This window comes from Lissotriton vulgaris, chromosome 9 (assembly GCF_964263255.1).
Source record: "Lissotriton vulgaris chromosome 9, aLisVul1.2, whole genome shotgun sequence".
NCBI classification, from domain to species: Eukaryota; Metazoa; Chordata; class Amphibia; order Caudata; family Salamandridae; genus Lissotriton; species Lissotriton vulgaris.
This window is the reverse complement of record NC_141697.1, coordinates 1190755820-1190827908: the sequence shown is the minus strand read 5'-3', so window position 1 is coordinate 1190827908 and position 72089 is coordinate 1190755820.

Genomic DNA, 72089 nt, shown 5'->3' with positions numbered 1-72089 from the left:
ATGCTGAGATGCTCATGTCCTACAAGGGGACCAGGGAAATAAAAAGGACACACTGGAAAACCGCAAACTTCCCAGATGAGTTCTGTTTATCAATGTTATTGCTAGAAATAAAGCAGGTAAAAAGTAGTGGTAAAACTGTGTGAGACTCTTGACAATAAAGTCAAGTGTAAAGAATATCACGATAACATCAGGTGTAAGCAAAATCATGATAACATCAGGTGTATAAGAAAATCATGACAGAGAACCCATTTATGATTAAATCTGACCCCCTGTTTGACCTGGCGTCTTTTTGGCGTGTTTTCGCTGACTTTTTGCTTTCTCACCTCCCGGTTTGTACTCTATTTTTGCTGGTTTAGTGTCTGTGCGCACTTTGTTACTGCTGATCAGTGTTAAAGTGCAAAGCTCCTGTTGTAAATTGTGTTATGGATTGGTGTTTCCATGATTGGCATATTTGATTTACTTGTCAGTCCCTAGTAAGTGCACTGAGTGTGCCAGGGCCTTTAAGTCAAATGCTGCTAGTGGGCTGCAGCACTGGATTGTGCCACCCACACAAGCATCCTGTAAATGTAACTCTGGCCTGCCATTTCAGAGCCTGTGTGCAGTCTGGGACTGCCATGCCTACTTGTAGAGTGCACCCACTTGCCAGTCCATAGCCATCCCTTTTCTTACATGTTAGTCACCCCTATGGTAGGCCCAAGGAACCCATCTGGGCAGGTTGCATTGTATGCGAAAGGTAGGACATGCCCTAATGTATGTGACATGTCCTGATGGTGAAATACTGCCAATTTCGTTTTTCACTATTGCAAGGCTACCTGCTCACATAGGAAAGAACAGGGAATTTGTTGATAACATCTTATAAACATAACTAACCCTGGGAACTAAGCATGGGCGAATTTTGCGAATCTCGCGTTCGCGAATTTTGCGGATTTGCGAACTCGCAATCCGCAAAATCCGCGAATTCTCGCGAATTTGCGGATATTTTTTTTTGTGTGTTCGCGCGGGTTTCTGCCAGTTCGCGAGGGTTTTGTACAATTTCGCAAACGCGAACTTACCTGTCGGGTCGCAAGTTTTGCGAACTTGTTGTTTCTACGTGTCCAGCCTGTTTGGGACACTCTTCTTCATCACTGCCACTCTCTGTCACCACTGCCACTCTCTGACTACTCATGCCACCCTCTGGCCCACCCATGCCACCCTCTGTTTCATCACCGCACCCTCTGGTTGTCCAGTGTACATTATTTTCGGCAAAGCAAAGCACACCTTCCCTGCCTCAAGTGACCTGAATTAATTTGGGGCTGATTAATGTGTCACAGAATATTTTTTTAGCTGGCACCTGCTTCCTTAGTGCTTCCTGATTAGTAATCTTTTGCACTTGCTAAGTGCTTTCATTGTTGCAAAATTAGTTACAACACCTGCCCTGCCCCAACTGACAATAATGAATTAGGGGCTGATTAATGTGTCACTGGATTTGAACTTCCAGCCTGGCTCCTGCTTGTCTGCCTTAGCTGTAATTCAGGACCTTTGTGTAACTATTCTGAGGGTCAGAGCAGGGTCACATAATAGTTGCAAGTAGGCAACTGAACTCTGGAGGGGCCCCTCAGGAAGCACTACAAGAAATGGCTACTAATGATGAGCTTGAACTTTTGAACCTGGTAAGTAGTTTCAGTTTTGCTAAAATCGTATTTCTGCAATTTAGCGCTTATTCGCGGGGCGCGAGGTTGAACTGGGAAGCCGCGAACTCACGCGAACAGTGCGAGCAAATCCGCTGCTCGCGGATTTGCGGATTTTGCGGGAAATTCGCGAATCTCGCGGATTGCGAATTTACCGAAAATCTGCAAAATCCGCGAGCGAAACGGATTTTACGCCCATGCTTACTGGGAACAAAGAAAGAAAATAACGTTTGACATGCCTGAACTCAGAATGTCACAATGCATATTTTAGTGAGGGTGATTTTTAAATGCTGTGTTTGAAAATACCACTTTTAGAAAGTAGGTGTTTTCTTGCTTAGCAATCCAGTGTGCCTCTGCTAGGTTTGTGTATTGCATGTCCGGCTTTGGATGACAGGGGCTGGAGAGGGGCAGTGGTTCCAGAGAGCCTGATGAGTCAGGCCTGAGCTGAATAGGCATGGTCTGCATTTGGAGTGGTGAGAGGACTAGCACCTGCACCTCAATAGGGCTGTGCCTGCATTCCACACTGATGGCTCCGCCCCCCCTTGGTGTGTCTGGAGCCATGGCTCACACTGACAATGGAGGTTGTTGTGCACTTGCAAAGTGCCCCACATAACTTGTTTTGGCTGGGTACAGACACTCTCTGCATTCAGAGAACAAAAGATTTGTGGGTAAAAAAAAGGGGGTCGCCATACCCCGGACTTTTATAACTCACTGAAATCAAGGAACCTGCCAAAAAGAGCTGGAAGAGCTGCCAGGGGAGTACTGCCCCTTTGCTTTTTTTTTGCTTTGTTTGGTTGGCCTTTAGTTGCTGCTTCTGCCTTGGGATGTGAAATGACTGGACTGAACTTACTTTACTTGTGCTGAGTATCTCCAAGGGCCTGAAATAGAGCTTGCCTCCTGTTCTGAGGTCTCAGGGACTGCAAAGACTCCACCAACCTCTGGGTTTGGCTTTTGGAGCCGTTATTTCAGTTGCCACAGAGAAGGGAACCGCAACTGACTCCGTTTCTGGCTCTATGTCCTGATGGCACCACAGACAGCACTGTCCGCATCTCGCACTGCAACCCTGGTCCCACCGACAACAATGACCGCTGTGACTTGTGGGCACCGCAGTCTGCACTGCCTCGCTTCACTTGGTTCGCCTGGTCGGACTGACGCAGCTGCTGACTGGACACCCGTGAATGCATCGTGGTTGGGGGCACCGCTTGTAAAGTTTCACAATGCACTGCCTCATCCCACACAGCTGCCTGGGCAGACAGATGCCAGCTCCCGCAAACCGGCTCTGTCACCTGCACCGCAACGTGCCAGCACTGCATCGAGCACCGTCTCGCCCTACACCATAAGCCTTGGTCTCACTGACGCCGTCTGGACGATCCTCACCAAGCCGCTGCCTGCACCCCATTGAGAGGACACCACACCCTGCACCGCTTCCATTTTGCAACGCAACCGCGGCGGTTGCCACAACCGGCTCGCACCTCCATGTAAGCCGCAACGAGAAAGGTACTGTTACTGAGTCTGTTCACACTTTTGATGGACCGTATCGACGCGGTCGGCACAAATTGATAGACTCTATGCTTTTCAGCATCGCGTTAGCTCCGGACGGAGCTACCGACTCAAACAAACTGTGTGTTTTTTAGGTATTTCTGCAGTTTAGAAGACACCTTGCAAATTATCTATTTTTCAAGTACTGTATTGTGGATGCTTTATCATTTTGGTCTTGTTTTGAGTATATAAAATATTGGATATTTTTCTAAACTGGTGTGGAGTCCTTTTGTAGTGCTTTCATTGTGATACTGTTGGTTATGTGCAAATGCTTTACACACTGCCTCTAAGATAAGCCTGACTGCTAGTGCCAAGCTACGAAGGGGGTGAGCAGGGGTTATTTTAGGAGTGTAACTCCCTTATCCTGACTAGAAGGAAGAATCCCTACTTGGACACAGTAGCAAACCCTTGCCAACTAGAGACCTCAATTTCGAACACTCCTTATCAAACAAAGCTGCAAAATACAATACAAAATGGTGACTGACCATGACATGTAATTAGCTCCCTTTGAGTCACTTTAGATTTTACCTTCTTTTTGATATATTTTTTGTTTTATAGGGTTGAGAACTCCAGCTCCCTGCTTTCCCTTGGTGCACACATGCCCCGCTGACCACAAGCCCTTATCTACAGTTTTGTGGCTCCAACAGCATCCTGAACATCCCCTCCTCTTGTTCTTTGGTGCATAATCCTCAATAAACCCTCCGTCTTATCCTATCAAATAACAATGACAGCATTTTTTTTTTGCATTGCATTAAGACATTTCATTTTTTTTTGGATTATAATTTTGTATGCTATTTTTGAGTTACCTTTGTGGCAGAGGACCATGAAGTGGAAGAATGGCCTTAACTCTGGACACCACTTCCTGTGCCCAAAGATGAACAGCAAGTGGAGGATGCAAAGGGTTCTTCAAAGTGGAACAAGATATGGCATGCTGGCTTGAAGAGAGGCTCCTCGGGGACAATGAGAAGCAGTATTATAGAGGGTCTTTTAAGTTTAAATTCACACACGATTATTTTAGGCACTTTCGGCCGCATGCATCATCGGGACATTTTGCGATTCCTTATTTGCGAAAAATAGGGAATCGCAAATAAGGAATCGCAAAATGGGATGCATTAATTTATTCGCATAATTTTTGCAATTCGGTGAAAATCGCAATTTTTATCGAATAGCAAGGATTATGCGAATTCTAAATTGCGATTTCGCAATTCCCATTGATTCCTATGGGCCAAAAGGCACATAGGAATTAATGGGAAGGCATTGACATTTTGCGAATTTCTATTTGCGATTCGCAAAATGTTAATGCATTACATGGGTGCAGGGGGGGGGTCCAAATGACCCCCCCCCCCTGCACCCCTGAAATGCATTTTTAAGTGCATGTTTCACACACACATGTCCTAAGGACATGTGTGTCTGTAACATTACAGTGTTTAAAATGCAATTTTGAGCATTTTTCTACTTTTTCGCAAATTACCACGAGGTTCAACCTCGTGGTAATTTGCACCCTCTAATTGCGAATTTGCAATTTAAAATGCAATCATGCATTGCTTTTAAGGAATCGCAAATTTGCGATTCCTTAAAAGCAATCGCATTTTTGGAATTAGCTAAAAATAGCGATTTTCCAAAAAATGTTTGATGCATCCAAAAAAGATATTTAGGAATCGCAAACGACCGACTTTACCGATTCGCACCGTTTGCGACTCCTAAATACCTTGATGCATGTGGGTGTAAATGACCCACAGTACAAACGCCCAGATATATATTTATCAATTTAATTTTTTTCTAACTTTATCTCTGCCGCGTTTCTCCAACATGAAGAGCTACTATTATTCTCTTGACACATTTCAAGCACAAGAATGACTCATGTCACTTTGTTATTTTATGGGTACGTTTGTGTTTTTTATTCTGGCATGCTTGCTCTGCATAAAATTACAGAACAACACGTGCATCCCTTTTCATTTTTCCCTTTAAATGCACAAAGAGTAGCAAGCAGGGAGTAAGACAGCAGTGGCCAAGTGTTAATTTTCAGCGATTCAGGTGAGTAGTAGCAAGTTTTGTGAAGTAGATAAAATCTGCACTCCACAAAGAGAGTAAACACTTTGGCTTGTCCAATCGTCTCCTGTGGTCAGAATTGTCACAAAAAACATATACAAAAATAAAGTCTGTAAAACATTTTTTGCAAATAAATTCTTAACTACTTGACGTTTTTTTGTTAGGAATTCTTCACACATCCTACTTTTGTACATTTTTTGTTGCAGTTTTTGTTTAAAACTTAGCAGTCATCCCAAAGGTTGTAGGATTGTCGAAAAAGCTTGACAACATGTGTCCAGCAAACTTCCATGCAGACTTATCACCTCCCTCAATTGGCAGGCAAGAACTGGAGCTTGTTATAGCATACAGTTAAACATATTTAGGGATTTGGTTTCAAAGCATAAGCAGTTTTTCTTACAACAGGCTGAATTAAAATAAAAGGTACCTTCCCTAAAGAGTGCAGGGGAGCAGGGTCAAGACTGATTTGCATATGGCTGGGTCTAAAATGGATTGGCGTGGCATGCAATAAAAGGATGGATTTAACCTAGATCTGTGACTACTCTTTTTTTTAACATTTTTATTACTTGCAAGATTTGCAGTAGCAACATTTGTGACATGACACATCAACATGACAGTTTACCCTTCATTATACATAATGTTCAATTGTAGGCAAACATTATATTGTATATACACCGCAGGCCTGTTAGTGAATGCACAGTATTCCAATTCAGCCATCATCGTCTGAGAATGACTGTAGCTGGTGGGGTACAGATGCCTTCCCTAAATGTATTCCATTTTTCCCATATCTGCTCCCATTTTTTGGGGCACCCTCTGTGAATATACATAGCCTTTCCGACCGCCATGGCCATGTCCATATCCTTACACCATTCTCCCAATAGTGGGATAGTATATGCCCCCCAAAGTCTGGCAATGTTTCGCTTTGCTATTGCCATACCCAGTGTAGTCCAAGCTTGGGCCGTATGGTTTAGGTCTGTTGCTTCCCAGACATTTAGGAGACATCGTTTGGGGTCTGGTGGTACAGGAGCCTCACTACCCTGTGTGATTGTGCTCATAATTGTCACCCAGTATGTTTTAATTTACGGGCATTCCCATATTGTGTGATAAAAGATGCCAATTTCACCACATTGTCTCAGGCAGAGTTGGTCATTGGCCTTTCCTATCTTGCATAATGTCACTCTTGTGAAATAGGTCCTGTGTATTACTTTAAGCTGTATCAGGCGCAACCTTGAGGATATCACCACCTCCCTTGAGGACTCCAGCGCTTCCTGCCAAGTGTCGACTAAGTCGCCGGCCACCTATTCTTTTTGCACTTGTCTCCCTAAGTGGGAAGGGTATGCCCAGACAGGGGTCCCATGCTCGCTATGCCACCAGATTTAAGCTAGCCTGGCTGATGAGAGGGTGATACCCCAAAATCATTCCCAGGTTGCTTGTTTCTGGTCCAGGGAGGACCTGGTCTGGCAGTTCGGGCTGGACTGTTCCCATAGGGAGCAAGGTCAAGACTGATTTGATTATGGCTGGGTCTAAACTGGAATGGCGTAGCATGCAAAAAACCGATGTATTTAACCCAGATCTGTGACTGTGGGTGAATGTTTGATTTGCTGAGCATTTTATCCATTATATGTTCTTTTTGCATTTTTTATATTTAAATTAGGCCGCGAATTGAGCTGCCCGCCAGTCAAACCTCTACTTGACATCAATAGGGCTAAGTATATGTCATTATTGCCCTACAGCTGTGAGGTCATCCCACAACCCTCGAACAGTTAGCTGGACATAACTCAATATCATTTATTCAGTTAAATGTTTGCCATTCCTTTTTCCTCCTCACAGATGCAAATTCAGCTGGGATGCAGCCTGAGCACCCACTCAGCCCTGCCAGCATCACTTATACTAAGTTTCTGGTAACGATGTAAAAGTGCAAGACAGTGCTCCTTAATATCTCATTTATGGCCACAACTTTGGAAAGGGTCAAAAGTTAAGTGCAACTGTAATTCTACTCTTTCCAGCTCATTGCTTCTTCTTCAATTACTTGACCCATGGGAGTCTTCTCTTACTTTTAGCTCATTTTAAAACAATCTCAAAGAGGAAATGATGCACTTCTTTCTTTGTACTTGACTATAAATCATGTCAATCATTATAAATCCCAATATTCTCTTAAATCCTTACACTCCAGGCCCTCTTCATCCACACTTAAGAGAAGATCTTACATTAAATCTTAAGAGAGTTAACACTGGACTTTGTATTGTCCTGTTTGACATTGAAGAAAGAAAACAAAAGTGGAAAGTGTCTCCCCATACTGGCAGATGCAGGCTGTGCCAGAACAAATCTGAGTCTAGCTCTTGTCTTACGCTGTTGGCGTAGCCTGCGTAGAGAAGGAGGGACTTTACTTCTTCCATCCTTCTGGTGAATGAGGCAAGGCAGCCACAGAATGCTTCAGCACCACAGACATGCAGCTAGTCAGCTGTTTTTAAAGTTTATGAAAATAGTCTCAGCTAAATAAAAAGCAGCTCTGGTCTTTTGATCGCCAAAGCTTAAGGTCACAATAAGGTGAGATGGGTGGCAGCATTGTAACTGCAATTGTATATGTGAAATTTACATTCAGGTTGAACTTTGCACAACCTTAGTTTTTCAAAGAAATACCAGTTTCTACACTGCTAGTTTGATATTGTCTTTCTTTTTTTAGCTGATCTCTTTTATTAATGAGTAAATTTTAATAGTTACATATGTGTTTTCATTGGAATTTGCAGTCATTGTAATTACCTACACATCAAAGGACTGACACTTTTTTTGGGGTGAATATTTGATTTGTTTGGCGTTCCATCCATCATCTATTCTTTTTGCGTTTGTCGTCCTAAGTGGGAAGGGTGTAACCAGACGTTGGCCCGTGCTCACTACGCCACCAGATTCAAGCTAGCCTGGCTGATGATGGGTGATACCCCAAAACCGGTCTACGGTTGCTTGTTTCTGGTCCAGGGAGGACCCGGCCTGCTTGTTAAGGCTGGACTGTTATCACAGAGAGCAAGGTCAAGACGGATTTGCATATGGTTGGGTCCAAACTGGATTGGGGTGGCATGCAAAAAAACGATGGATTTAACTCAGATCTGTGACTGAGGGTGAATGTTTGATTTGTTCAGCATTTCGTTCATAATCTGTTCTTTTTGCATTTTTTATATATTTAAATTAGGCCGCAATTTGAGCTGGCCAACAGTCAAAACCCTATTTGACATCCACAGGGCTACGTATATGCCATCATTATCCTATAGCTGTGAGTTCATCCCAGAACCCTTGATCCGTTGGCTGGACATAACTCAATGTAATTTATTCATGAAACTTTTTGCCACTCTTTCTTCCTCCTCACAGACGTAAATTCAGCTGGAATTCAGCCTGAAAACACAGTCAGCCCTGCCAGCATCACTTATACTAAGTTTCTGGTAACGATATAAAAGTGTAAAACAGTGTTTCCTAATCTCTTATTTATGGCCACAACTCTGCAAAGGGTCAAAAGTTAAGTACAAGTGTAATTCTACTCTTTCCAGCTCATTTCATCTTCTTCAATTACTTGACCCATGGGAGTCTTCTCTTCCTTTTAGCCCATTTTACAACACTTTCAATGAGGGAATGATGCACTTCTTTCTTTGTGCTTGACTATAAATCATGCCAATCATTACAACTTCCAAAGATTTTCTTAAAGCATTACACTCCAGGGCCTCTACATCCACACTTAAGAGAAGATCTTGCATTAAATCGTAAGCGAGATTATACTGGACTTTGTATTTTCCTGTTTGACTTTGAAGAAAGAAAAAAAAGTGAGAAGTTACTCAACATACTGGCAGATGCAGCCTGCGCCTGTACCAGTGGTTAATTTGTAAGAAAATAAGTGCTGGGTCTCTCATCAGGGGGCAGCTTGCGACAGCCCATTGCTCCTGTTAGTGCCGCCTAAAACAGAACCAACTACTAACCATGAAAGTTGGGAGTAGGTGTGGTGTAATGGCCAGAGCTGCCGACTTCAGAACCTGGGAACCACATTCGAGTCTCGGCATCGGCTCAGCATCCTAGGACCTGGGCAAATCACTTAATCTCCTCATAAATGAATGTGTCCTAATTCGTGCTCATGAAAAGTGCCAGTGTTGATGATTAAATGCCAATGCTGAGCATTGTAAACCACTGGCTCAAATTAAGCACTGGCCACTACAAATCTGAATCTAGCACGTGTCTTATGCTGTTGTTGCAGCCTGCTTAAAGAAGAAGAGACATTAAGTCTTCAATCCTTCTGGTGACTGTGAAGTAGAACCTGTGTCAAGGCAGCCACAGAATGCGTCAGCGCCACAGACATGCAGATAGTCAGCTGCTTTTAAAGTTATTAAAAATAAGTTTAGCAAAATTAAAAGCCAGCTCTGGTCCCTTCTAACAAAGAGGTCATGAAGGTCAACTTTCCCATTTCCCAAGTCCCTCTCCCACGCTTGTTTGCACATTGGGACAGATTTACAATTACTGGTGCATCCCTGCATATCAGCAGGGATGCGCCAGTAATTGTGCGCCACAGCTCCGCCACCCTGGATGCGCTGCATTTACAATGCGGCGCACCATGGGGCAAAAACGGCACAGATGCATCACGCATCTGTGCCGTAAAAGCGGCGCATTGCTGGAGTTGCGTCGCAAGCGCGACGCAGCTCCAGCAAGGCTTGGGGGGTTGTATCTCCACCATGCTGCGTCAATCCTTACGTCTGCTTCAAGCAGGCGCAGGGTTTTGACACAGCATTGGCCCAAACGTGACTCAGTGAAATCTTGTAGATTTCACTCAGCCACTATTGAGAGGCATTCCTGCGCCGGAACACCCCCCCCCTTGCGGTGGAACGCCTCCTTCTGGCGCAGGGCTTTACAACGTGACGCATCTGGGAGATGTGTCACATTGTAAATACACCGCACCATGGCGCATCTTTTGCGCCGCCGCTGTATCACAAAAGTGACGCAACGGCGGCGTAAAAGAGGTGCAAGGGGCTTGTAAATCTGCCCCATTGTGTATATCTTTACCTTTTCCACAGCTTTATAAAGCTTCTTGGTATTCAATATTTTGAATGGAATATAATGTTTACAGCTCATAAATAAAAACAAAACGTTATCATTATGACTTATCCATTCATTTACTACTTGTTTATTTATTTAAAGTGTTTTTAAAAGTTGAAGAACACCTTGGAGTGTATTGGAATGGCTCACACAAAGCGAAAAAAACAGCGTTGAAAATGTTCACTATAAAAAGAATTATAATGCCTAATCTACGATTAGAAAAATTGTCTGATCAACTCTAATTTTTGACGTCGCACATTCCATAAGTTGAATACGTCCTTTTAGGTTTTTCCTAAAAAAACTAATACCAGTGTAACTTTCTACAGTGCCTAATTTGTAATAAAATCAGTGCCCGGGCCCCGTCAGGAGGCCACTGCAGTTTGCATCAGTCATCGCCCCTGCCAGTGCTGCCAATGACAGTACCAACACAACTGCCAATTACCACACTCCTCCAAGTGTGACAATTCAGCCTATTCCAGGCCCCCAAAGCTATGAGAGTGACTTGGTTGGCAGGTATTCGTCATTTTTAATGTATATGAAATTACGTAAAAACTGTTGTACTCATCTCTAAATAAGACAAACAGTGCCACCATGTGGAAGACTGTCATAAGTGCCAACGTTGACAATTAAGTGGTGGTGTTGATCACCAGAAACCACCTGCTCAAATAAAGTACTGGTAACAAACACATAATTCCCAATACTTAAAAAGAGAACAACTGTCCATGATATACACCTGTGTAATGTACTAACAAACTATAGAAACTTACATACTTCTCTCTCCTTGTTAACGAGGTGAGCTCTTAAAGTACCACCACATACATATGTACATGTGTACTCATTAGTGAGTTGGTAAGACAGCTGTAGTTGTGTGTAACAAAACTAGATGAAAATATAGGTAGATCAGGGCAGAGGCCATGGAAATTCTATTGAAAGTGGTCAGCCCCTTCTCGGTTCCATCCTAGTCATGCTCACACAATGTACATGAATTTCCCCTACTTTTGTTTTGCATATCTAAAAGGTATGATACCAGAATATTGAGTTTTAAATTATCAGTGGCCAAAAAAAGGCAAGGTAGGTATATTTAGGTTACTATATTTTATTGCAGATATTTGCACCTTGACTATATCGTTACGGTATGCAGATGTGGAGTTAGGAGTAATAAATCTATTTTTACCATTAAACACACTTACCTCCATGATGTTTTGGTTTTCAGTAATTTTGCTAGGACATTCTTGTGGCACAATATTTCCGTAGTCAATATTCTGGCAATCCAATTGAATGCAGACGCGGTGCTGTTAGCCCGGACACCGCGGGGGTTACAGAGGCTGATTGACGGATTTGTACGTTTTATGTCCACACTTGATTTATCAGCAAACCTGGACAAATCGTATGTCATGCTCACGGGGGCCAGACCAGATAAGACATTTCTTATAAGATAGGAACCGATAAAATTGGTCTGGTCCAGTCCTTTTCCTATGTGGGTGTACTATTTGACAGGCTTTTAAAGTTTAGACTCCTTGTGGACAAACACTGCTCAAAACTGGTGGCCGCAACTGGGGCAATAATGGGTTATGGGAGAAGGCTGGGAAGATGGTCCCCCGAGCAAGTGATGAATTTGTATAGATCAATATGCTGCGCCAAGGCAGCCCACGGGGCTGAAGTTTGGGGTTTCGCGAACATACATCAGGTTCAGGCAGAGGAAAACAAATTCTTTAGAAGGATACTGAAAGTTCCACATAGTACATCTGCCTATATTACACATGAAGAACTGGGAGAACCCTACATTGAAGATCAAATCAAGGTCAGGCCGCTTTTGGCCTGGGTGAAGATCTGGTCTAACCCCGAGGCAGGCCTTAGTAGACAAATTATCACAGACTGTCTAAATCGAGACAAAGGGAGCTCTATCCCCTGGCTAAAATATGTAAAGTGTACCCTAGAGGTCATTGGCTGTAAGAACCTCTTCACTAAGCCTGAAGCCGTTACTGCCCAGGATAAAACGATAGTCAAGAAAATGTTTGCGGAATGGACAACTGTAAGAAGGGCGGCCACTGAAGAGCACAAATCCACAGTTGTTGCTTACAGATTATTGAAAATTGAGAGTGGAAGGGAACCCTATCTCTCACTGACCCATAATGCACAGGACAGATTTTATATGACCCGTTTTAGGTTTAACCTTTTGCATCACTTATTGTCTGATCCCCCCGGTTTTACCTTAACGGTTGAGCAGAAGGGTACCTGCGGCTGCGACAATAGGTCTCCGCAGGATACCCTTCATTTTGTTTTGTTATGCTTATTTTACACATTACCTAGGCGCAAGTTCCTGGTGGGAATCTTGAAAGGAGCTAAGTTTAAACACGCCAGGGTAGCTTCATTGTTCTTGCAAAAGGCCAATGATGCATATACCCTGTCCTGTATCATGAGTTTTATTAAGATGGCGGTGAGAATAAGGAATTCGAGAGAGATGAGTTGATTGCAATGCCCCGTACATAGAGACTCTGGACAAAATGAAATGAAATGCCATGAATTGAACTATTTTTTAACGTGTTTTTAACTGCTTTTATGTACTTTCATGGTATCTTTTCAAGTGCAGAATAAAGAAATATTTGATTTGATTTGATTTGAATGCAGAATGTGTAAGAAAGTACATAGATTCTTTCTGTTTTCAAAGGAGGTGTGAAAGGAGACCTGTTGGGGACACTGCTTTAAATGGGAATATAAAATGACTTTTACAACAACTAGAGCGGAGTTTAGAGGGTGGGGCTAGTAATGATTAAGGGGTGGCGATAGGAGGCGGTGCTTTTAGTAGAAATCCCATATTTTCTAGAGGTACCAGCTTACACACATGCCTCCTATGCTTGTGGAGTTGTCCCTTTCACCCTGGGTGTAGAAATAGACAATTTTATTATCCCCGCGGTAAGACCTGGCTTTTCACTCAGTAACTGGTTTTTGTCTTCTTTCTTTTTGTGTCTGTTGTGCTATGTTCGCCTATCCCTTATGCTCTTTGCCAAAGCGCCGGGACACTCCTAGGAGTAGCTGTGTGCTATAAAAGAGCATTTTAACATAACATTTAATTTTCCTTTTTCACCTAGATTCCATGCCCAGCATCCCTCATGACTTTGCCACCAACCGTTTATCAGTTGACAGTCTCCTTTGCTCTGCATTTTTCCATCCTTTGCATTTAACACCTTTAGAGACGTTTCTTAACCTGAATTAGCTCATTCATGCACCTATTCTGTGCTTTCTTTTAGTCCTGCATAAACACAAGCCACAAAACTACAGGTACCAGAATGCAAAGTGGAATCCAGAACTAGGTGAGATAGTAACTACTAGGACCTCACATGGAGTGACTTGTGTAGTGAGACAATCACGTAGGATCCCAATGCATTGAACTGAGCCTCTCTTTCCCTTCCTGGCATGATGATGCACTCAAACTTGGTTCAGCCAAAGATTTTATAAATGGTCATAAAAGTCCTACAAACCAGAAGCATAGTTTACCACAGCAAAATCAAAGTATTTTCAGAGTTCCATGTGCCATAAAACTCCTCCAGTCCGGGTCTTATGTTCGCCACTTAGTACTTTGACACATTCATTCGTATTGGGAAAGGCAGGTCTATACGAACTGAAATGCAAAGAATGGAAGATGGACTGGAAAAGAGGCTCACACATGGACCAGAAAAACCTGAAAGGTCTGTATCAACCAGCTGAAGGTGAGGCATTGAGGAGCTGATAAAAGCACAGATTACTCGAGGCCCAATTTGCCGCACCTACCATGAGTTTACACTTGGAAAAGATTAGTTTGGGAGTGCAAAATCCCAATCTTTAACCTCTTAAGTGCTGCTGACGGCCAACGGTCGTCAGCAGCGCTACCTCCCCAGTGCTGTGGACGTCCATTCAGCACTACTTCCAATGGACAGCGCAGCACTGGGGAGGGATATTTACACGCAGCTAAGGTGTTAATGGAACGGGATTGCCAGACGTTAACCCTCAGAAACGGGATCTGAGAATATGGAAAACCCACCAGTGTAGTTGATTACCTTCAATCGTAAATGTAGTGTTTGGGACCCCCTCACAAAAGCAGATTAACTTTGTAATTAAACAAGTCATCATCATTAACTCCATTCTTCACTGGACTGTAAAGCTATTCTCTCACTCTAGTGCCATTTACTCGATTTCCGATTTCCAATAGCTAGAATATCACAAAATGTGTCATTTCTGAACACCAAAGTATCGACTGAGGGCCCGATTCACAGAACTAACTTAAGACAAAATCCTAAGTTTACTACTTTTGGTATTCACAGAAGTTAGGATTTTGTCTTAATTTTGTATTAAGACAGACTTAAGACAAAATCCTAACTTAAGTCTGTCTTACGTCTGTTTTAAGACAAACTTAAGACAAAATCCTAACTTCTGTGAATACCAAAAGTAGTAAGTTTAAGATTTTTTCTTAAGTTAGTTCTGTGAATCAGGCCCTATGTACCGACGTAAGAGGTATTTCACCACGTTGATGTAACTTCAACAACATATATATTTAGTTTGAAAGAGAAGATCCTCCATATTTATTTTTAAACAGGAGACACAGAACTCGTAGGGATTCTATCTGGACAATACATTTTGTCTCAAAGTACTGTATTCATTTTTTACTTTTTTCTCTAATTTGTTACCTTTTTAATCGCTCTTTCACAGTCTGTATTTTCCGTCTCTCGCACCTCTCTCTCTTCTTTGTTTTTCTCTCTTCCTCCCATTTGCTCTTCCCACTGATGCCTAATTACCTTAATCTTCTATTTCTCTCTTGCTTGTTTCTTTCACTCTCTCACCCACATTTTCACCTTACTTCCTCATCTTTCTGTCTGTTTCTCTTTCTTTCTTATTTCCAACGATTGCTCACTCTCAAACACTCCACATTTATTATTTCAGTTTCTCATGCCCTATTTTTTTCTCTCACTCCCTAGCCCTACTACAATTGTTGTCTCTTTCTCTCTCTTTATCCCTACCCGGACCTCTCTCTCTCCTGCTCTGTTTCTCTAAGTCAAACAAACTCTCTCTGCCTCTCCCACAAACCCTCTCTGGCATTATTTCCCCTTATCTCTCCTCCCTCTCTCCTTGGGGCCCTCCTCTCTGACTCTAACGTGGTCCCCCTCTCTCATTCTCTCTCTCTCTCCTTCGCTCTCTCTCTCTTTCTCTCTCTCACCCATTCTTTGTCTTCCTTTCCTTCTCTCCTCATCCCTACACTTTCCTTCATGTCTCTCCTCCACATACCCTCATTCGCTCCCCTCCTTCTCTCACCCTTCTGTTCTGAATCCAGACATCAGGATTTAGCAGGAGGTCATATTTCAGCATTTGCATATGCATGACCCTAATTTATATTCAACAGAGGGAATTTGCATGTTAATGTCTCCGAGCTTGCTTGTCAGTGTCATGGCGCGCTTGGGCGCCGCTATCCTAGAAATCTCAGTCCTCAGAGTACCCAGGACTGTGCAGACTCGGTCAAAGGTGGGATCAGGGCATCCCCACCCTACCATGACAGGGAACTAAGAACTGCTACTCATGAAGAGACACATTAAACATGACGCCTTCGCCGAGACAGCTGCGGGAGCTGGGCCAGCCTGACCACTGTGGGTGCCCCCCTCCATACCCCCACCCCGCCCACCCCTGCCTACACCGACTAATGAGAAACTGTCATGAAGGAAGCAAGGGACATGAGGCAGAGAAAGTTCACAGTGGAGAAGCCAGAGAATAAACAAAGGTGATCTCTGCTGCCGCAGCATTTTCCAAATACTTATAGATTTACCGCACATCACATGAAACACAATCCACCATCTGCTACACAATTTGCAGCTTTCAACAAAGAAGTTGATCACAAGTTAGTAAAAAAAACCTCGACCACAAGTTGCTAAACATATGTCAAAAGTAGTGGTGGAGAGTAGCACACACTTTTCGAAGGCCAACTAGTCACCTTTAGCTGCCGATTGCTGTATTCAGGATTTTTAACTGATACTAAGGAGGAGAAACAGGAGCCCAGACAACATAAATGTGTGTTAAAATGACAAACTATTGATACAGAATGGGCCTTATTACACTGCACAACTTGCCTTGTCCTACCACATAATGTAGTCAACACTGCCACATATGTTGGTCCTAAATTGCCACATTATTCCAGTGTCCCGGGTTATTAGTATGTTTGTGGAGGCAAAAAGAGGCTGGGGAGTAAGCTACACCTCAGAACTGCCCTCTCAATAGTAAGGAGCAGGAGTTTGATTTCAAATTGTAGCTAAAAACAGGAGGATCAGCAAAGACTCACAATTCAAAAAAGTGGCATCACAAACAAAATAAGAGTTGTGGGCAAAACTTCGCAAATATTGAGATCAAGAGGACTGCGTAAATGGCCAGCTGGTGATTTTTGTGATTTTGTGTGAATCCGCTCAGAGGTTTTTGAGAGTTTTTGGTTGAAAAATACTTGTATATTTGGATGGTTGGGTCCACAAGAACCTTGTGGGAGCAGCAGTTTAAAAATAGGACATTTTGACTGGCCGAGGGAGCTTTTTTCCCTTGTGACATCTTGCTCCTCCAGGAGTTAGACTCCAGAGGGAGCAAGCACTCTGATTGGCTGCCAGCAACATTAGAAACATGTTGCTGGCAGACATTCCAGGACTTAGTTTCCTTACCTGAAATGTAAACAAAAATACTATAAGGGGGCAGTGTAGAGGTATCTTGACCTCCTAGGCCCCAAAGGGGGTAACCAGAGGGACCCTCTCGTGCCAAAAAAGAAAAAAGTAAGCGATCTCGCTAGACTCTCACAGAATCGGGAACAGTGCTTAATTTGTAAACAGATAGATGCCAGGGCCCTCGTCAGGAGGCCACTGCATCCGGCGCCAATATTGCTCCTGCCAGCGCTGCCAATGACACTACCAATGCAACTGTGACAGTTCAGACAATTCCAAAGCTATAAGATCAGCATGGGTGGCAGGAATTAGTCATTTTGAATGCATATTAAATAATTAAGCAACTGTTGTTGTGTTCATCTATATATTAGAGAAGGAGAACCACCATGTAGCAGACTGTCATAAGTGCCGGTGTTCACAATTAAGTGCCGGTGCTGAGCACCAGAAACCATCTGCTCAAATTTAGTACTGATCGGGAAAAGGAAAACGGTGATCGGGCCGCATTTAATAATTAAAAGCCCTGGAAGGCTCAACCCCGGGGCTATATTCATAAGGAAACCCCGGGAAGCCCATTCCAGAGGCTGAAATTTAATTATATGGGTAGAGGGCAGTGTGCCCCCCCTGATCCTTCAGAGGGTCCAAGGAGCCCATGCCAAAATGTAATAATATGGGGGGGCATGTGGCCCTATTCACGAGCCTCCAGAGGCCCTGGGAATCCCACACCCAGGACTGAAATGTCTTTTTATGGGGAGGGGGCTACGCGCCCCCCTCCTCGAGCCTCTAAAGGCCCAAGAAAACCCACCCAAGGCTAAAACATCACAACATGGAAGAAGGGCCATGTGGCCCCCCTCTCTCTGACCCTCAGAAAAGACCCTGGGGAGCCCACCCCTGTGGCAAAAATCTGTTTATTTGGGAGGGGAGCCACGCAGCCTACCCTCCCCGAGCCCATATTGGCCCCAGAGACCCCAACCCATGGGGTCAGCTCGCAAGCTATGTCCCAGGGAACCCATCCCTGGACACACCAGTTTCCCTGTCCACACTGCTGTGAGCAGGGAAATCTGTGTTTGCTCTCACTTGGCAGGAAAATTTTGGGAATTTCCTGCCAAGAGGGAGCAAACACCAAGTCTGTTTCCATTGGGCGGGAGCTTAAAAAATGCTCATGCCTCTTGGAAGCGGACATTTGATCAGTTTCCCTGCCCACACTGAAGTGGGAAGGGAAAATAGAACAAAAAAATGTATCCTTTGCGGAGGGAGCAGCATTAGGAGCTGCTCCATGTGGGCAGAAGCTGTGCCAGCTCCCACTGTATGTGGGAAGCCGGCTGGGGCTCTGGGGGCCCTGGCGTCCCCCCAAACCCCAGCGAGAGTATGCTGGGTGTCCTGAGTGGGGACAAGGGAACCCACGTTTAACTGCCGAGGGCCCCGGGGAATGGGATCCTCTGGCCGAAATTGGCTCGCAGAGAGGGGCTGCGTGCCCTCCCTGACATGATGCCGGGCCCTGGTGGATAGGGTTCCCTTGGCTGAAATCAGCCCGGAGAGGGATTTTGTATGCCTCCCTCCCCCAAAGAATTATTTCAGGGCCTGGGGGATGGTGTCTTTGGCCCTGAAATTGGCCCGGGGGCACGTGACCTTCACCCTGAAAATTACACCATGTCCTGGGGTAATCGGGTCCCTGGGCCAAAATGGGCCCAGGGAGGTGGTTTGGGTTCTCCGTCCCCCAATATTTATAAAGGGGGATGGGGTCCCTGGGGATGAAATTATCCATGGAAGGGAGGCCATGTGCCTCCGCACTCCATGAAAATTTCACCGGGCCTTAGAGGACGGGGTCCCCAGGGCTAAACTCTGCCCAGGGAGGGGGGCCACGTGTGTGCTCTCCACTTTATTTCAAATAGTGGCCCTGATGGATTTCGTCCCCTGGGCCGAAAGGACCAGGGAGGGGGGGGTCGTGTGCCCCCACTGCCTATGAAAATTACAGTGGGCCCTAAAGGATAGGGTCCCTGGAATGAACTCTGCCCAGAGAGGGGGCCCACGTGTGTGCTCTTCCCTTTATTTAAAACAGTGGCCCTGAGGGATGGGGTCCCCAGAACCTAACAAGGCTCATGGAGGATTGCCAGATGCCCCCACCTTCTTTTTATTTAAATATGTGGCTCAGGGGGATAGGGTCACTGAGGCCAATACCAGCTCATGGAGGGGGGCTGTGGAAACTTCCTCTCCTTTTTTTTCATTTCAACAAGATTTTATTGAGAGAAATGATCCAAATAATAGCAATCAAAATACAAAGAGGTGATACATTCCAATATGAGTAGAACATGAAAACATGGATAACAATTGATCAGTAACTAAACTCAATGTAAGTAAAATTGGAAAAAAGGCAATCAATATGAAGTTAATTATATGAGCTAATAAAGGATTAAATGTTCAGAACGCAGAACGTATCATTCTCTAAGATGAGGATAGGGGCAGGGGAAGATAATAAGAACAAAAGGAAGAAAGAAGGAAAGAAAGGAAAAGAGCAGCAGAAAGAAAGAACGGGAGGAGAGGACAGGAAAGAGGGAGAAAGGAAGAAGGAATCCCACAGGAATAACCCAATGTAACGCAACTACAGACAAAAAATTAAGTAGACAGAACAACAGGAAATTGAGGAACTACACCTTTCGAGGAGAGTTCCATGTAGTCATCCAGGGTTGCCCAAACCCCATTAGAGATGGAAGGCGACAGGTGTGCTAGATCTACTGAGGTGTGAGCACTGCGTCAGAAGGAAACCCATGCCCACCACGTATGGTAGGAGACAGACGAGAAAGATTTCCATTCCATAAGGATAACTTTGACCGCTACAGATAAAAGAAGGTCTAACAGTTGTAATTGCAACGGATCAAGGGGAAGAGGCGTAGGAGCAGCCCAGGGACCTAATATAACTAAAGGAAAGGAGAGCTGGAGCTCAATATCAAAGATAAGAGACAAATGTTGCTGAATAAGGTCCCAGAAAGGTTTAAGCAAGGAACAGTTATAGAACATATGTGGAAAATCACCCGCCTCCAAGCCACAACTCCAGCAGAGGTCATCCTCTTTAAGGTTGAGGGCATGAAGACGTACAGGTGTCCAGTGGAGTAGATTGATCGAGAAAAACTTGGACTGTATTAAGGAAGGAGCTATTTTATTACGGAGCGCCAATTTGCCAATGGATTGCCAAGCTTCGGATGATATATGATCCGTAATATTGTGATCAAAATGACGCGACCATTTTTGCTGTGCAACCGTCTGATCAGGAAGCGAAGTAGAGGATAGAAACCTATATATGTGGGAAGCAACATGACCCGCTTTGAGCCAAATACAGAACAGCGAGATGGTGGAGGAGGAGGGGTGAAGACGAGTTTTTGAGACCGCAACCTTGATTTTAAGAAAGGTATAGAAGTCTAGATTTGTTAGAGAGTGTTTGAGCGCTAAGGTAGAGAAAGGTAAGGGCTCGCCAGAATCACTATACAAATGTTGGACAAGAGAGACACCCTTCGTAGCCCAGTAAGACATGAGGGTGGGAGTGATATTAAGTTTAATTTTGGAATTACGCCAAATGGAAGACCATCTAGTTTTGTGCAGAGGAAATGCCATCTTCCTGTCCACTTTCTTAATTGCGACAATTGTATCAATAATTATAGAGCGGGAAAACAGAATATGCAGAGTGGAAGTAGTACAAAAAGAGGCAATTGGTAAAGGTGCAGCTAAATCCTGTTCTATGAGTAGCCATAAAGGAATATGCCGGGTTGGGGGAGAAAACCATAAGGCACCTTGAGAGGCCAAAAAAGCAGTCTGGTATTTTTCCCAATCCGGGAAATTACAACCCCCCATATCACAAGGTCTACGTAAATGTTTATATGCTATCCGAGCACGTTTGCCGCTCCATAAAAATTTGGAGGTGATACCATCGATTTCCCGAAAAAAAGAGTCAGATAATTTAATCGGAATCATGGATGAGACAAAATTGATAATCGGCGTGATCATCATTTTAAGGGTTTGTAGGCGACCCCACCATGAGATATGTTTTGGAGACCATGTATCCAGAAGACGACGAACTTTAGTAAGAGTTTGAGATTCATTATAGGCAACCGTGGTATGTAGCGTGGAACAGAAATAGATGCCTAGATATTTGAGATGGGTAGATTGCCACTTAAAGCCAGCCGAACCCATATGAGCAGGAAAACAGTAGGCATTTAAAGGGAACATTTCTGTCTTATCTTTGTTTAGAGTATATCCCGATACCTTAGAAAACAAAGAAATGGTGTCAGAGATAGCAGGAATGGCCAACGCGATATCATCTGAGAAAATGAGAACATCGTCAGCGTAGGCTGCAGTTTTAAGACAGTGAGGGCCAAAGGAAAACCCTTTGATATCAGGGTGTAAATCAATCAGCCGAAGGAGAGGATCAATAGATAACAAAAACAAGAGAGGGGATAAGGGACATCCATGTCTCGTGCCCTGGCACAGATTAAAAAAAGAAGATGTAGTACCATTAACTCTAATATTAGCTTTAGGTTGGGAATATAAAGACATTACCATGTTAATAAAAGACTCCCCAAGGTTATGTGCACATAAGACAGCTCGAAGGAAAGGCCAAGAGACCTTATCGAAGGCCTTCTCCGCATCGAGGGCCAAGGCCGCAGCAGGTAGTTGGGATCGCTTAGCCGCCCCAATAATATGACAAAAAGTGCGAATATTGTCTCTCGCCAGCCTACCCTTAACAAAACCAGTTTGGGAGGGATGAACTAGATTGGGAATAAAAGATTCTAGACGTTTAGCCAGGATTTTAGCAAAAATCTTCGCTTCCATATTGAGAAGCGAAATAGGGCGGAAATTCTTAGGATCCGAATGGTCCTTCCCCTCTTTCGGGATCACTACTATGGTGGCTTCAGCAGCCGTACCAGAAACAGAACCATTACGAACAAAAGCGCCAAAGACAGCTTGTAACTTAGGAACAAGCAACAGGAGAAAGGTTTTATAAAATAATATCGGATATCCATCTGGGCCAGGTGCTTTCCCCGAACGGGTGGCCTTGATAGCAGAAACTATTTCCTCAGGTGAGATAGGTTCATTCAGAGTGGAGCGATCTTCTTCTGATACTGATTGAATCGGAATCGATTTTAAAAAATCTTGGCACTTGTCAAAAGAAGCTTGGTTAGAGGGGGTATACAATTTGTTATAGAAATCGCGAAAAACTTCAAGAATTTCCTCAGTTTGGAATTTTTTAGAGCCCGTATGATCTTTAATAGAAGAGATCTGTGAGGACTTATAGGAAGAATCTTGAAATTTTAAGGTAGCCGCCAAAAGTTTCCCAGCCCGATTCTTTAAAAGTAACTTTTTGGACTTTTGTGCTTGGAAACCAATATGAGCTCTTTTAGTGACAATTGTATTATATTTGTATTTTAGGAGCTTAATTTGTTGCAGGGTAGTCGGATCTTTGGTATGTCTAAAGGAAGTCTCCAGAGTCTTGATTTCAGAAGATAAATCAGTAAGTTCTTTTTTAATCGCTAAATTACGTTTGGACATGCATGCAATAACTTGGCCCCGGAAAGTACACTTAAAAGAGTCCCATAAAGTTATTGGAGAAGATACAGAATCCTCATTTTCACGGAAAAAAGTGTTTATATCCGTTGAAAATTCTTCCACCTGGGAAGAGTCATGTAACACTTCCGTATTAAGTCTCCAGGAGCGACCACGTGGTTTCGGAGCAAAGGACGATAGCGAAAAAGTGACCGCAGCATGATCAGAGATGACAATGGGATGTATAAGCGGAGAAGAAGAAGCTGAGACAAGAGAAGAGTGAACTAGGAGATAATCAATACGAGAGAATGAGGAATGAGGGGAGGAAAAGAAAGAAAAGTCACTGCCAGTGGGATTATGGAGACGCCAAATATCATGCAAGTTAGCAATGGAACACATGTTAAGCATCTGTTTGTGTGCTTTAGGCGGACGAAACTGAAATGCAGAATTCCTGTCCAATAAAGGGTCCATTGGTAGGTTAAAATCGCCACCAACAATGAGATTGCCAGCATGTGGGGTGTCGTGCAATTTTTTAGCAATGGATTTCCAAAAAGCTGGGTTATCAACATTCGGAGCATAGATATTCATAACAAACAAATCATGTTGTCCATCCGACAATTTAGATAAGAGCCAGCGACCCTCAGAATCATGCTCAGAAGAGAGAATTGATAAACCTGAATTCCTCGAAACTAACGTAACCACACCATTGCGTTTACCAGAAGCATCCGAACAAGACACATCCAACACCCATTCTTTCTTTAAGAATAACGCTTCTCTACTAGTGATCTTAGATTCTTGAAATAGGAAACTTCCTCTCCTTAAAAAAAATACACAGCCTTGGAGGTAAGCATGAGCGAATTTTGCGGATCTCGCGTTCGCGAATTTTGCGGATTTGCGGATTCGCAATCCGCAAAATCCGCGAATTCCCGCGAATTTGCGGATTTTTTTTTTTTTGTGTTCGCCCGTGTTTCTGCCAGTTCGCGAGGGTTTTGTACACTTTCGCAAATTGCGAACTTACCTGTCGGGTCGCAAGTTTCGCGAACTTGTTGTTTCTACGTGTCCAGCCTGTTTGGGACACTCTTCTTCATCACTGCCACTCTCTGTCACCACTGCCACTCTCTGACTACTCATGCCACCCTCTGGCCCACCCATGCCACCCTCTGTTTCATCACCACACCCTCTGGCTGTCCAGTGTACATTATTTTCGGCAAAGCAAAGCACACCTTCCCTGCCTCAAGTGACCTGAATTAATTTGGGGCTGATTAATGTGTCACAGAATATTTTTTTAGCTGGCACCTGCTTCCTTAGTGCGCCCTGATTAGTGATCTTTTGCACTTGCTAAGTGCTTTCATTGTTGCATAATTAGTTACAACACCTGCCCTGCCCCAACTGACAATAATGAATTAGGGGCTGATTAATGGATTTTAACTTCCAGCCTGGCTCCTGCTTGTCTCCCTTAGCTGTAATTCAGGACCTTTGTGGCATATGTGTAACTATTCTGAGGTTCAGAGCAGGGTCACATAATAGTTGCAACTGGCAACTGAACTCTGGAGGGGCCCCTCAGGAAGCACTACAGGAAATGGCTACTAATGATGAGCCTGAACTTTTGAACCTGGTAAGTAGTTACTTTCAGTTTTGCTAAGATCGTATTTCTGCAATTTTGCACTTATTCGCGGGGCGCGAACTCACGCGAACTCACGCGAACAGTGCGAGCAGTGCGAGCAAAATCCGCTGCTCGCGGATTTGCGGATTTTGCGGGAGATTCGCAAATCTCGCGGATTGCGGATTTCCCGAAAATCCGCAAAATCCGCGAGCGGAACGGATTTTCCGCCCATGCCTACTTGGAGGATGTGGTGACCGAGGCCTAAAGAGGCTCGTGGAGGGGGCGACATAGCTACCCTCCACTTGATTTGTGGTGGAGGGTCCATGGGGCCTATAAAGGGCACGGCCCCCTCATTGCTTCCTTTATACAAATGGGCCTGGAAATGTGGTCCCTATGGCCTAACACAGCTTGGGAGGTGGAGCCACGCAGCCCTCCCTCCCCTTTATTTAAATAAGTGGACTTAGAGGATGGTGTACCCGGGGCCGATAACAGTTAAAGGAAGAGGGCCTTCTCCCCTTTATCAGATATATGTACGGCTCTGGGAGATGGGGTCCTAAAGTGGCTCAGGGAGGGGGGCAATGCAACTACCCTCCACTTTATTTATACCAGTGGTCCCGGGGGATGGGTCCATGGGGTCAATAATGGTGTGGGCCCCCTCCACTTTATTTTTAGAATGGCTTTGGGGATGCCGTCCCTAGGGCCTAACATGACTTGGCGAAGGGGGCCACATGGCTCTCCCTACCCTATATTTAAATAAGTGGCCCAGATGATATGGTCCCCAGACAGATAACAGCTCAGGGAGGGGAGGGGGCTGCTTAGCCCCCTCCCCTTTATTTTGGAAAATGGCCTGGGGCTAGGGTCCCAAGAGCATAATAAGGCTAGGATGAGCAGGCTGCATAGCCCCCACCCCTTTAATTAAAAAACAAACGATCCTGGGGGATTGGGTCCCCAGATCCTTACAAGTTTGGGGTGGGGACGTGCAGCCCCCCTCTCCTTTAAAATGTTTGTACGGCCCTGGGGTTCGGATTCCCAGGGCCTAAAGAGGCTCAGGGGGCGTATAGTCCCACTCCTGTTTAAACGTATATGTATGACCCTGGGGATGGGGTCCCTAGGGCCAGGCCCTATGGCGAACCACCTGGCGCACACGGTTGAAGGTCATGTGTAGTGTGGGGTTGGCTGCCTTTTGGTGGGGGAGGGGTTGTCCTCCAGGTCTTGTGGCAAACCACACACATTTAAAAATGTCATAAATTATGTCATATAACAAGTCAAAAGTGATGTCACATATGAGGTCATAAGCAGTGCATGGCCATGTGCAAGTTATAGCTTGCTCTACTAACTGAAACTGGCGCATTTCTGTGTTTATTTTAGTTCAAAACATTAATATACGGGGGCGTGGCTTGGCGCCCGGCGAGGACGGCGGCGCTGATGTGAGCGCTCCGGGTCGCTAGGGGTTTTCGCTACTTTCACCACCTCACCTGCGCCTGCAAGGCAGGTTCTCCCCGACCGGAGGCCGCAGTCAACAAAGTGTTTCCAGTTGCGGTCCCAACCGAGCAGCGGAATGGCCGTTTTTGCCGACTTTGCAGCGGACGCGGCTGAGTGATAGTCGCGTCCGCCATTTTGTATCCTGTCAGCGCGAACTGCGGCGCTCCCGCTTCACGACTATGCGAGCCTGCCACAGAGCCCTATGTATCACCAACTCTTCCTGGTGAGGTACCTTCTGCATCTATGCATCACCGCTGCATGCGTCTGGCATAAGCTGCTTCTCAGCGAATTTTAGCGAGTTTAATTCGCGTTTTCATGTCCTTGGCGGCCATTTTGAACAAGTGGACTTCTCTTTCTTCAGGTACCCTGCCTATACATGCAGACTCAGTCAATTCTTTGCTAAAAGCGCTGCTTTTTCTCACGCTCATATATTTAAGACTATCTACAACTTGGGGCAGTTTTGGGCACCGTTTTTGCACGCTCTCCTTTACCTGCTCTCCCTGTATTCATAATGTCCTCTCCCTGACGGACCTCTTCTGCTCCACAACGTGCCACTTATCTATATTTCAGCGCCATGGTGTTTCTTTGTTCTCATCATCAATGTGTTAACTCCTCCATATAGCGAATTGGTCGCTGCTCCACTCATCTTCCTGACTCCCTGGCATTCTTGTATCCTGTGCAGTTTTCCAGTCAAGAGCTCTTACGCATACTCTTAGATGTCTCTGGACACGCAGTGAATCATACTGAACTTTTTTTTTTCTCCTTATCAACAACTCTTTTCTGCTTCATTTTTATGGAAAGAAAGGCATTTCCTGGCACCCCCAAAACTCCACATCGTGTCTTCATTAAAAACTCAAAAGTCTTCTCTGCATTGGCACACCTCGAGGCCTCTCAGGCTCTCGTTACTCAAATATCGCAGTCTAACGCGGAGCGGCCTATCCAGCCTCCAGGGAAAGTCACGACGAAACGCCTTAAAAAAGATCCTCCATCGCCAACAGGGTCCACATCGGCTGTCTCTATGGAGCTGTTATTGGAAGAGATCCGTGCCCTCAGACCCTTCATGGAAGAAACTAATTCTAAGTTGTAGGTTCTTACTGACAACTGGTCTCAGATGGATGCCAGAGTGACTACAGTGGAACATTCTCTAACTTCTCTCCAAGAGTCATCCTCCAAGGTATCACATATGCAGTCTCAAATTTCCTCTCTTCAAAAGCAAGTTGAAGAATTGGAGAACCGAAACAGACGCAACAATCTTCGTCTCTACGGCCTGGCGGAGAATTGTGAGGGGACTGACCCCATTGCCTTCTTCAAATCATTTTTGCCCAAGCTTCTTCCTCTGCCTGAGGGTACTACGCTTAACATCCAGCGTGCAAATAGGCTGGGTCGTCTCCCTTCTACTTCTTCTCCTTCTTCACGACCAAGAGGTGTCATCATGTACTTCTTAGAATATACCGACCTCCTCAAAGTCATCTCAGCGGCTCGTGCCTCACCTCGTCTCCAATGGTCAGGTTCCAATCTCTTCTTTGCGCAGGATTACGCCAAAACTACAGCCAACCATCGCAAAGCCTTTTTGGACATGCGCCCAGAGCTTCGTGCCATTGGAGCCAGATATGGCCTTTTTCATCCTTGCCTATTCAGAGTTACTCATAACAACAAGACAACGACCTACGAGGATCCTGTTCGTCTTCGAAGCTTTTTGAACGCTACACAGACGTCTGATATGGACTCATCTGGTTCCTCATCGGCTTTCCCTCCATGAATCTTGCATGATGTGTTTTTTTTTTGTTCTAATCAATTTGCATGCCTAATGTTTGTTGTTGGCTGCTTAACTGTTTGCCCCTGATGTTTTTTCCAATGTCTTCAGTTTCTATGTTCCTTTTTTGACTCTCTCTCATCTTTCATACATCCCTGTTGGATGGATATGTAATTTTCACTAATGTTTTTTTTTCTTTGTATATTGTTTTGTCACTCACCATTGCTCTGTTTCCTCCTTTTCTTACTCATGTTATCCCTTCCTGTTTTTCGTCCTTGCAGGTTTCAAGATTTGTATTGCGTCTTCCCCTCGACTTGCTGGTTCGCTTACATTGGATGCTCTGCCTCCTCTAGTTGGCGCCCCCCCCCCCACTCCTCTCTCCTCGTCTCCTATTCCCGGTGATCATCCCTCCTCCTTTTTGTCCTCCGTAAGTATGTTTTCCCTTTTCTCCCTGATGTTCGCTTCCCTTTTTATATCTTTTTTTCTCTCATCTTCACTAGTTTTCCCTTTTCTACAGGTGTCTTCCTCTTTCGTTTTTCGACAACTCTTCTGTTGTACATTCTCTCCTATCTATCTTTCTACTCACTGGATTACCTTCTTATGTCTTTTAAGCCAACAGATCTTTGCTATTACTCTCCCACTCTTTCTCCATCTTCCTCATTCTCTTTTTCAACCTCATATTGTAGTGATTTTTACAGACTTTCACACTCTTTTTGATTTTTCTTCCCATCTGGGTTTTTCTCCCATCTTTTTTCTTCATGTTGATATTTCCCTCCTTATTTATATGATATGTCTCTGAAAGTAATTACATGGAATGTCAAGGGCATTAATTCTCCCATCAAACGACAAAGAATTTTATCTCACCTTGCACGTTTAAATGTGGATATTGCTTTTTTACAAGAAACCCATCTATCTGCTGAAGAATCTGTTAAACTAAAAAGGGGTTGGGTGGGTGATGTTTACTACTCTCCTGGGGATGGTAAACGCAATGGTGTGGCCATTCTATGTCATAAAGCTCTTTCTCACTCCTTGCTCACTCAGGAATCGGATGTTGATGGCCGTTGGACGTATGCTAAGCTCTCCATCAAGAATGTTCCAATTTCTCTCCTAAATGTTTATGCCCCTACTACTGGTGATCCCACTTTTTGGCATTCCTTTTCCCAACACATCACCAGATTTATTGATGACAATTTTATTTTAGCAGGTGACTGCAATCAGCCCCTAGACCCCTTTTTGGACAGAAATTCCAAAGCACACTTCATCCCTAATAAGTCACATAAATCCTTCTCTCAAACCATCTCTCAGCATAAACTTACTGACGCCTGGCGTTTATGTAACCCAGAACTTCAGGAATTTACTTTTTACTCTCCATGTCATCATTCCCAATCCCGAATTGATTACATTTTTGTGACCCACAACATTGTTCAAACTCTCACCCATGCCGAAATTGGTCCGATTTTACCTTCTGACCATGCCCCCACTTTAGTTCAATTGGACATTTTACCCAAATCAGTTGGTCCTAAACGTTGGCGTTTTAATAACTCTCTTCTCTTAGACCCTAAATTTACCTCCTCCTTCACTACTTTCTCAGATGAATTTTTCTCCTTGAATGACGATTCCCCCGTCCCCAAGCACATCATTTGGGACGCCTTTAAGGCGGCAGCGAGAGACTTTATAATTGGCTTCGTTGCAAAAAAACGGAAAGCTGCTCGCAACTTCACAAAGGCTATCCTTCTGGATATTAAGAAATTGGAGCATTCTTATTTTACTTCCCATTCGCAGGAGAGTCTAACTGCCTTGATTAATGCTAAAATGAAATTCAACAAAAAATCCACGGATGATGCATCCTTGTATCTATTGAAATCAAGTGCCAAGTTTTATGGGGGCAAAAATAAGGCTGGTAAGATATTAGCTAATTACCTCAAAGTTAAGCAAAATAAGTTGAATATTGAATCAGTCTACGACGCTACCTCCACTCTTAAACACACAGACGCAGATATTCTTACTGAATTTTCCACCTTCTACAAAACCCTATATTCTTCTGAAACCCAGCCCTCTTCCCAATCCCTAGACAATTTTTTCTCTACTATTCAAAAACCAACCAACTTCCCACTTGACCTATCTCACTTAGAGCTTGACATATCCCAACAAGAATTGCTTAAGGCACTTCAAACCCACCAAAAAGATAAGGCTCCTGGACCAGACGGCTTCACGGTAGAATTTTTTCTTCACTTTTCAAAGCTTCTCATCCCAAGGCTCCATTCCCTCATTGGTGCTTTCCTCACCTTGGGTTCCTCCTCAGGCTCTTTTTCAGATGCACATATTTGCCTCATACCCAAGGAGGGGAAAGATCCTCAACATTGTAAAAATTACAGACCAATTTCTTTGGTCAATATTGATTATAAGATATTTGCGAAGTCTCTCGCGGCGTGTCTCGACCTTCTTCTCCCAGATCTTTTGGGTGAGGAACAGTCGGGCTTTGTTAAAAGTCGCTTTATCACTGATAACACTAGACTTCTCTTTAATATTCTCTCTAAATCTCGCCTTTTGACCCATCCTCTTGCGGCCATTGCCCTGGATACTGAAAAGGCGTTTGATAGGGTTGAATGGACCTATCTCTTTCACACCCTTCGTTGGTTTGGTTTTGGTCCTGTTTTCATATCTCTAATTTCACTACTTTATTCCAACCCGCGTGCAGCGGTTTGTGCCAATGGTCAAATATCCTCTTTGTTTAATCTGCAAAGAGGTGTCCGTCAAGGATGCCCCCTATCTCCCTTTCTTTTTAACTTGGCCTTAGAACCTTTCCTTTCTAAACTTCGTCAAAACCCCTCCATTCAAGGCTTTCAATTATCAGACTCCCACATCAAATTAGCCGCATACGCAGATGACATCCTTCTTTTTGTTTCCAATCCCACTGTTTCGATTCCCGCTTTCCCCGCTGAAGTTCACGCCTATTCCCAAATATCTGGATATAAGCTTAATAATGATAAATGTGAGATCCTCCCCTTAACTAAATTTACATTTAAACCTGATTTTGCCGCATCTAACTTTACATGGAAACCCTCTAGTATTAAATATCTTGGCCTGCACATTACTCCCACCATTCCAGAGACTGTTTCCCTTTGTATGTCCAAATGCATTCAAAAATTAGCAGATCTCACGTCCAAGTGGCATCCTCTCTATCTTTCCTGGTGGGGTCGCCTTGACACCGTTAAAATGATGCTGTCTCCCATTATCCTTTACACCCTCTCTAATATTCCAGTCCCCGTCCCTTCAAAATTTTTCAAAAACATCAATTCTATTCTAACGTCCTTTCTTTGGAATAAAAAGAAGCCCCGAATGTCTTTAGCCCGTTTGATCCGTCCTAAGTCAGAGGGTGGGGTTAACTTCCCCGACTTTCCTGCTTACCATAAAGCGTTCCAACTGCGACGAGCTTCCTTTTGGTTACAAGACCCTAGTATTCCCTGTCCTTTATGGGCCAAATTTGAACGTCTTCTTCTTTCCCCCTTTTCCTTTGCTGAATATCTTTCCTTCTCTTGCAAACCCGCTTCCATTTCTACTCCTATTCATAAATTCACTACTAAATTGCTCCTATCTTCTTCTCATCCTCCTCCCACAACCATTGCTGATTTCCTCTCCTCCCCCATTTGGCATAATACCTCCTTACTCATTCGTAATAGACCCTTCTTTTGGAAAACATGGCATAGCAGGGGTTTGCTGTGGATTTCCCAACTCTTTTCTCACTCTTCTTTCTTGCCTTTCCCTACTCTTTGCTCCCTTTATAACTTACCTACCTCTTTCGCTCGCAACTATCAACTGCTTAAGGATACAGTCCTAACAAATTACAACCGCCTTTCCCAGCCTTGTCCCCCTCCTGTTCCATCCACTCTCCCTTCCTCACTTCACTCCTTTTTACGCACTACACCAAAAGCTGCTGCTATCTACAAATACCTTCACATTGGTAAGTCTATCAGACCCAAATCTAAGGTGGAGGAGTGCTGGGAGCACGGCTTGTCTGTGTCCTGGTCAGTTTCATTTTGGGACAAAATTTGGACCAAGATCCGTAAATCTTCGAGAGCGGCAACCCTCACGCAGACCTTGTTTTTCATTTACAACAGACTTCTTTTTACACCCTTTGACCTTCACAAACGTTTTCCAACCACTCCCCACACCTGTTGGTCTTGTTCATCACCATATGCTACTTTATTTCACATGTTATTTTTGTGCACTCATGTTCGTAGTTTTTGGTTGCAGGTTTGGGCTCAAATTAATTTGATTTTTCATACTTGTGTCCCCTTTTCTCACACGCATGTTTTCCTGGGCAGCCTTTCCCCTTGTTGGGACAATGTTGATTTAAAGCCTCAAATTGTTGACTTATTGCTGGCAGCTGCCTTTCAACAAATAACGGTCAATTGGAAAGACTTTTCCAGTATTTCCTTCAAGGCGTGGTTGTTTAACGTCTGCCACAATCATAGACTTGACACTGCTTATGTTTTTCCGGCATGTATGGCTACAAAACGCATGGACTTATGGCTTCCTGTCACGCTTTATTTGGACTCATGTTCTAAACGTTTATTTCACCTACCACCCTCGCAACGGGAAGTTCTCAAACCTCCTTAATTGCTCGATGCATTCCATTTTTTTTTCTCCATTGTACCATTTCTTATTCCTTACAAATGTTTTCATGTTTATTATGCTTACTGATTATCATACCTTTTCTTCACCTTTTACTTTTCCTTTCTTTAATACCCAGATTTATTTTCTTGTCATATTTGCATTTATATGATTGTTTTTTTCTGCTCACAGTCTTTAAGTCAATATTCCAATGTATTTTGCTCTGACACCTGGTTTCTTTCTTGTTATTATCAAATAAAATTTTCTTGAACTTAAAAAAACATTAATATACACATTTTTTTAAACCTAATATCTCATAAACTGCTGAACAGATTTACGCCAAATCATAAAAAGCATGGTTTCTGGACCAAGATCTATCTTCCTGCCAAATTTGGTGTAATTCCATTCAGCAATTTTTGTGATATCACTTTCCCAAAAAGTCAATGGAAAATTAATGGAGACTTTGTGTTCTGGGACTCCTCTTTTTTCATGGCCCCCGCTTCACGAATCACCCCAAAGCTTTCCATGAAATAGTAACGTTTTGTGAAGATTCATCGAATAGCATCAAAATTATTAGTAAAATAGAAAAAGCCTTTCCTATGAAAATGCTGACCTGCTTTGCAAAGAGCAGCACGTTGTATTAATGCGTTGAAAAGTACCACATGGGCATGCGCGAAAACGACTGATACCCCTACTGGCATATTCACATTCATAATTCTCCCCCGTCTCTAGGGGCCATCTTCATAGCCTGCAGCGTAGAACAACTCAGTTCTTTGAGAGTTTCCAGCAGACCCCTTTCTGCAGTGCCCGACTCTACCCTCTGTACCTCTGCGTTCTGTTTAAGGACTAGATTTATTGAGTTGAGAAATAACACCTATTATTTAGGTATGAATAGACGGCACCGTTAGTGATGTGCGCTTTATAAAACGCCAATATAATCACTACTCCTAAACATTGGTAAAATAGGAGAGCTGTGGGAAACATGCATTTTGCTTGAGCAAAATATCTGCTATGTGCCTTTTGCACCTACGTCATAATGGCAATAATTGCCTTTAAGATTTTGTGTCGATTTTTAACGATTGACTTCTTCCTCATACATGTGGTCACTTTGCATTTCTTTGCCTGTGGATAAATAACAGATAACAAAAACATGAAATCGTTAAAACCGCACAAAAGAAAAAGAGTGCCACACAAAATGTTCTTCTCTTTGTTGCAACAAAAAACATCTTTGTTGCGGAAGCCACGGGAACAGGCTCACAGCATGGTGTGTCGATCCATGTTATCAGCTGGGGATTGGACTTGCTGAAACGGGGTAATGAGAAGAAATATGTCTTTTGAATAAAAAAGACTTGTACCTTTGTATTTTCTCTGGGTTGTGAAGAGATCAACAGCCAGACGGTCAATATTCTCAATGACACCTATGCATAGAATCATCCCATCCCCAACAATAGTGAGAAGGTGAGGATACGTGCTGGGTTTTCATTTTTATGTGCTAATGAATTCACAATTCACAGTCCAAGAAGTAAAGAGTTCTTGAGTAGGGTTCTACTTGGACCCTCTTTTGTGTAGTTTTAAAGCCACCAATATTCAGCTTGTGATGTCAAAATGTTATCTACCAGTCTTTTAACCCGTTTACCGCGGCGAACATTCAGCCACAGTGCGGGCGTTCTAAAGAGTGGGCGGGGCTGGGTCGGCCAACGGTCATGCGCAGCACCAGGGAGGGAGTGCCCACGTCGGCCGTTGACCGACGTGAGCACAGAAGGGGTTAAAAAAAACAATGCATTGTGTTTACCTTGAACTATTTTTCTTTTTAGATTGGACTACTGTAATACAACAAATGCTTGGGCACCCACACAAAAGATACATAAAAAATCCAGAGATTACAAAATCAAGCAAACATTTAATTAATCAACATAGAAATGCTGCACATTATCTTAACACTCAAAATGAATATCAGTAGCATAGAAATAAAGTTTAAACTTCTTTTCCTGCTCTTCACAATATGTAAACATCTCAACTCAATTTATCTAAAAAGGTTCGCACTGCTTTACACATGAAACAAAAAACATGAAATAGAGTAGAAAAAATTCATAACACAAACAAGAGTCACTTGGGAAAGTCAAGGAGGCAAAACAAAAATCTATTTTTGGGTGCACAACCCTAAAACTCTAAACCCAGAACAGAATAGCCTTTTCTTTTGACAACCTTCAAAAGAAATATGAAGAGAAGCTTCTTTAGGAAGGCCTTCTCCACCCTTCATGACACAAATTATGCAACCCCTCCTCCCAGGAGGGACTGTGTCCCTCCAAAATGCAGTTTAGCCCTCTATAGGGAACTGCCTCTAAAACGGCGATAATGGGCTTGATAATATGTGTTATAGAATTCCATTGGTAGCCCAGGTTAGATGTGCGGGACATCTAACCTGGGCTTCTATTGGAATTCTTTAACGCATATTAGCAAGCCCATTATGGCCGTTTTAGCGGCAGTTTCCTGCCGCTAAAACTGCGATAATATTAACGATGTTCTTGCTAATATGCCGCATAATTTTTTAGGAGAACTGGATTTCTTGATCTTTCAGCTCTAGGTATTACCTTTAGACAGTTTTAGGTGTCTGTTGACACATTTACATTTTTTAGCAGCATATACTTAGAGCTGCCTTTCTTCCCCATTCTTGTGTTTGTCTTTCCCTACAGCAATTTGGTTTCACAGTGAACTGTAATCTTCAATTGATTTTTTAAATGTTGTATTCAGCACTCCATGGGAGTTTATTGGCTTCCTTGCTCCCCCCTGCTTTTTCCTTTGCCTCCCTGGCACACTTCTTTTCACTTTTAATCTCCCCAACACTCCCTATCCCGCTTGCGAACCCATATCTCATCACAGTTTTTGATTACATTTTTATTTTTTTTATGAGGGCCCTGCTGTGCCAAAGTGCTCTAGGCTGTTAGCTTCCTTCTTTGTCCTTACCTAGTACTTCCGCAGCTAGGCCTGGGCGAAATTTTAATTATGCTGACAAAATTCATGTAACTAAATGTACGCAAAATTACAAAGATTACTCCATTATGCCACATCGCATAGCTTCAGGTAGAAAATGTACTGCTCGGGTAATTTTTTAATGTGAGCAGCATTTCAGGTAGATTGTTTTACCACAGTGGTCCGTTTGGCTAACTTTTGAGCGAGAAACTACAAATCTGAAGAGGAATGGCACTTCCTTCAATGTGGTGGTCAACATTCATTTCAGATAGATATTTTTACCTGAGTGGACTGTTAGGGTCATTTGTGAGTCCCATAACTACAATTTTGAACAAGCGCAGCAGTGCTTTGAATGTGAGCAACTGGAAATCAACTCGAAATTACATTTTATTGATGAATTTCTACTCAAATTGACCATTTGGGCAATTTTTTAAGCGTGAGGTGCTTTTCATATAATTAACCATGCTTTCACGTTATTTTGTGGTAATTTCATGAAAATCTGCTACAGCAAGTTTCGCACGTTTCTCACACCCCTGCACACAGCTTAAGGCGTGTATGAGCACAGGTCACATTGCATTAATCACTATGCAGACATGCACATAACATAACACGTGTATTTGTAAAGCGCACATTCACCCAAAGGTCTCTTGCCGCTGAATAACAGATGCTTATTGTTACCCAACTCAATGGAACTCATTTTATCGACCTCAGATGGATGAAAGTCTGAGTGGAACCAACGGTATTTGAACCTGTGACCATGAGGTCAAACACAGGCCCCTGCAGTGGATGCATTAGTCCACTGAGCCACCTGATCCGTCATGCGTCATGATGCATACATATACCCCAGCACCATCTTCGAATAAGGTCTCTTTAATAGAAAGCCCACTTCACGATTGCTGGCCTTGCATATGCAAGCATCTACACGCACATGTTTACAGGTTATTGGCAAAAAACTTAGGCCAAGCCAATTGCTTTGTCTTTTAGGGATGTGATTCATTGGCTTTTTCAGTGCTTGTTGTACTGGTTGCTGAAATCTTCATACCTCCTATGAGGGAAAAGTCTATTTCATGCAGCAACAACTCTAGATATCTGACCTCTTCACTAACATGGAAACTAGAACGCTGACCAGGGTAAACATTGTGCTCAAATCTCTAATTTAAGTCAGTTCATAGATGAAAATGTGGCTAGTGCTTTTCTGTTATGGCATTTCCTCCTCACTTATTCATTACATAGTCATTGCAAATGGGTTATATATTTGTTCCACTGTGATTTTGTCCGCTTGTTGACAGAAATGGAATAATTAATTTGAAAAATGTATAAGACAGGAAACAGAATGGAGTAAACCTACTACCTTATCTGAAATTACATTATTTATGAAGGTCATGTTTTAGAATTGGTTTACAGACCTAGCAATGATGGATTGCAACCTTGAATGTACTGCCTGAATGGTTATGAATGGACATTATATTTTTAAATGTGCTTATGATTCGAAAGATCTGCCTATCTGAATAAATCCCTCTCAAACTGAAATCGACTTGTACTATCCCTACTAGGTACATTTGGAGGAAATTTACTTCTAATAATATGCAGGTGTTACTGACTTGTTTCTAGAATTTTGTGTTTGGAGCTGCTCTCCATATTTCTCCCTTGTGATTCTTTTTCACATTCGTCCAATGTTTGCCGTATTTGTTAGGCCCAGGGGATAATTCTATTACGCCAGTTTAATCATTTGTAATTTCGGTAAGTTTGCATTACGCTTGTTATGTGGAAATCCCAAATTTATGCTGTTACACCAAATTGAATATAGCATGTTACAACGCATGCGAATACATTGCATGCTATTACAACACGGTCGTTACCACAACCGTGCGGCGTTAGTATGCAACAACGACTTGCTGTAGGGGGTGCGCTGGACTTAGGAATAGTAATATTTACTATTCCTACTCCAGTTTGCGCAACAGCAGGGAAGGTGTTGGATTTTATATCCAATACCTTTGCGCCCCCTACAGCAAGTCGATGTAATGACTTGCGATGTAAAGGTATTGCGTACTAACAACGCTGTCCTGGTAATGACCGCGTTGTAATAGCACTGGGTTGTGGAAACAGCGTTGTAAATGCTGTTTCCCCACCACATTGCATAATTCGTGGTAATAATTTCCCAGGAGGGTCACAAGCAACATTAAAGATGAAAGAAAACACGAGCAACTGCTGTCTGCATTGCTTGTAATTTTTGTGCTGTCTTTTCAGCGAAAAATGCGTGCCCGTATCCAAAATGGATGCAATGACACAGTTCATAATCAAATATAGCCATATGCCGCTTTTGCATTTTGCATAACTATGCAAAATTTCACATACATTTTCAGAAATTTCGCATAATTATGCAAAAGCAATTTAGGCACATTTGGCATACATCCCTAGTCTTAATACACCTCCAATCACAAGCCCTAGTGTCATGCCCCCCCCCTTAGTCCCTGGCGTCATACGTGCCTGTTGTCCAGCCCTGCCAAACCCTTGTGTGGTGCTGGTCCAGCCCATCTTTGGCGTCCAACCCCAAACCAAGAGGTCTGTCTGGGCCTCCAAAGAAAGCTTGTTTTTGTCCCATATGCTGCTCTTTCCTGAGGTGTTGGTGCATTAGAGACCTCAGGTTTGCCTTACCTTAGTGAATGTTGATGTGATGGCTGGTTTGGATTATGCTGTATTAACTATGGGTATGCACAGGCGCAAAGGTTTTTTTTGTGCTGAGTTTGCAAAGTTCCAGGGGAAGCATTCCCTGTTCTCCTTGATATAATTTAGCTTTAATTATTTGTGCAAAATTGTCACTTTCGCAGCAATTTGTGTCCTTATTTACCCCAAAGAGAATATTTCTAGATAAAATATACTTCTCGGAGAACCATTAGTGTTCCTGTCCAGCACAATGCCAATGTGCATAGCAACATTCTGCACAAACGAATTTACAGAGACAATGCTTCATGAGCTTGGCATAGTGCAGAGAACAGCTCCTCAAAATATACATCTGTAGAGGAAAACCTTACCTCGCCAAAATGACCTGAGTTCCATATGTCTCAGTCACTCGTTCTTTCACCTATTCTCATGACAACATACAGGACCTACAAACCCAATTTGCATAAAAACTAAATACCTGGAACTGGAGTTAGAATAGTAGTCATCAGACTTTTAGGATGTTACAAATAACATTATTCACCTATTTATTAGAGTACTATGTGTTTCCTATAAACGTCAAGGCATTATTCGCCGTTAACTGCACATTGCAACGGTTCAGTATTCAGTTGTTTTCTGTAAATGTTTGGTTCCACCCTGAGAAGTCAGTTTCAGTGAGTACCACAGCTTTGGCCCATGGGTTTCTAGAGAGTTATCTCTATGTTTATTGTATTGTAAAGCTTGTTGGGTGTTTAAGGTTTTCCATAGCTAAAGGCAGGTTTCTTCTATACACACATTGCCTGATTACAACTTTGGCGGTGCAGCGATGGGTCCGCTCCACCGCCAAATTGACAAACCATGATCGGTCCTCCTGCCAAATAATGAGTTTCCTCTTGTCTGGTGAGCTTTTGTTTTTGCATTCCTGCGGCGATGCCTTTAAGAATGAGCACAGGAATGGGGACATCAAAAACATGTTCCTGCGTGGCATGGACTGAGAAGTCCACGACGTGCAGGAACTGGTGTGCATGCTGTGTGCATCTGCAGTGCGTGAGGCATCAGGGGGCCCTGTATGGACCCTTTGTTTCCTCTCCACCATTGTTTTCATGAAGGAAGAACCGCGTTGAAAACCCTGGAGGAGAGGAAACTCCTAAAATACTTGGCGGGGCCGCTGCGGTCCTTCCAAGCATATTGATGCCTCCACACCACTGCAAAACCGCCAGGAAATGGCGGTTTTCGGTGGCTGCATGCCGCTGCAGCAGGGCAATGATGGTCTGATCACCCTTATTGTAATACCACCACGAGTCTGACGGTTCGTGGACCATCAGACTCGTAATTAAGTCCTAATTAGGCAGCCAGTTTTCACAAATACCTTGGTCCTTTCCCTCAGCAAAGCAAGTGAATGAATGAATGAATGAATGAATGGGGTCTTATAGGGCGCATCTTAGCCCAAGGGCATCAAGGCGCCATCCACAACAATATGGAGGAGTAAAAGGCATGTAGATTACAGCACCAAATCCAGGATCTACGGATAGGCCTCCAAGAAGAGCCAGGTTTTTAATTGTTTGCGGAAAAGCCCCGGCGAGGATTGTACAAGGGACTCCGAGCTTCATTCTTGCATCTACTGGGAGCCAAGGTAGAGTCTTTATGTCTGGTGGATGCACCATGGCACCTTCAGTCATTCTGGCCACTTGGATCAGAATGAGATTCTTTCAGAGTCCATTCTAAGACCTGTTACAGTAACCAAGATGGACATCACAGGTACTCTAGTTGGCTGCAATCTGGATGATTCTCTGGAGTGGGAAGAGCTGCAGTTTGATACCTTTGATCACCGAGTTGACATTGATAATGAAGGAGACCACGGCTCTCATATTCATGAACTTCAGTAAGGTAGAAAGTGATGTTCCTAATGTGTCAGGCCATTTGAATGACAGGAAAATGAATTCATGACCTACAACATCAGAATTTCTGTCTTGGTTCCCTCAAAGTAAAGAAAACTCTCTGCTAACCAGAAATATGCATGGCCTGGCAGATGGAGATGTTGGTCGGATTCACCGTTCTGGTCTTACCCTGTCCAGCCAGCAAACATTTGGAGGTTTGCCCGGTACTGCTCTAAAAGATGCACTGATGGACAAATGTAGATATTGAAGAGCGGCCATGATAGAGGTGAGCCCTATTGTACTTTACATCTCAAATTCAGAGTTGATATTCCATGGACCCAATTCAGACTTATGACTTGGTTCGGACAGTAAAGACAGAATCCATTGCGTGGAAAAATTAGCCTATGCATTTTTGTTTTTGCAGTTTTGTATATAGCGAACGTGCCATAAGATTGCATTACATGAGCACCTGGATATGTTACATAAGGTCCCCCTCCGCTCCTGCTACCCCCTCGCAGTCCAAAAGCGCCAAGAAACCGCGTGGTAGAAGAGCGCTATATAAATGTTTTTAAATTCAAATTCAAGGTCAGGATTTGTTTTTTAATCACTGGGAGATTACGTGATTTGCCCAGAAACACAGGATGTTGACCTAACACCGGGATTCAAACCTGGTTTCCAAGTTCCACAGTCAGCTACTCTAGCCATTAGGCCACATCTCTGCTATCATTGAGTTCTCTTTAGAAGTATGCTGTGGTCCATGGTACAATAAATTGCTGTGATTTCAAGTAGTTTAATAGAGTTGTACTTCTTTTAATCAAAATACAGCAGCAGGTTTTCTTCGAAATTAGCCAGGTAGGTTTAGGGATGCGGGCTAGCCTGAATCGAGATCAGTGGGCACGAAGGATAACATTCTGGCTGGTGTACTCTTGTAGCTATCGTAAAACCTCTTTTTCAATAAATGTTTGCATCCGATAAAATATTTGCATGATATTCCAGAAGTGAGAAAATGAATGCTTCTGAGACAGAAAAGTTTGGAACACCTGCACAGGTACGGTTAAGACAGACAGCGATGATAACAGTCGCCTGCAATAAACATTTACAAGTGCCATTTTATATCATGTAGCAGTTGTCTCATCAACCAAATGAATACCAAAATCCAGTCTGGTGTTCAGTATCTTCACAATACAAATGCGATGGACTTGGCCCTTTCTGTAGGGTCATCCCAGACTTTTTCCATTCACCCTCCTGTTTTCGGAACCCTTTTTTGTTGGTTTTTGGGACATTTTGCCAGGCCCAACCCTTCCTTTTTGATACATATCTAAGTCACCCTCAGGGTAGGCCCAACAGAGCTCAGAGGGCAGGGTGTGTTGTATTTCATAGGTTAGATCTGTACTTTTAGGTTTTACGTGTCCTTGTAGAGAAAAACTCCTATATTTGTATTTTACTACTGTAAGGTCTGCCTCTCCCATAGGATAACATTGGGTTAACTTATTACTTTTAATAAGTGATAACTTTCAATCATGAGCTGGTAGAAAGATCAAGTTTGGTGTCTATGAAATTGTGACTAAAAACCCTTGTTAAATGGTAAAGTAGAATTTTAAATCACTGTTCTGAAAACAGTGCTTTTAGAAAGCTAGCATTTTCTTGTACCATCCATTTGATGCCTGCAGCCTTTCCCAGGGTCATATGACTAGGTGCAGGCCCGGACTGGCCGTTGAGGGCACCGGGCAATCCCCCGGTGGGCCGCATGGTTGGGGGCCGGTTTTGGGCCCCTGCAGCCGTTTTTGTTACAGGGCCGTTATGCTGCAAAAACGGCCCTGTAACAAAAACGGCCGAAAACCGGCCCTGTCACAGAGCGCGGTCGCACCTCTGCCCCCTCCCCTCTCCTCCCGAAGGGGGGGGGGGCCGGCCGAGCACTTTGCCAGGGCCGGTTCTGGTTCCCAGTCCGGCCCTGACTAGGTGTAACTGGCAGTTAGTCTTTGTATATTGTTTACAGACAGTGAGACAAAGGGAAGCTAGGTGTTGGCAGGATGGGCCACTCTGAGTTAAGGAGGGAGGGATCTGTCACCTAGCATATTTGCCTGAATACTCTCACCAAAGTTTCGAAACTGATGGTCTTTTGTGGCACAAGTCAAGCTGGGGTCAGGACAGGAAGGAAGTGGGCGCCATGTATAAATATGCTCAACATTCCTACCTGCGCCCATATGAAAGTTATCACTTACTAAATGTAATAAGTTAACCTGATGTTATCATACTGGAGAGGTAGGCCTCACAGAAGTGAAAAGCTAATTTAGACGTTGTCCACTACCATGACATGTAAAACTTAAAAGTATATGTTCAGCTATTTAAATAGACTGCACCCTGCCCTCTGGACGATGTAGGGCCTACCCTAGGAGTGACTTATAGGCATTAAAATGGGAGGTTTAGGCCTGGCAAAGGTTTATCCTGCCAGTTTGACATGTCAGTTTAAAACTGCATACACAGGCTGCAATGACAACCCTATTTAAGACATGTTTAAGGGTTACTTAAGTGTGTGACACAATCAGTGCTGCTGGCCCACTAGTAGCATTTAACGTACATGCCCTGGGTACATATACTACCACTTTAATAGGGACTTAAAAGTAAATTAAATGTGACAATTAGTTGTAAGCTAATGCTACCATGGTTAGAGGGCAGAGCACAAGCACTTTAGCACTGGTGAGCAGTTGTAAAGTCCTAAAAGCCAACAAAAGCGCGTTCAGCAAAACCGAAGGGTGGAAGGAAAAAAGTTGGGGGGAAATGATGCCAAGGATGTCTGGTCCAACAAAGTGTGAGGGATGGATTTACAGTTTCTGCTCAGTACTATGCTGGCACGCTTAATTAACCCAACAGGACGCAGTCCTCTACTTCTGGCCAAGACAGAATACCTCATTATGGTATTAACCCTTTATGTTCTACCTCTGTGTTGTATCTTATAATGGAAGCAATACAAACATACAGGAAGCGAGAGGATGTTGTTCACATCATATACTATTTTGTGCATTTTGTAGGGCAGAATGCGTACTCACATTCAAAATGGACATCAAGATATATTTTTCATACAATAATTTGGACGAGACTGCATGTGCTTAAAAACATAGGGCCACATGCATCAACATAAAGAATTGCAATTCCTAAATAGCGATGTTTAGGGAATCGCTATTTTGGAATCACAATTCATTATGGGGCACATGCATCAACCTATTTAGGAAGTGCAAAGGGTGCGAATCGGTAAATTCGGCCGTTTGCGCTTCCTAAATACGTTTTTGGGATGCATGAAACAATTTTTCAAAATTCGCTTTTTTTTTCATTTCCTAAAAATGAGAATGCATTTAAGGAATCGCATTTGTGCGATTCCTTAAATGCAATGCATCATTTTTAAAAAAAATGCGAATTTTGAAATAGGAAGTGCAAATTAATACGAGGTTGACCCTTGTGTTAATTTTGCTAAATTTTTTCAAAAAGCACCAAAAATGCATTTTGAAAAGTGTCATGTTACAGACACAAATGTCCTTAGGACATGTGTGTGTGAAACACGCACTTTAAAATACATTTCAGGGGTGCAGGGGGGGGGTCCTTTGGACCCCCCTCTGCACCCTTGCAATGCATCAACAAATTGCGATTTCCTAAAAAAAGAAATGCAAAACGGCATTGATTCCTATGGGCCTCTAGGCCCATAGGAATCAATGTAATGCCATTCCTTAATTGCGATTCGCAATTAAGGAATCGCAAATTCCGAAATTTAAGAAATCCTAAAAAAATTTAGGATTTCTTGATGCATAGGATTTTGCAATTCCTAAATAGCGATTCCTTAATTTTCGCTATTTAGGAAATGCAAAATCCTACAATGATGCATGTGCCCCTATGCATGTAGGAATCACAAAATGAATTGTGATTCCTACAAATTACCTAATAGTGAATAGCTATTAGGTGATGTCACTCCATTCAGTCCTATGGGCCCGTTTGCGACCGGAAAAAAGCTTGATGCTAAATATCGGACCCGAATTATGTGTACTTTTGCAATTTTTGTGTTGTTTCTACAAAGGAAATTACACTAATTTCACCAAAGACACTCACCTGGTCTGGACTTATGCAGCTACCCACTCGCTCATCCAAAAATTTGCCACCAGGCAGAACATTCGCTAACGGGACATTTTTACCTTTATGATGGGATATGATGGTGTGTTATAAGCATTGTCTGTGGTTTCATAAATGACATCTTATTTTACAACCTATCCCCCCCTGATTCAGCTCACAGTATTTCTGGAACATGATATTACTGCTTTATGGAGCAAAAAAACAGTCTGCATCGCCTTTCTGCTGTTCCACTAACTGCTGTTCAGTTTTTTCCTTTTACAGTACATCCTGATGGGGTTCCACATGTTTATAAATTATCACAGGTTTAAAATGTAGGGCACGAAAAGATGAAGTGATGTGCCCAGGATCACTCAATGACACAAGTGCCAAGTGAAAGTGCAGGGCCAGTTCCAGGCAAGGAAGTGTGATTGAATGCCCTAGGGATATTCAAAGATGGACGCCGAAGAGACAAAAGTATAATGGAGGACGATTCACCAAAAGGCCAGGAGTAACGGAAGTGACATCAACGCCCATGTCCCTTTGATGACTGCACAGGTAGTGACATCATATATCTTTTAATCCTGACGACATTCTACAAAGTGAAGTGACGTCACATGACCCCTGAAAAGGCATCTCATAAGGGTTTAATCAAGGGAGGCATGCTTTGCGGATTGCTCATTAGAGACAGTGAGTGATTTTGTGCGGGGTGTACACAGAGTCACAGGTCGGAGTTCACTTGTCTTGCATGTCACCCCCTCAAGAGATACTTCATTCACTGATGCAATGATACTTAAAAAGCAGACATAAAATGCAATATGAGAGATCCAGCCTTTGAGAACTGTAATGCATTTTAATTTGGATCACGTGTGCATTAAGGCAGTCCTTTGATGAGGAAGCCAGGCCGATCTAGGAATGCCTCAGATGTAGGCGCACGTGCGGTAGGACCGGCCTTTGTTTGAGAAAAAGCCGCGCGTTGTGAGTATTAATAACGCTTCCTGCACACGTACATTTTAATGGTCGGCTCACTCGTGATTATAGACAACACAACTGGCATGTCACTGTCATGAGTGGAACGAGATTCCTTCAACGCATGAGCAGGCTTCCGCTGAAAAGTAAAATTAGAGATTGCAATCTTGTTCCAAGTATCTGTTTCCAACGCCTCATGTGGAGAAAAGAAACAAAAAGCAAGATAGAATCAAGACACTGTCCACAAACCGAAACTGCAAGATCAACTGCAGGAGACAGATTATTTATTACCAAAACTCAAGACTTGCACTTTGAAATCAAATGAAGCATGTCTACATTTGTCTTCCATAGAGAACAATGTTTTTCAATAGTTTTGTAAAGTTTGCAACATGAACCATAAAAAGCAGAATAGTTCATTGTAACGTGTTGCAGTGATGCCAGGTGGTGCAGACTTGTTTACAATGTTCTCTGGTGTGCATGAACGCATGCCAGGGCTCATGAGGGCAACATTTTTTGCTTGTTAGCGCTTTCAAAATGAGTGTTCGCAAGATATTCCCCCCCCCCCCCCCCCCCCCCCGAGCACACTAACAGAATTCAGGAACAGTGAAAAAAGCATCGCGAACGGGCGGAACAAGCATTTCTGCATGCTTGCGAAGATTTGTTACCGTTTCGCGGAGCTTTGCGTAGCGTGTCTACGCAAATTCCGCCCACCTTGGGGGAGCCCAAAAGGCATACCATGGACTCATCCAGTGTAATCATCTGTATCCATCATGCTGTTCGCTCATGATTGGTACACTGCCAGTAGATACATCTGGATCGCTGGATGCCCTCTGCTGGCAAGAAAAGATATTTCTGTGCTGTCTTGAATAAAGAACATCTTGTATACACATTTCGATCACTAATTCTCATCCAAACAAAAAAAAAAGAAACCAGTATCTCCACTTTCAGTGCACTCATTATACAGACCCTTTCACTTGAGACACCTAGATCTTTTAATTCTCAGCACCTTCAAAAAGACTCCAGCGGGGGTGGGGAATGAGCGCACACAGAGGGTTGGGTATGTGTGTCATAAGTGATGTAATATGTGAGGTCATAAGCAGTGCATGATGGGGGTTCAAGTCATATGTACTTGACTGAACTATAACTGACATCTTGTGTTTCAGATAGATGGTGGCAACACTCGTTACTGGGTCTTTTGAGACCACCATGACCCAACTGAATCCCCCCGCCCCCTTTTATCCTCATAGTGGTCGCATCACAAACCAAAGCAAGGTGTCATTCTGAGACAACTCGACTGGCTAGCTCTGGCAATAAGGACTAAGAGCCCGATTCACAAAAGTAAAGTTAGGATTCCTAACTTTACTACTAAATGCCCTTTGTGAATACCAAAAGTCATAAAGTTAGGATTTTGTCTCAGATTACTTTTGTGAACTGGGCCCTAAATTCAAACTTTAATGTATGCTCCATAATGTGGTGCACTTACACAAAAATCCAGATTAACTCACTGATGAACTAGACATCTCCTCTTCACTTGCTGGTGCCCTCAAGTTCAAAAAGAAATATCATGCAACAGAATTTCTGGATTTATTCTCCAAAGCTTGGAATGGTCTATGCCGGCCATTAGATTCTCCCACTTCAAACAGAGCTTCAGAAAAGAATGTAAAGGTGACAGTAACATGCTTTTATGATAACCATTTTCTTTCCTTCTAAGAATGCTTCTAACAGCGTTGCCGCTCACCTAACTTCACAATATAGTGTAACCCTGCAAGGCAGAATTCCTTTAACAGATCCCTCCAGGCTGGCTGAATGCTCGTCACATACGGTTTTGTGAACACTTCGCCCTGATCACGAGTTACAGGTAATATCACACCCATGCGTAAACCCCTTCCAAGGTAAATCGGCCTTTTGTTAAAAAGTTAAAAAGTTAAAAAGTTTGTGAACTGATGCAAACTTTTCTCAGTGGGCATTTCACCATAAAAGAATAATGTAATTCTGTAGGAATGAAAATTATCTTGATGAAACAGTGGCTAAAAAAATTAAATATCGCCAGTATATAAGCCATTTTTTATAAATGCCCCACAACTAAGGCTAGCTTTAGCACTGATGGCACCCGGTGCGACAATGTATGTTGGTGCCACTAATGACCACCTACGCCCGGATTCCCTCACTACCATCCTCTAATAGTGCCCCTCAAGTCTCCATAACTAATCTATGGTGCCAGTCTTGCCACTGTAGGGTGTCAGAGCACAGTACATCACACACACATTGCACAGAGATAATCAACCATACATGCGTATATCAAGGTGTAGGAGTCACACGTCATAGGCAGGATAGTTTAAAAATGCTTGGTCTGGAAAAGCACAAACTCAGAATTGAAAATGTAACACCATGGTTGGGGGTGCTGTTTAATAATTAGAATTGATTTGTACCCAAATTAACCATTTTTGCAACATTAGGATATTGAAAGACTGGGGTAAAGAATCATAACACTCTAATCTGTACCTTGCAGTTTGCATGCAGCTGTTTGAGGACAGTTAACATCCACTAGACATAACTCCAATCACTCTCTAGGAAGAACATTAATGACCAGAGTTGCCTGAAAATTGCTGAAGGCAAGGAATGCAGCAGCAGGTGCTTTGAACCATAGAATCCTTCAAACTCTGCGCCCTCCTCCTCCCCCCACCCATAAACATCCCGGTGCGGTAGCACTGGCCGCACTGCCCTAGATGGCTATGCTAAAAACACACAGAAGATGATGAAGCATGTCTGCAGCACAGCCCACGTATAAAAGTCTGTGTACACTCTTGCATAGAATGTGGGAAGTGAGCCTCTGCTTTTGAACAGGGTGGTTGAACTGCAACCAAGAACCAGTTGCCTTGTTTGGCTTAATTTAGAGTCAGAGCAGCTAGTGCTCTTAGGCACAGACTGACTCAATCAATCAATCAGGGGTTTATTAAGCACAGCTATTCACCCGGGAGGGTCTCAAGGCACTAGGTAGGGGGGCGTGTACACAGCTCGTTGGCACTCACGGAGAGTCGAGAGTCCAAGCAGGCCCTGAGGACTTCCAGGGCTCACCAGGGTTCGTGCGGTAGCCTGAAGCTCATGGCGATTCGTTGAAGAGCCAGGTCTTGAGGCCCCTCAGGAACTTGGAGAGAGATGGTGTCTGGGGGAGGTGGCTGCACTGAGCACCGGGCATTTTCCCAGTGGGTTGTTGTAGGAGAGTAGGGTCTGCTATCCTATGGTCACCCCAAATTTTTGCTTTTTGCTTCACTGGTTTCTGACTTAATGTGGCTGTGGGCCTGCTAATCAGACCCACAGCCTGCTGTTCTCTCTCTAAATTGATGCCAATGCACTCTAGGTGCATTACGAATTGGAACTGGTTCACCTTATGAGCCCCTGTAATAGTGCACCCTAGGTGCCCAGGGCATAGGTGTATCCAAGGCCTACCAGGGGCTGCAGCACGTATTGTGCCACCCCTGGCCTGGCCTCCATCTTTGACACAACTGGCTGAACACTCAGCTGGGGTAAGTCGGTGTAACCACCTCTTACTTAGGTACAGTATGCCTGTGCCTAACCCTAAACTGGACACATATGTTCCTATCAGCCACTCCTATGGAAGGCCTCATCAATCCTGGAGGCAGAGTGCTTGGAAATATGTGAGATGGTGCTCTAGCATGAGCTGAGCCTGTCTGCAGCTGTCGGGAACCACTCCCTAAGCTGTTCCGGGATATTGCCATACCATATACTCTTAAGTGCATTATAATCCTCGCGGTTAAATGCTATCTTTGGTTTGGCTTTATCAAAACATGTCGAGTAAGGTGTCATACGAATTGGAATACTATCCCCTCGCCAGTTCTGGCGACGGGGATAGCATTCCACCCTTCTAGAGGGACACGACATGTGTGTAGCCTTAACCCCGGTTAAAGTTAAACAGAGCCTCAGCTCCACAAAATGGACGCTGCCACCACAGACACAAGTCTGGCCTCCTGCTGCTGACCGAAACTCGGCAGATGGTGGCCTGGACAAAGGGTTTCCTGCCTTGGGAGGTGCGAGCACCACCCCAGACAGGATTTTGTGTATTAGGTAGGACAGGGCTGAAAAGAATCAGACATGCCCGGGGCACACAAGGTGTCCCCGTGCATAGGCCAGCCCAAACCGGTTCTGGGGCCTTCCAGCCCCAGTCCTGGCGCGGAGCTGGACAAAGGAAAGGGGGTGTAACCGCCCCCCTTCCTGGTTCCTCCCAGAGGAGGGACCTAGTAGGTGATCCACCCCCTAGATTGGAATAAGAGGGGGAGCAGTGCCATTGCACAGCAGATCATCCCGAAATCAACTTAAACTAAGAAGAAGACTGGACTTCGACATTCTGCTGCACAGAAGACTGAAGAAGAATCTCCCTTGTGGCCAAGGAGTGACCACCCTGTGAACACAGGTACCAACCAGCAACTCGACGTCTGCTTTGCCGCCGCCTCCCGCCGGAGCCCGAGCCCAGAGCCCGACAAGAACCAGATTCCCAGACCTCTCAGAGCCCGATCCACAGTCCCTGCAAAGAAGGGACCCGTGGAGGCACCGAGTGACGTGGGACCGGACCTCTTGGAAGACACTCGTAAAGCTGACTGCGCAGCTTCTGAGGCATCCTCGACGTTGTGCTTTGGGGACTGAGAACCCCCACCACCGAGCAGCCCTTGCACCGAAGATCAGCCCCCCAGCATCTCCACGATCTGCGTGGGGCCCTTTTGCACTGTGCCACTCGACGCGCCATCCCGGCCACTAGCCACGCGGCCAGCGGCCATCTTGGCGACGAACCCGAAGATTTAAACAGCAGGTCTGGTTGCTCCAGACCTACCCAAGCTCCTGTGAAAAGGAGCACCCGCTCTGACCTTGCTGGTCCGAGTGAACAGCATCTTTCAACTTCTGCGTGGCTTGCATTTGCCAAGGCCTGTTTGCTCCGATCAGGTCGCCGACACCGCCAACAGCGAGAAGCCTACGTGGGACAGCTCGTGACCGACTCCTGGACGTCCTCGACCCCGGGTATCCACGTGGCTGCAGAAAGAAGCTACCCGACAACGCCTGTTTGCACCCGACATCACCTGGTTCCACTCTGGTTCCACGGCAGTCACTGGCTAGTGACTTTGAACACTGTCCCCTCTGCTTTCAGGTCTTCACATCTTCAGATCCACCCTTGGATCCACCGGAACTCTTCTCATCGAGCCGCCTGCAGCATCTCCTGCTCCAAGCACCATCGACCAGCGTGACGAAACCCGACACATCTTCGACCCTGTGCACCCGCTTCCTGTGGGTGAGGTAACTCAGCTCCGCCGGTGCTCCTGCACTGGTACACATCCCAAGGGCCTGTGTTTTAAGTTTCAGCTCCGTAGGTCACTCGGAAGGTTCCTAACTTTCTAACTTTGTGCTTTTTACGCACCATAGACTTTGTATTGAGAAGTGCGTGCACTTTGAACACTGCACCCGAGTCCCGTGGGCCTTTCCCGACTTAGTTAACTCCAGTCTCGAATAGCTCCAGCGATTCCCAAGGCCCTAGGCCTCTTCACTTTCCTCCTGGTATCTCTTATACCACTTATTTAGTATATGGTTTAGGTGGCCCCTAGGGCTCATCCATATTGTGCAACTTTTGTGTATTTTAAACTGTCTTGTGATTTTACGCTTGTGCTTCTGTGCTCATAAAGAGTCCAGGGGATTTTATAGTTAATAAATCAATATATATTTTCAATATATATCTGTGTGGTGTCCCTTTCATTTGGTATTCAAGGGGGTTGTGTATGGTATAACAGCTGGCTTCACATGCCTTTCAGAGTTTAGCCTAAGACTGCTTTGTCCACGTTACCACTAGGATAACTGGTCTACAAGGTTGAATTACAACCATCATCATAAGGGTTGCTTGGCATGGTACAAAGTGATCACTAGAACTAGTGAGCATTATATACCAGGCCAACTTCTCACATTGGTGAGCAGCGGATTGGGATCTGAGCTTGCTGTTGTTTTACCATTACAATCTTTGAGATTATCATTTGAAAGATCATACAGGTACCTGCTAGGTACATATAAAACAAGACTAGTATACTTAAGTTCTACTGAACTTAGTTGTTGTAGAGCAAAGGGAGTAGCACACCCTAGCTACAACTACTAGATAGGTTTAGTAGGTAAACACCAGTGTAGGTAGATTGCAACACATCCACCCACACTAGAGCAATGTCTGGAACAGAGGGGTCCAGTGGACTTACTCCTGTTGAGAGTGACCCTCCAAGGGCACCATCCCAGTTTGCTATTTTTCCTTTTAAGGAATTAAGACAGCTTTGTGTCTTAAGGGGTCTGAAGACAGGGCCTACCCCTACTACAGACCACCTAAGAGAGCTCTTGGATCAGTCTGAGGCTCTAAAGACCTCTAAAGCAAACCCCACAGGGAATGCTGAAGGAGGCCATCCTTCAGAGGATGACACTGTAGACACCCCTACCCCTATCATCCTAGTAGATGAGGAAGCCTCCACCACTGGAGCTCCTCAGGTAGATGAAGAGGAAGAAGAAGAAGAGGAGGAGGAGGTGGAAAGCAGTGAGTCAGATGATGACAGAGATAGTCAGGTGCTGGTCAGTAGACTGAACCAGGCTAACTTAAGTCAACTTGGGAATGAATCAGGTAACAACCCATTCAGACCCCCAGGTGGACTTAACCAGGGCCATAGGAGGAGAAGGCATCACTCAGGTGAATCCAACACCTCCCATGTCTCTAGAGGCTCTCATGGTCACTCCAGAAAGGAGATGACTAGCCCTCAGAGAAGGGAACATGAGGCCAAGATGAGAGAGGCTGAGCTTAGGATCCAGAGGCAAGAGTTAGAGGTTGCCCTGGCTAAGGAGAAACTTGCTAGAGCAAGACAGCCTAGAGAGAGTGGGGTAATAGAACCCACTGGTGGCAGCAATATCCACAAGGATAAAGACAGGTCTTTTGATAATAGAAACCTGAGTAAGATTGTGCCCCCCTACAAAGCTGGGGATGACATCCATAAATGGATCACTGCAATGGAGAGAGCCTGCAGAGTACAGCAGATCCCTCAGGAGCAGTGGGCAGCAATCTTGTGGCTCTCCTTTGAAGGTAGAGGCCGAGACAGACTCCTCACAGTTAGTGATGGGGATTCTAGAAACTACCTGGTCCTGAAGAGTGCTCTGATTGATGGGTTAGGCTTAACCACTGAACAGTACAGGTTAATGTTCAGAGATACCCAGAAGACACAGACTCAGGACTGGTCTGAATTTGTTGAGTGTGCCACTAAGGCTCTGGAGGGATGGTTGCTGGGAAGCAAGGTTACAGACTATGAAGGATTGTACAATTTGCTGATGAGAGAACAAATTTTAAATAATTGTCAGAACCAGCAGTTGCATCAACATTTGGTTGACTCAGATTTGACCTCTCCCCAAGAATTGGGAAAGAGGGCAGATAAATGGGTAAGAACCAGAGTTAAGCAAAAGAACCAGAACCAGAACCAGGGTGGTGACCAGAAGAAAACAGACCAGAAGGGTGGGGAGCAGAAAGCTAAAGACCAGAAGTCTTCAACAGGGCCCCAAACTGAGACAGAGGGTGGGTCCCAAACTTCCAAGAAGAAGAAGAAAGAAGGTCAGAAGAAACCCTGGTGTAAAACTTGTAAGAACACCTCTCACTGGACAAGTGAGTGTAAAAAGGGTGGAGCCCCCAACACTGCAGCCCCTAAGGCACCTGCACCCACTAGTACAGTTAGCAGTGTTGGTCCTCAAGCCAAGGGTTTAGTGGGAATCACTTTGGGAACTGAAGGAGATTCTGACCTAGTCAGAACCCTTACACAGGCTGTTCTGGTTTGTGAAGGGGACATAGATTTGACCCCTGACATAAGTCCCAGTAACCTGGGCAAATACAGACAGACACCTTTGATTAACAACAAAGTGGCTCAAGCTTACAGGGACACATGTGCCAGTGTCACTATGGTGACACCTAACTTTGTGGACCCTGGACAATACATGCCAGGCGATGATTACCTGGTGACCAATGCCAGCAATGTCACTACTACACATAGTGTGGCACTTGTTAACTTTTCCTGGGGAGGGGTAACTGGCCTAAAGAAAGTTGTGGTTAGTGCTGATCTCCCAGTAGAATGTTTGTTGGGCAATGACCTGGAGAACTCTCTATGGTCAGAAGTTGAGTACAGGACTCATGCAGAGATGTTAGGGATATCATCACATGTCCTTGCTGTGACCAGGTCACAGGCCAAAAAGTGCCTCTCTGAACCTCAGGTCTTGGATCCTGGAACAATGGACCAAGTACCTCCCAAGAAGAAGAACAGGAGGGTTAAGGCTGTGCCTTCCCAACTGCCTACAAGTGAGGATCAGGCTTCACAGGAAACTGATCTAGAGACCCCTGAAGGAACTGTCCCTGAAGAACTTGAACCTGATCAGGTTGAGTTTCTGGGGACAGGGGGACCTTCTAGGGCAGACTTGGGGCAGGCTCAGTTAACCTGTCCTTCTCTTGAACCCCTCAGACAGCAGGCTGCTGCTGAGGCTGCTGGGAATGCTCAAGGTGCCCATAAAGTATATTGGGACGATGGACTCCTTTATTCAGAGGCTAGAGACCCCAAGCCTGGTGCTACCAGGAGGTTGGTTATACCTCTGCAATTTAGGGGCTTCCTACTCACCTTGGCCCATGATATTCCTTTAGCAGGACACCTAGGCCAGAACAAGACTTGGGACAGGCTTGTCCCTCACTTTCACTGGCCTCACATGTCTGAAGACACCAAGGAGTTTTGTCGCTCCTGTGAAACCTGCCAAGCCAGTGGTAAAGCAGGTGGAACAACAAAGGCCCCCCTGATACCACTACCTGTGGTGGGGGTTCCCTTTGAGAGAGTGGGGATTGATATTGTTGGTCCAATGGATCCCCCTACAGCATCTGGGCACAGATTCATACTGGTGGTAGTGGATCATGCCACCAGGTACCCAGAGGCAATTCCCCTTAGGACCACAACAGCTCCTGTTGTGGCCAGGGCCTTACTTGGAGTTTTCTCCAGAGTGGGGTTTCCTAAGGAGGTAATATCAGATAGAGGTACCAACTTCATGTCTGGATATTTGACAGCTATGTGGAAGGAATGTGGTGTAAACTACAAGTTCACCACTCCTTATCACCCACAATGCAATGGGCTTGTTGAGAGATTTAACAAGACCCTAAAGGGCATGATTAAAGGATTACCTGAAAAGCTCAGGCGAAGATGGGACATCCTTCTGCCCTGCCTTTTGTTCGCTTACAGAGAGGTCCCTCAAAAGGGGGTTGGCTTCAGCCCCTTTGAATTGTTGTTTGGGCACCCTGTAAGAGGACCCCTGTGTCTTGTGAAGGAAGGATGGGAGTTACCTCTCAAAAAGCCTAAACAGGACATAGTGGACTATGTACTTGGTCTCCGCTCCAGGATGGCAGAGTACATGGAAAAGGCATCCAAAAACCTTGAGGCTAGCCAAGAATTACAAAAAGCTTGGCATGACCAAAAGGCTGTCCTTGTTGAATTTCAGCCTGGACAGAAGGTATGGGTGTTGGAGCCAGTGGCCCCAGCAGCACTCCAAGACAAATGGTCTGGGCCCCATACAATTCTGGAAAAGAAGGGAGAGGTTACCTACTTGGTGGACCTAGGAACTCCCAGGAGCCCCCACAGGGTGCTCCATGTGAACAGATTGAAGGCATATGTCAGCAGGGCAGACATGGGCTTGCTCATGGCTACAGATGAGGGACAGGAGGAAGAGAGTGACCCTCTCCCAGACCTGCTCACTCAGAACCCTGAGGATGGCTCAGTTGATGGTGTGGCCTTAGGTGGCAGCCTCACTGAACATCAGCAACATGACTGCAGACAAGTTCTACAGGCATACAGGCATATGTTCTCATTGACACCCAGTCAGACTAACTGGTGTACACATGTGGTGGACACTGGTGACAGTCTTCCTGTAAAGAGCAAAATTTACAGGCAACCTGACCACGTCAGGGACTGTATAAAGACTGAGGTGCAAAAGATGCTGGAATTAGGTGTCATTGAGCCTTCAGAGAGCCCCTGGGCTAGCCCAGTGGTTCTGGTCCCCAAACCTCACACCAAAGATGGCAAGAGAGAGATGAGGTTCTGTGTGGATTACAGAGGACTCAATGCTGTCACCAGGACAGATGCACACCCTATTCCAAGGGCAGATGAGCTCATTGACAAGTTGGCTTCTGCCAAATATTTGAGCACATTTGACTTGACAGCTGGCTACTGGCAAATCAGGTTAGCTGAGGAGTCTAAAGCCAAGACAGCATTTTCTACCCCTAGTGGGCATTATCAGTTTGTGGTGATGCCCTTTGGTTTGAAAAATGCACCTGCCACCTTCCAAAGGTTGGTGAACCAAGTCCTCACTGGGTTGGATGACTTTTGTGCAGCTTATCTGGACGATATTGCTGTCTTTAGCTCCACCTGGGAGGATCACCTGATCCACCTGAAGGAAGTGCTTGAGGCTCTGCAGAAGGCAGGCCTCACTATCAAGGCAACAAAGTGCCAGATAGGGCAGAGCAAGGTTGTATACCTGGGCCACCTTGTAGGTGGAGGCCAAGTTCAACCACTGGAGAGTAAGATCCAGACCATCAAGGACTGGTCCCCTCCAACTACCCAGACTCAGGTCAGAGCTTTCCTGGGCCTGACTGGGTACTACAGGAAGTTTGTTAAGAACTATGGGTCCATTGTGACTCCTCTTAATGATCTGACATCCAAGAAGATGCCCAAAAAGGTTCAGTGGACAGAAATCTGTCAAAAGGCATTTGATGACCTGAAGAAGGCCATGTGCTCTGCACCTATCCTGAAGAGTCCTGACTACTCAAGAGAGTTCATTGTCCAAACAGATGCTTCTGAGTTGGGAGTGGGAGCAGTGCTTTCACAGCTTAATGTAGATGGCCAGGACCAGCCCATTGCTTTCATTAGCAGAAGGCTGACCCCCAGAGAGAAACGTTGGTCAGCTATAGAGAGGGAGGCCTTTGCTGTGGTGTGGGCCCTGAAGAAGTTGAGACCATACTTATTTGGCACTCACTTCAAGATTCAGACCGACCATAAGCCCCTCCTATGGCTTAATCAGATGAAGGGTGAAAACCCCAAACTACTCAGGTGGTCCATTTCCCTACAGGGGATGGACTTTACAGTGGAGCACCGCCCAGGGACTGACCATGGCAACGCAGATGGTCTCTCCAGGTACTTCCACTTAGAACATGAAGACACAACTGGTCAAGGTTAGTCTAATGTCCCTGCGTTTGGGGGGGGGTTATGTAGGAGAGTAGGGTCTGCTATCCTATGGTCACCCCAAATTTTTGCTTTTTGCTTCACTGGTTTCTGACTTAATGTGGCTGTGGGCCTGCTAATCAGACCCACAGCCTGCTGTTCTCTCTCTAAATTGATGCCAATGCACTCTAGGTGCATTACGAATTGGAACTGGTTCACCTTATGAGCCCCTGTAATAGTGCACCCTAGGTGCCCAGGGCATAGGTGTATCCAAGGCCTACCAGGGGCTGCAGCACGTATTGTGCCACCCCTGGCCTGGCCTCCATCTTTGACACAACTGGCTGAACACTCAGCTGGGGTAAGTCGGTGTAACCACCTCTTACTTAGGTACAGTATGCCTGTGCCTAACCCTAAACTGGACACATATGTTCCTATCAGCCACTCCTATGGAAGGCCTCATCAATCCTGGAGGCAGAGTGCTTGGAAATATGTGAGATGGTGCTCTAGCATGAGCTGAGCCTGTCTGCAGCTGTCGGGAACCACTCCCTAAGCTGTTCCGGGATATTGCCATACCATATACTCTTAAGTGCATTATAATCCTCGCGGTTAAATGCTATCTTTGGTTTGGCTTTATCAAAACATGTCGAGTAAGGTGTCATACGAATTGGAATACTATCCCCTCGCCAGTTCTGGCGACGGGGATAGCATTCCACCCTTCTAGAGGGACACGACATGTGTGTAGCCTTAACCCCGGTTAAAGTTAAACAGAGCCTCAGCTCCACAAAATGGACGCTGCCACCACAGACACAAGTCTGGCCTCCTGCTGCTGACCGAAACTCGGCAGATGGTGGCCTGGACAAAGGGTTTCCTGCCTTGGGAGGTGCGAGCACCACCCCAGACAGGATTTTGTGTATTAGGTAGGACAGGGCTGAAAAGAATCAGACATGCCCGGGGCACACAAGGTGTCCCCGTGCATAGGCCAGCCCAAACCGGTTCTGGGGCCTTCCAGCCCCAGTCCTGGCGCGGAGCTGGACAAAGGAAAGGGGGTGTAACCGCCCCCCTTCCTGGTTCCTCCCAGAGGAGGGACCTAGTAGGTGATCCACCCCCTAGATTGGAATAAGAGGGGGAGCAGTGCCATTGCACAGCAGATCATCCCGAAATCAACTTAAACTAAGAAGAAGACTGGACTTCGACATTCTGCTGCACAGAAGACTGAAGAAGAATCTCCCTTGTGGCCAAGGAGTGACCACCCTGTGAACACAGGTACCAACCAGCAACTCGACGTCTGCTTTGCCGCCGCCTCCCGCCGGAGCCCGAGCCCAGAGCCCGACAAGAACCAGATTCCCAGACCTCTCAGAGCCCGATCCACAGTCCCTGCAAAGAAGGGACCCGTGGAGGCACCGAGTGACGTGGGACCGGACCTCTTGGAAGACACTCGTAAAGCTGACTGCGCAGCTTCTGAGGCATCCTCGACGTTGTGCTTTGGGGACTGAGAACCCCCACCACCGAGCAGCCCTTGCACCGAAGATCAGCCCCCCAGCATCTCCACGATCTGCGTGGGGCCCTTTTGCACTGTGCCACTCGACGCGCCATCCCGGCCACTAGCCACGCGGCCAGCGGCCATCTTGGCGACGAACCCGAAGATTTAAACAGCAGGTCTGGTTGCTCCAGACCTACCCAAGCTCCTGTGAAAAGGAGCACCCGCTCTGACCTTGCTGGTCCGAGTGAACAGCATCTTTCAACTTCTGCGTGGCTTGCATTTGCCAAGGCCTGTTTGCTCCGATCAGGTCGCCGACACCGCCAACAGCGAGAAGCCTACGTGGGACAGCTCGTGACCGACTCCTGGACGTCCTCGACCCCGGGTATCCACGTGGCTGCAGAAAGAAGCTACCCGACAACGCCTGTTTGCACCCGACATCACCTGGTTCCACTCTGGTTCCACGGCAGTCACTGGCTAGTGACTTTGAACACTGTCCCCTCTGCTTTCAGGTCTTCACATCTTCAGATCCACCCTTGGATCCACCGGAACTCTTCTCATCGAGCCGCCTGCAGCATCTCCTGCTCCAAGCACCATCGACCAGCGTGACGAAACCCGACACATCTTCGACCCTGTGCACCCGCTTCCTGTGGGTGAGGTAACTCAGCTCCGCCGGTGCTCCTGCACTGGTACACATCCCAAGGGCCTGTGTTTTAAGTTTCAGCTCCGTAGGTCACTCGGAAGGTTCCTAACTTTCTAACTTTGTGCTTTTTACGCACCATAGACTTTGTATTGAGAAGTGCGTGCACTTTGAACACTGCACCCGAGTCCCGTGGGCCTTTCCCGACTTAGTTAACTCCAGTCTCGAATAGCTCCAGCGATTCCCAAGGCCCTAGGCCTCTTCACTTTCCTCCTGGTATCTCTTATACCACTTATTTAGTATATGGTTTAGGTGGCCCCTAGGGCTCATCCATATTGTGCAACTTTTGTGTATTTTAAACTGTCTTGTGATTTTACGCTTGTGCTTCTGTGCTCATAAAGAGTCCAGGGGATTTTATAGTTAATAAATCAATATATATTTTCAATATATATCTGTGTGGTGTCCCTTTCATTTGGTATTCAAGGGGGTTGTGTATGGTATAACAGCTGGCTTCACATGCCTTTCAGAGTTTAGCCTAAGACTGCTTTGTCCACGTTACCACTAGGATAACTGGTCTACAAGGTTGAATTACAACCATCATCATAAGGGTTGCTTGGCATGGTACAAAGTGATCACTAGAACTAGTGAGCATTATATACCAGGCCAACTTCTCACAGTTGTGATGGTAGGGGCTGGTTTAACTGAAGTTGGGGGACGGCTGTGTTTCCCACCCGCAGTGCTTTTGTACATTAAAAAACAAAAATGAAACCAAATGGTTTTAAAGCGCTCGCTTCCAAACCATTTGTTATTGCATTTTGCTGGTTCCTCTCTCTTGCAGGGTCGCCATTGGCAACGCTAACCTTTAGGGAGTGGGGTGAAGTGTCTGGTCTACTTCACTCCGAGGTGATCGACCAGTATATCTGGAATTTAAATCCAGATGTAGAGTGCAGTGCACATACGATAAAGAAGGGTACCGTCATTTACAACGCGGACAAGACTACGCGCTTTGTTACCACGCAAGCATTACTATGCTTGCCTTTACCACGCGTATGCCTTTACCACGTATCATGCTTTTACAACAAAATTCATCGTAAAGGCATGCGTGGTAAAGACATGGCTGTGATAAAGATGTCGTTGTTAAGGCATGTGATGTAATAGCTTGCGTGGTTCGGTTATGCATCTTCAAAAAACAAAAACGTATATTTCTTTGCAGGGCGACCATTGCATCTCATTTCAGTTTAGTGGTCTAGATTACACCATCACATTGAGTGACAGTAGTTAAAAGGATGGATTCTAAACACGAGCTTAAAAACATTCATGCCCCCACTGCCCTGAAGGCGATGCTATTAGTGAGCCAAGAGGAAATTCAGTTGATTTTTCCCTAATAAGTGGCCTAAGATATTACGATAGATGGACTAACATACTTGTCTTCTGTTTTTGTGCAGCGCACACCCGAACGGATGAATTTCAAGGTGCTGCCTTGTGCTTAGGAAGGGAAAGGAGGCCCTGTGAAAAAAGCAATTGCCTAGGATCACACTATGTGGTTAAGTGGAAGCCAGGATTGATGCAGGTTTTCTGGTTTTGCATTTTGCAATTCAATCACTACATTTCATTTCTTTTGCATTCCTGTTTTAAATCTAAGCATAACACTTTTTTTTATTTCTTGGAGGTGATGAACCAGTGCACTGTTAAAAACATTCGAGCTACGCATATTTCACAAGGAATGGTGGTGCTTTGGGAAGGGTGATGTTTCAATGCGAAAGCTAAATTAAAACCAGAGTACCCACCCTTCATCAGTACATTAAGACCATTTGGTCCATCTCACTTAAAGTCTTTTTTCATTTTCATCCATTCTTGAATTCATTCATTCACCCACTCATCACCTATTCAACTATTCATTCACTAAATGAGCCATGATGTCATGTCTCCAATCGCTAACCAACCATTCAATGATTGTACAAGGTTCTAGAATGAAAAATGTGCTCTAAACTGCACCATAATTGCATTTTTTTAAATTCCTGTAGGGAGAATCCCCCCGACCCTTCAAAATCCCCACTTGCAGTGGTCTGGCTCGCCTGCTGCGCTCACTACATCAATCAATCAATCAATCAAACAGATGTGTATAGCGCACTACTCACCCGCTAGGGTCTCAAGGTGCTGGGAGGAGGGGGAGTCGCTACTGCTCGATCAGCCAGGTCTTGAATTGTTTCCTGAAGGAGAGATGGTCCTGGGTCAGCCGTGGGTGGGTGGGGAGGGAGGTCCATGTCTTGGCCGCCAGGTAGGAAAAGGATCTTCTTCCGGCGGTGGCTTTGCGAATTCGTGGGACGGTGGCGAGGGCGAGGCTGGCGGATCGGAGCTGGCGGTGGGTGTGTAGAATGTGAGGCGGCTGTTGAGGTATTTGGGGCCCATGTCGTGGAGAGCTTTGTGTGCGTGGGTGAGGAGTCTGAACGTTATCCTCTTGCTGACGGGGAGCTAGTGCAGGTCTTTCAGATGGGCAGAGATGTGGCTGTGATGGGGGATGTCCAGGATGAGTCGTGCAGAAGCGTTCTGTATGCGCTGGAGTCTTTTCTGGAGTTTGGCTGTGGTTCCAGCATATAGGGTGTTCCTGTAGTCCAGTGGGCTGGTGACAAGGGCCTGGATGACCGTATTCCTGGTTTCGGTGGGGATCCACCGGAATATCTTTCGGAGCATGCGCAGGGTGTTGAAACAGGATGATGAGATGGCATTGACTTGCTTGGTCCTCGTGAGGGAGGAGTCCAGGATGAAGCCCAGGTTGCGTGCATGGTCCGTTGGCTTGGGGGCAGTGCCCAGGGCAGGGGGCCACCAGGAGTTGTCCCAGGCAGAGGGGGATGGTCCCAGGATGAGGACTTCCGTCTTGTCTGAGTTCAGTTTCAGACGGCTGAGCTTCATCCATTCCGCGACGTCTTTCATTCCTTCCTGGAGGCTGGCTCTGGCGGTGGCGGGGTCGTTGGTGAAGGAGAGGATCAGGTGGGTGTCGTCAGCGTAAGAGATGATGTTTTAGGTTGTGTTGGCATGCGATGGCTGCAAGGAGGCTCATGTAGACGTTGAAGAGTGTGGGGCTGAGCGAGGATCCTTGCGGAACACCGCAGATGACTTCGGTGGCCGCGGATCGGAACGGGGGGAGGCGGGCTCTCTGGGTTCTTCCGGCGAGGAATGAGATGATCCACTCCAAGGCCGTTCCTTGGATTCCGGTGTTGCTGAGGCGCTGTATCAGGGTGCGGTGGCAAACGGTGTCGAAGACTGCTAAGAGGTCCAGGAGGATGAGGGCAGCTGTTTCCCCGTTGTCGAGCAGGGACCTGATGTTGTCGGGCACTGCGATGAGGGCGGTCTTGGTGCTGTGGTTTGCTCGGAAACCAGACTGCGAGGGGTTGGGGGATCTGTTTGACTCGAGGAAGGCAGAGAGTTGTTTGTTGACGGTTTTCTCGATGACTTTGGCAGGAAAAGGGAGGAGTGAGATGGGGTGGAAGTTCTTGAGGTCCGTGGGGTCCGCGGTGGGTTTCTTCAGGATGGCGCTGAGCTCGGCATGTTTCCAGCTCTACGAGAAGGTGGCGCATGCGAAGGAGCTGTTAATAATGTCCCGGAGTTGGGGTACGATGATGGAGTCGGCTTTGTTGAAGATGTGGTGTGGACAGGGGTCAATTGGGGAGCCGGAGTCGATGGTGTTCATCGTGCGGGTGGTGTCTTCGGTGCTGACCGAGTTCCAGGTGCAGAGGGTGGTGGTGGGGGGCGCTGGTTCGGTGGTTGGGTGCGTGGTCTGTGCACCGAAGCTGTTGTGTATGTCGGCGATCTTGCGGTGAAAAAACAAGGCGAGTGAGTCGCAGAGGTCTTTTGAGGGTGTGATGTCATTGTTGCAGGCGCTGGGGTTGGAGAGCTCTTTAATGATGCTGAAGAGTTCCTTGTTGTTGTGGGTGTTGTTGTCCAGTTGTTCTTTGAATGCTGTCCTTTTGGTGGTGCGGATCAGCTGGTGGTGTTTGCGGGTGGCGTTCTTGAGGGCTGTCATGTTTTCTGTTGTCTGGTCGTGGCGCCAGGCTTTCTCGAGGGTGGTGCAGGTTTTCTTGGAGATTTTGAGGTCGTTGGTGAACTACGAGGCTTTCTTGCTGCCGGGTCTGCTGGGAGGGTTTTTCAGTGGTGTGAGGTCATCGGCGCAGTTGGTGAGCCACTGTGTGAGGTTGCGGGCTGCTTCGTTGGGGTCCGCCGTGTTGGTGGGAGGGTTCTGGCTGAGGGAGGTGGTGAGCTGGTCAGCGGTGATCTTGCTTCAGCTTCTGCGGGGAACCTGTTGCGGGTGGTGGCAGGTCGTGGTTCTCCTGAAGTTGAAGTGGGCGCAGCTGTGATCTACCCAGTGTAGTCCGGTGGAGTGGCTGAAGGAGATGTGCTTGCTGGAGGAGAAGATGGGGTCAAGCGTGTGGACGGCGTAGTGGGTGGGGTGTTCACCAGTTTCTTGAGTCCGAGGTTGGCGAGGTTGGCCAGCAGGGCGGTGGTGTTGCTGTCATTGTCGTAATCCAGGTGGAAGTTGAGGTCCTCTAGGAGGATGTAGTCTGAGGAGATTAGGGCGTGCGGGCTGACGAATTCTGCGATGGCTTCGCTGAATTGTGTGCGTGGTCCCGGGGGTCTGTAGATGAGAGTGCCTCTGAGGGTGGTCTTGGGGTCGGTGTCTATCTAGAAGTGAAGGTGCTCGATGGCGATGAGGGTGTCGTCGGAGTTGGTCGTGATTCGGATGGTGTTTCTGTGAACGATGGCGATGCCTCCTCGGGTTTGGTTGACGGGGTCCCTCCGGGTGATCTTGTAGCCATCCGGGATGGCTATGGCGATGTTGGGGGCTGAGGTGGTGTTCATCCAGGTTTTTGTGAGGAAGGCGATGTCTGGTGATGCTGTGTCAAAGAGGTTCCAGAGTTCGACGGCGTGCCTGTAGAGGGAGAGGGTGTTGAGCAGGATGCACTTGAGGTGATTGTTGCTTGTGCCTGGCTTGGCGGGTGCTTTGCAGGTTCGGAGGCAGGTGAATTTGCAGGCTTGGCAGGTGAAGGGTCTGTGGGTGCGTTTCAGGATGGCTCGGTAGCAGGCGGGGTTCCGTCCGGCGTTGAGTGCGTGGAGGGTGGCGGCGGCGTAAGTCTGTCGTGTGGGCTGGCATCGTCGAGGGCCAGGGATCCTGGCACTGGGCGCGGTCCAGGCACGGACGGGCGTAGACGGGCTTGCCTTTCGCGTACCTTCGGCGCACAATCTGCGCGCCCGCTGCGCGTACACGTGGACTCCGCCATAAAAGGGCGAAGTGGGAGGGAGGAGCAGCTGGGAGGCGGGAGCAGGGTAGTGAATGGGGCAGCTGGGGGCGGAGCTGCAGGGACGCAGCGGCGGAGAGGAGGACCCGGGGCAGCGGGGGGGGTCACAGAAGGACGGGCACAATCATGGGGGCACACAGGGCACAGAGGAAAAGGGGGCAACAACAGGGCACGGGGGAAACCGGGGACAGAGGCACAGAAGCTGCAGGCACAGGAGAGCCGGCAGCAGCAGCGAGGGTCAAAGGTCGTGAAGTGTTAGACATTGTCCAAAGAAATTTGCCATGGCTCCTGTTGGGTCTTAGTTACTCTACCACAGTAGGGCAATGTAGCTCGCCACATATCTAATTTCCAGAAATAGAAATAGGACTAGAACCCGACACTCGCCCAACCCACGTGACTTACGATCAATTTCAAAGTGGATTTTCCATGCCTAATTTAAATTTTCATATGGAAAATTAGCAAGTGTACCTGTGAAATCTGAGTCCTGATTTTCAAAGACAGAACCTGGAAATGTTTACATGTGCGTACAGAAAATGAATCCTCAAAGGTTCAGGTTTTTCCACACTCATGAGCTGTACAGAGGGATGAAAGATGCAAGTGGACCTATCGGATGAATAAGTGAAATGGAGAATGTAAAGAAGACCCAATGATGTTGGTATTCACAAATATCAGCAACGCCTTTCAATCATGACTTAGCTTCTAAATTTACGACTAAATTGCCCCAGCATCAGTTGTTTACGGAGTGTGTAAAAGGACGCCTAGCCCAGGGGCTCTACAGGTAGAGAAATTTTCACATGAAAATAATTTTCCACCTGAAATAAAAGAAAAGCAAAGAAAAAAAATTCCACAGTAACTCACGCCAGTGGATTTCCTGCAATGTGGACATGTCCCTGGAGTTGAGTGAATACAAATGACAAAGGTCTATGCAGGAGGGGGGAAAAACAGCCAGACAAATATGCAACCTTGAAGAAGGCTATAACATGGTGCGGGTGGAGCAACAGGACAAAAGAGATGAAATTCATCAAAATTTGACTTTCATTCTTGACGTTTTGTTCGCTTTCAATAATTCTTAATAGAACTTCTCATTATTGCATTTGTTAGTTTCACATTGGTCCACCTTAACCGGTGTGTGCAAGTTGGTCCACAAGGGCTCAATCCATGCCAGATTTTCAGAATTACCACTGACTATTCAACGGACTACCATTTAGCATAAATGTATATACAAATTATGGATCCCTTCAACATCTAGCATATATCTGACCTCTGTGAACTAATAGTGGGCAATAATTCTGTAGTATAATGCTCATTTCATATTTTATTTTATCTGATTGGCTGAAGTGAGTAATTCACTTTCGATGTATTAGCCCTGTTACTTTTATTTTAACTTCTAAAGTAAATATTTCGTCCCAATCTCTAAATTTGTGTCATTGATTGAGATAAGCAAAAGTAGTTTTTATTTTTTTTACTTTTTCAAATGACATATTATATTAGAGTACCTCAGCAAGACCAAGGGAGGTGTTAATCGAGGCATGATAAAGTCGATATGAATCATGGGATCTTTAACAGACGAAGAACCCAGTGGACTTTAAAGAGCACTAGGGATATTGATCCATGCACAATCTCAGGATTAAAAACAAATCAAGGTTGTTAAAAAATTAGTTTTCAAAGTAAATGATTAAATGGAATTAAGAAAATGTCAAAAGCTTTTAAAAATGTAAAATTGATTAACAACGCATAACTAAGGCAAAGTTTTACTGTGAATGGCAGACAATGAGAAAGACAAGTGAGAGCGGCGTTGTTGTTACAATGGTCCCTGTGATCGGGTGCGCTGCATTAAAGCACACCGTAAGAAAATTGAATTGCCATCAAATGATTTAAAAAGGTAAAATATAACCAGGTGCGAATTTGCAGGAGCCTTGCTATAAATTTACCAGTCTTTCTGCTCCCCAAACAGGTGGTTCTCCTGCATCATGTAAAGACCAGGAGTCCATCCTCCTCATGGTACCACCTTTGATTCATTGTAGGGACAACTCTGTTTAGCAAGGGGACCCAGGCTTGGTAGACCCTAGCAGGTAACGTCCACATTGGTCCCCTAGGGCATGATGAGAACTTCCTTCAAGTCAAAGGCATTCTTTTTTTCTTTCTCAGAGGCATATCCCTGCTTTGAGAAACAACATTCAATGTTGAGAGTGCCCAAAAACTTTTCATTCAGCTTTAACAAGTGTACCCAGTGCATTCATGTACCTTCATCAAAGATATGGCTCCCTGTGAGATGTTTCTCTCTCTCACTCTCTTCTCCATTTATCTCTGCCCTCACGTTCTTTCTCCCTCTCTGTGTGACGGCTTCTCTTATACTCTCTCTCTTATCTATCTCCCTCTGACATTCTTGCTTTCTATGTGATTGTGTATTTTCTCTCTCTGATGTTCTCTTGTCTATCTAGCTGTCTCACACATTCTCTTTCTCACTTTTTCTCAATGTGATTCTGTTTCTCTTCCACTCTCACTCACTCACCGTTCTCTTATCAAAGTAGCTCTGCTTCACATTCTTTCTCTCACCAGGACTCTAAGTGGCTGTTGCTATCTTTCACTCTTTCAATTTCCCTAGTCTACCTAGCTGTCCCTTTTGTCTCTTACTTGCTCTCTACGTGAGTGTGTCTCTCTTTCTTCCTCTCAATTCCTCTTGTGCAGTTAGATGTCCTTACATTCTTTCTCTCACTTGCTCTCTTAGTGATTCTGTCTCTTTTTCTTTGACTCTCTCTAAACCCTTCCACAGTCCCATTTCCCCAACTGTTTCTGTAACTCAACCACTCCTTCATTAAGCCCTCACTCCCTGTTACATATTCTTGAAAGAGATTATTTTCCTTTGAAATGTTAAGATGCAAAGGCTTCAGTTACCCTTTTAGGAATATGTTAGACCTGGCTTTTACAGATGGTTTATCCCCAGATATTTTGCTATGTGGCCTTCTGTTTCTGACCTGTTTGTGTTGGTTTTATGACTCTGGGCACCTTACCACTGCTGATCAGTGCTAAAGTGCATATGCTCTCCCTGTAAATTGAATGTATGGATTGGTGTTTCCCATAATAGGATGATTTGATTTACTAGTCAGTCTCTAGTACAGTGCACTGTGTGTGCCCAGGGCCTGTAAATCAAATGCTGCTAGTGGGCCTGCAGCACTGGTTGTGCCACCCACATAAGCATCCTGTAAATGTAACTCAGGCCTGCCATTGTAATGCCTGTGTACAGTCTAATACTACCATGTCGACTTGGCAAGTGCACCCACTTGCCAGGCCCTAACCTTTCCTTTTCTTACATGTTAGTCACCCCTAAGGTACCCCTGTGGGCAGGGTGCAGTATATGTGAAAGGTAGGACATGCCCAGATGTGTGTGGCATGTCCTGAAAGTGAAATACTGACAAATTCGTTTTTCACTATTGTAAGGATATCTGTTCCAATTTGATAGAATGGGGAGTTTGCTTATAACAACTTATAAGCATAACTGTCCCTGGGAACCAGGTAGGAAAATAAAGTTTAGTATGCCTGAACTCAAAATATTAAAGTGCATCTTTTCGTGAGAGTGATTTTTACATTCTGTGTTTGAAAATACCACTTTTAGAAAGTAGGTATTTTCTTGCTTAGCCATCCAGTGTGCCTCTGCTAGGATGTGCTTTGAATGTCTGGCTTTGGAGTGACAGGGGATGGGAATGTGCAGTGTCTCCAGAGAGTCTGGATGAGTCAGAGCTAGGCTGAATAGGCCTGGTCTGCATTTGGAGTGGTCGGAGAAGAAGCACCTGCACCTGACTAGGGCTGTGCCTGCCTTCCACAATGATGGCTCCACCCCCTTGTGGTGTGCCTGGAGCCAGGGCTCACATTGATAATGGAGGTTGATGTACCCTTGCAAAGTGCCCCCAGAACAGGTTTGGACTGGGTTCAGAACCCTGAGCCAGGAGAGAACAAAGATTTACTGTATAAATAGAGGGGCCGAGACCCCAGACCATTAGATAACTTCTGGGAATCAAGAGGAACCTTTGCCAAGGAGAAGAGCCAGAGAAAATAAGGAGTACTGCCCCTTTGCTGTTTGCTGTCTGGGGTTGGCCTGCAGTGGCTACTTGCTGCCAAGGAAAGAGAAAAGACTTTGCTGTTTTCTCTGTCTCCTGCTTGAGGAAGATCTCCAAGGGCTTTAAACTGAGCTTGCCTCCTGTTCTGAAGTCTCAGGGACACAAAGACTTCACCACCAGCTTCCCTGAACTTCCTTGCTGGGAGTTCTGACCTGCTTGGAGGTGCCTGCTGTTGTTTTGTACCTCTGGAGGCTGTTTGCCACTGGGAGCTGGGAAAAGTAAAGCAACTTCGAGAAGCACAACGAATTCACACTTGTTTCCTACACATCGCCAAAGAAATCGTCACAGCGCATGCTCACGGCTCAAGAAATCGCTGCAAGGCACATCGAGTGCACCGATCTCCGAAGTCCAAGATCACCGCACCGATTCTGATGCAAGGCCTGCTGTGCAGCTGCAAGAACCCACGCATTGTCACGGATCATCGCATCGAGGCACCAAGTCTGTTGCATCATTGGGAGACGCAGTAAGAAACTGACGCAACACCTCCCTACGCAGTAAGAAACCAATGCTTCATGTCCATCCGGTAGGGAACTGACACATCACCTTCACTGCACAGCAGTAAGAAACTGACAAATCACCTCCCCCGGAGCAAGGAACTGATGCATCACCTTTCCTGAGTGTAAGGAAATGACCATCCCTGCGACCTTTTTATTTGTATGCGCAACGCATTCAAGATACTTTGTGTCGCATCTGCAATTTGCTTTGAACTGAACTATTTCTACCATTTGAAAGTCATATTTTTATTACTGTATTGTGGATTTTGTTGTTTGGTCTTGTTTTGGTTTAGATAAAAATTACTTATTTTTATAAACTGGCGTGGTGTCCATTTGTAGTGTTTTCACTGTTTTACTGTATGTGTTCACAAATGCTTTACACACTGCCTCTGAGATAAGCCTGTCTGCTGGTGCCAAGCTACCAAGGAGGTGAGCAGGGGTTCTTTTAGAAGGGTATCCCCCTTACCCTGACTAGAAGCAATGGTCCCTATTTGGACAATGGTACCTACTTCTGCCAACTAGACTCCCCCATTTCTAACATTGGAATGCGTGTGAAAACATTCCTGGTTGTAAATCATTAATTGTATTTAAAGTTTAACTGTTTGGGAACTAATATTAAATGTCTTCCATGACACAAAAAATAAAGCCCACGGTTTCCTGTTGTGCTTTAATGCATCCCCTCAACCTGAATCTTTTTTCATTATAGCACGGCTTCTAAGATTTTGCCTGGAAGTAACATCTATACCAAATGAATTAACTACTTATACACCAAATATGTGGTGTAGACACTATGTAGATGTGTGCATTCATGTTTGCATGTGTGTGTTCGTATGAGTGGGTCTTTGACATCTTGTGTTCTTGTATTCCTGGAGTACAAGCTCATCTTTGAGGCACTGCACACAATCTTAAAAGAGAGAGATTATGGATGATGTCTCTGGCCCACACGTGCACCCCATCCAGATAAGCACAACAGTACTTCAACCAAACAACTGGTTCGTCCTCGCTTCGGGCACCGATGTTCTACTTTTATTTGACGACTAGAAAGCTTGATTTAAGGTTGAGTGGTAACTAAAAATCTTCTAATTTCTGGATAAATTGCTAAAAACCCATCAGTATATACCTCCTTCCATTAACACCGAATTCTACATCAGGGCCTGTGAATTATTGATGCGCATTGTCTTAAGGCAAGGTCTCAGGTATACCTAGCAGGGACATCTGACCACACATGCCCTTGAGAATGGTGTGCGCTTCACTTAGGCAGCAGGCAGATAATAAATAAGTAACTTCATGTATGTTGGTCCGACTTATATTGTAAAACTCATAATAAGAGAGATTCTGGAAACATGGTCTATTTTGCAACATGCTCAGCCTGCAGAAAATTTGGATCAAATTGAATCAAAGGCAATTTGTAAAAGCGTGTGGCTCCCTCGACTGAGGCGTACCGGCACACAAAAGCAGAGACTGAAGTACAAGACTGGACATTCATATCTACACTTAATTAAAGATACAGATTTTTAGATCTTTCCTGAAGCAGTGCTTGGACTCAGCCATGCAGAGTTTGATAGGCAAGGTGTTCCAGAGCTTAGCCATCAGTACCGCAAAAGATCTACCGCCCTGGCAAACCTCGGAATGTGCATGAGTCGAAGATGATTAGATCTCAGGGAGCTCTCCTATTGGTATCGGTCAAGTCTATTTCTCAGGAATCGGGGCCTTCACCCTCAATGGCTCTGAAAGTCAATATTGGATGCACAAGAGAATCAGCCTCAGTGAACTTCAAAGATCATAATTCCAATGGCCTTGAGTTGTGATAAACAGTCATGAAAGACTGTCAACAAACATTTTAAATTAGAGCACATACTCAGATGAGGCTTGATCTGATAAAAATTGTTTCCAGTTGGAACAGTGTCTGCCCTTCCACCTATTGACTCTAAGGAAGTGCTGAACGCATGAAAAAACATTCCATCACTGTATACTGACGCGAGACACTGATAATATGTTATTGATAATATGACCAAAACCTGTAATCTTGCATGGAGCAAAAATTGTACGCCTTTGCAATATGAAGTGATTAAAAGATTAGAGCTGACTTTCTGAGTGCTGCAGCATCTTTATGTTGAATTATTGTGTGTTTTTTGCAACCTCAGAGTGATGCACTGCAGGAGATGTCCACAACAAATGATTTAGTACAGGGAATGCCAGAAAGTCCAAAGCGGACATATTTAAAATGGATGATGGGCAGACTATGAACTTCAAAGAGCGAAGCCCATTGTAATTCTGATTAACATCACTCAGACCACATAAGCAAGAAAGGGTAGCACATCTCACCCTTCTGCTTCAACACATAATCCACAAAGTGGGAGAGGGGCATCTAGACTCTGGCTCTATGCAGAAGAACATGGTTTACAGCACACATATCTGGTTTAGATTTCAATACACAGACATAGAAGACTAAGGGGCACATACATCAACCAAAATACCGGTTGCATATGGGCCAAATTGCAGAATCGGACCCTTTGCGACCAGTATTTTGGCATTTGGGATGCATCAACCCAAATGCAAAATCGCAAAATAGGCATTTACAAAATTGCAATTACCTAAATAGCGAATGCATTTAGGGAATCAAAAATTGCAATTCCCTATTTGGAATGCAACAAACCTTTCCTAAATGTGACGTTGCATGTAGGAAACACTATTAACCATCAGCTGCAAGTTGATGGTAATTTGCAAAAACTTTGAAAAATGCACAAAAGTGCATTTGTCAAAGTGCCATGTGGTGCACGCACATGACCTTAGGACATGTGTGTGCTCCACATGTGCACACATGCCAATTTTGGGGGTGCATTAGGGTGGCCTTTTGGCCCCCTTACACCCTTGAAATTGCATGCGCAATTTGCGAGTACCTATTTGGTACTCGCAAATTGCGCATGCAATTCCCATTTATTCCTATGGGCCTCTAGGCCCCTAGGTTTGAATGGGAAGCTATTCCATAATTGTGAAACGCAATTTTTTATTTGCAATTACGGAATATGTAGGAATCTCCAATATTTTAGTGAAACCTATATGCATAGGCAATTGTGATTCAATAATTGCGATTCCCTAATAATCACAATTATGGATTCTCAATTGCCTACCTTGGTGCATGTGCCCCATAGGGCCTGATCCATAAAGAAATGTTGCAGTGGCAAGCCCTCTGATTTGAAAAATCACTGGCTTTGCGACAACAAAATGTCTTTTTGCAGTATAAGAAAACAATTTTGCAACTTGTTAAATAGCTTTACAGGCTTATTCCGAATCGCAGTTAGGAACAGCAATTCGAAATGCAGTGGTATTGTACAGTATTAAGAATGGTATGGATTAATAGTTGGAGACCACTGTTATGGTCATAAACCATTGAAAGGTTACAGACTCCTCAAAGGAGGTAATACAAGCCACAGAAAGGGGAATGAGCCCCACTAGAACGGATCTCTTTCCCTTTAGGGATCGTGTCATTCGACCTAGGGGGAGAAGGCCGTGTTGTTATGTTACCGGATTTCTAAAGCGCATAGCTGCCCGTGAGCGTCCCAGCGCTGAACCATTACAGATGGAATGAAGAGGGGGTCCAAGAGTCCACTGCCTGCTCCCCCAGATGTGTTCACAAATAGATGTTTTTGTTTTTATAAAGCAGTACTTGCTCCTTTAAGGAAGACAGGCTGATTTTTTTTAAAAGTTTGCCATTTGGGAATGGAACTACAGTAATGATGATCTGCTGTCGCTTAAAGGCACTATTACTATGTATGTAGCCAATCACACAGCGACCTGCGTAATTAACATTCATCAGGAACATTGTTCTGCGACCCCATGAGAATAGAGGTTTTATGATACAACCTGTAAGTACATAGCCCACATCTGGATATTAAAGACTGCTTACAAAAAAAAATGCGATAAGCAATGTGCAGCCAATTTTTTTTTTTTTCTTTCATTATCAGGCCCCAAGTACTTTAACACATACATCTGGCACAGTCCCTCGGCTCAGGTCTGAGAACATAGACTGCAGCATAAACACTGGGTTGGTTTAAATCCAAATACATAATTGGAAAAGATTAAAATCCTCATTATGAGTGAAATGGACTGGATATTCCGCACCCGAGAATTACCGATCCTGGAGATATCGGTAACTCCAGAGTGGGTGAAAAGACAACCTATAGCAAGTCGGACCACGAGGGTCTACTAAGAAATTAGCAATTACCAGGGAATCAGTAACTCTGGGTCTAATTCCCATGTTTTTCCCCCAGAAAGTGAAAAACTTAACCTTTCGATTGAGGGCG